This window comes from Dendropsophus ebraccatus, chromosome 1 (assembly GCF_027789765.1).
Source record: "Dendropsophus ebraccatus isolate aDenEbr1 chromosome 1, aDenEbr1.pat, whole genome shotgun sequence".
Taxonomy (NCBI): domain Eukaryota; kingdom Metazoa; phylum Chordata; class Amphibia; order Anura; family Hylidae; genus Dendropsophus; species Dendropsophus ebraccatus.
This window is the reverse complement of record NC_091454.1, coordinates 134,912,577-134,984,665: the sequence shown is the minus strand read 5'-3', so window position 1 is coordinate 134,984,665 and position 72,089 is coordinate 134,912,577. Positions and strand designations below refer to the sequence as shown.

The 72,089-nt window shown below is 41.8% G+C and overlaps 2 protein-coding genes and 1 pseudogene across 7 annotated transcripts in view; all 3 read right to left on the bottom strand.

Moving 5' to 3' along the window:
- The window catches only part of LOC138777179 (uncharacterized), a 28,626-nt gene extending 2,179 nt beyond the window's left edge, over positions 1 to 26,447 (bottom strand). Inside the window, exons 1-19 of one of the 3 annotated variants that reach the window (XM_069956261.1) lie at positions 26,330 to 26,447; positions 22,265 to 22,417; positions 21,014 to 21,141; positions 20,442 to 20,550; positions 19,224 to 19,340; positions 18,842 to 18,903; positions 17,321 to 17,458; positions 17,045 to 17,230; positions 15,987 to 16,089; positions 14,927 to 15,068; positions 13,105 to 13,288; positions 12,847 to 12,946; positions 9,751 to 9,869; positions 9,403 to 9,440; positions 7,685 to 7,797; positions 6,477 to 6,625; positions 2,685 to 2,779; positions 2,076 to 2,154; positions 1,194 to 1,302 (exon numbers count right to left, since the gene is read on the bottom strand). In XM_069956261.1, the coding sequence (XP_069812362.1) occupies positions 1,194 to 1,302; positions 2,076 to 2,154; positions 2,685 to 2,779; positions 6,477 to 6,625; positions 7,685 to 7,797; positions 9,403 to 9,440; positions 9,751 to 9,869; positions 12,847 to 12,946; positions 13,105 to 13,288; positions 14,927 to 15,068; positions 15,987 to 16,089; positions 17,045 to 17,230; positions 17,321 to 17,458; positions 18,842 to 18,903; positions 19,224 to 19,340; positions 20,442 to 20,550; positions 21,014 to 21,141; positions 22,265 to 22,417; positions 26,330 to 26,411 (2,206 nt within the window). In that variant the 5' untranslated portion in view covers positions 26,412 to 26,447. Of the gene's footprint in view, positions 1 to 1,193; positions 1,303 to 2,075; positions 2,155 to 2,684; positions 2,780 to 6,476; positions 6,645 to 7,684; positions 7,798 to 9,402; positions 9,441 to 9,750; positions 9,870 to 12,846; positions 12,947 to 13,104; positions 13,289 to 14,926; positions 15,069 to 15,986; positions 16,090 to 17,044; positions 17,231 to 17,320; positions 17,459 to 18,841; positions 18,904 to 19,223; positions 19,341 to 20,441; positions 20,551 to 21,013; positions 21,142 to 22,264; positions 22,418 to 26,329 lie in introns of those variants that run through there. The other 2 variants (XM_069956262.1, XM_069956263.1) reach the window with 2 other exon arrangements.
- A 7,438-nt stretch (positions 26,448 to 33,885) lies between these two features.
- LOC138780500 (U2 spliceosomal RNA) lies at positions 33,886 to 33,985 on the bottom strand (annotated as a pseudogene).
- A 15,092-nt stretch (positions 33,986 to 49,077) lies between these two features.
- On the bottom strand, positions 49,078 to 71,580 carry TMEM209 (transmembrane protein 209). 4 transcript variants are annotated; one of them, XM_069979211.1, is made up of 15 exons: positions 71,501 to 71,580; positions 66,783 to 66,924; positions 66,324 to 66,382; positions 65,671 to 65,802; positions 64,312 to 64,514; positions 63,477 to 63,681; positions 59,186 to 59,361; positions 56,427 to 56,498; positions 55,468 to 55,564; positions 54,482 to 54,607; positions 53,440 to 53,537; positions 52,619 to 52,733; positions 51,922 to 52,019; positions 50,667 to 50,740; positions 49,078 to 50,103 (listed from the first exon to the last, which is right to left on the bottom strand). In XM_069979211.1, exons 2-15 carry the CDS (start codon positions 66,866 to 66,868, stop codon positions 50,046 to 50,048), a joined length of 1,599 nt encoding a protein of 532 aa, XP_069835312.1. In that variant the 5' UTR covers positions 66,869 to 66,924; positions 71,501 to 71,580; the 3' UTR covers positions 49,078 to 50,045. The 4 variants fall into 4 exon arrangements, with proteins under 4 accessions (XP_069835312.1, XP_069835301.1, XP_069835304.1 ...); XM_069979200.1 differs by having other exon boundaries at positions 71,270 to 71,562; XM_069979203.1 differs by having other exon boundaries at positions 71,333 to 71,562.
- Positions 71,581 to 72,089: the final 509 nt, after the last annotated feature.

The following is a 72,089-nucleotide window of genomic DNA, read 5'->3' as shown; positions in this document are numbered from 1 at the left end:
GTCAGGTTTGACAGCTGCATTGAAGGGCTTAATTAGCCGGCGCGGCAACGGGACCCGCGCCGGCTAATAGAGGCACTGCCCGGCTGCAGATTGCAGCCGGGATCGGTGCCGTTCAGAGCGGGGTCCCGGCGGGACCCCGCTCTGAACACCCCCTGCGGCACCATGACGTATCAGATACGTCATGGGTCGCTAAGGGGTTAAAGATACTATACAAATCTATTTACATTTGTGTTCATTCATATTAAACACAAAAGCAACAATTAACATAATGGAGGCCGGTACGTAAGTTATACGGCCTACCTTTTTGCATCTCGCGCTACATGCCTCTCTGGTGCCCCCCAATCTTCCCATTAGGCAGACAGAACAAACTTTTCATACCCTGCCATTCCAGCCCCCTGCAGGTAGTGGGTGACAATCAATCTGTTTGATTGACGGTAACTGACGTGGCAGGAGGTAGCAGGGAGGACTGGGCCTAATTCCGGGGGGGGGGAGGAGGTCTTGGGATCCTTTGACGACCTTATAGGTCCTAGCTCCAGACATGACTCGCTCTCCTATCTGTACCAGGTGCTACGTAAACAGTTTTTGTGTATGGATAAGTAGAATGTACTCAAAAAGTGGGAAGCGGAATTGGACAATGAGGACATATCTGCTCAGATGTAGAGAGGATGGGAAGGGACGCATAAACATGTGATTAATGAGCAATGGCGGGAAACACTCTTTAGAATCTTACACAGGGCTACTTACGCGTTTAACTTGTCTTATAGAGATGCGCCGACACATTGGTAGTGGGCTTGGGAGTTGGGTGTTCTTTTAGGGACACTGTTGTTGTTCCAGAGGTATCAGCACGAGAACCCTGAGAGAGGGTGCTGACTTTTGCCTTGGTGACTGGTACCCTATGCCTGTGCCTTATGCATGTTCGGTGGTCGGACCCAAACAATACGTTCACTGTCTCCACATGGACATTTTCGTTGTTACACTTCTTATTTTCTCTCATCGCCGCAACATGATTTTTAGGACCAGACCAGCCAAGGACTTTTCTTGTTCATTGCTATCTCTTGCTACGTTTCTTGCATTCGATCTCTGTGTAACTGCTCTCCCTTGGGAATTCTATGTATATTGTATATTTGTCTTTGGCTTTGTGAAAATAATACGTTTGTTTAAAAAAATAAACATAAAATAAATCCAGTGCCTACCTTGAAAATAGTCACACTTCCCATCCATAAAGATGTAGTTCATCAGGATCACACTAAACATGCTGGCCCATAGGTGCAGATCACTAAATACTAAAGTAAATCCTGTTGGCTGGATGGAGAAATACATAGATTAGGTCATAGGACAGGAATCGTAACTGTAGTGGCTTAAAACATATCTTTCTTCCAAAAACAATACTACACCTGTCCTTTGGTTGTGTGCGGTATAACCATTCAGTTCTATTCACTTCAAAAGAACGGAGCTGCAATACCACGCACACATTGAGGACAAGAGTAGTGCTGTTTGTGGAAGAAAGGAGCTATGTCTTTCTAATTCTGGATAGATAAAAAAAAAAAAAAAATAGAAGATGCAGCAAAAAATGCTGTATCCCTGTAAAATGTACTCAATGGAAGTGGTTTATATTGCTTGAAAGACTGGTGGCTATTGGCTTTATTAGACCAAACATAATGTACTTGGGACTAAATTTGGTCTGTTTTACACCAATATACATTTTATTTGCAGGACACAAATGTATAGTTTACCAGACTTGTGTCCTGCAAACAAAACATACCAATGTATACTGCCACAAAACTGACCAGAAGTAGTCAGTTACACTACGTATAGACTATGCTGTATGCCAGAAAACCTTTGTAATGGTGTACAAACAACGCATTATGAATCCCCCCTAACATCTGATGGAAAAACATGTAGTGGAAACATCTCTCTTTTAGAAACCTGAGAGAGATTAGAAAAGTCAGTGGAATCTGTTGGCAAAGAGGTTTTATTTTTTAGTAATGTACAGAATAAGAAGGAAGTTTAACTACATAATTAAACACTATAAAGAAGACACAAGAAAGTGATATCTGTAAAAAGGAGTTACTTACATAGAAAACAGTGAACAGCACCAGAATAGGAATCTGTAGCATGCACACCTGGACAGCAATGCAGCTCCCAATTTCTATGCTGGAGAGTAAAACCAAATAACCGTCAAATAGTAACTATGCCAAGTGCTCTAACCAATAAGATCTCCTCTAATCCTCCCTTATATTGTTTCCCCAAAACAATGAGTGAAAACCTTCTCCCCCCACTACAAACACAGTATTGGTAAATTATGAGAATCCTAAACAGCAAGTAGGAAAAGGGGAACAATAGGCTATAGTCCACAGTCTCAAAGGTGGTCTGGTGCAGATCAGAGAAAAGTCACCTTTTTGCACAAAGTTTTAAAAACCTTTTGCTGATCTGCAGCACAGGGGTTGGCACAGAGGGACTGTGCATATGGGTGTCACATGAAAGGGGTCTGGCTGCCCTGCTAACATGTGTAAAATGCAAATCAAATATATGCAAGTTCCAAGCTAGCGTACATTTTCAAAGCTGTGCAAGAGTACACTACAAATTACTGCTAAAAAAAATTACATCAATATTCAATAATGTTGCTGACCATGGCAACACAGATTTACTGACAAACATGCTTTAAATCCTATTAAGTTACCAACCTTAAACTCAGGTTATTCAGAAGAGCAAACTGTATTCCATTCACGATTTCTGGAAGTTCTGGGATCATCGCCAGGACAGTGACTCCAATAAAATACTGACAAAAAATAAAAATACATTCCTAAAAAAATTGACCCCCATACACTAACAGATCACAGCCAAACTATATAACAATTACATCTTTAAATTCTTACTATTAAAGGGGTTGTCCAGTGAAATTTTTTTTTTTTTTTTTTTTATTTCAAATCAACTGGTTTCAGAAAGTTATATAGATTTGTAATCTACTTGTAAAATTGTAAATTACTTGCTGCTGCTCTGGAGAGTTACTCCCTAGGGCATATAAAACATAACTTTTATTACAAAAATTCTAAAATACAAAAATCAAAAGAAATAGTGACAAATCGTGCTAGTGTGTCCCTGCACCTATTGTTAAGGTACTACGATATAGGAGGCTGAAAATATTCAGATAAATGGCCAGGGGAGGAATGTGCTCTCTCACAGCCACATAAAATATTTTCTCACCCTGCCTTTTGGGGATGGCCACCTCCTTAATAGGGTGGCCCCAAACCTATTTGGCAACTTGCCCATGTGGCCTCACCTATGTTGGAAAGACCAAAAGAGAATGTCGCAGTCAAATTCTAGAACATGGGTGACATAGGGAATAATCGTGATAAACCAGTGGCTATGCATATGTGTAATGTTCACAATACCAGTCCCTGTGCTATCAGATTTCAGGTTATAGACATGGTTCGTCCCTCCCCTAGAGAAAGGGACAAGCAAAAGAGATTATTTCAAGGAAACGCAGTGGGTTCATCGTCTAAAATCCGTGACCCCTCTTGGCGTGAATGAGTATTTCGTTTACTTGCTTTTTGTGACATTTAGGACCTCAGTTTCTGTTTGTTACTAAAAAAAAAAAAGAAATGTGGCTTTTTTCTGACCGGCATATCTGTGTTATCTACTTCTAATCTATTTATATTGTTCTGCTGTCCACACTTATGAATCTATATAAAATGTATTCAGTATGAATCTAGTTATTTATGGATTTTTTATCAACTTCATTTATACAATAAACTATTAAGCTTATATTGGGCCCTCTGGAAGTGACACTCCACTGAGCAAGCAATATAACCGAGAATGTGACGATATAGCAGCATGATTGTAACAGACCCATCAATCTTTATTATTTATAATCTTGAACATATGTTAATACATTTAGCATGTAATCACTTTATCTTGGTTTTGGTTCTTATATTCTATGTGGTGGTGCGCAAGATGCGTTCCACTGACTCCCACTACATCTTTACTCCATTCAGTTTTGGAGCACATGTTGCGGTCCAATAACTGAAAATTCATGCGTACAACCTTTATCCTGATTAGCCGTTTTTGAATCATGTGACCATATGTTTATTGGCTGTTTATAATCATGTGACTAGATATATCTGAGTATTCAATGCTGCACATTACCTATAAAAATAGCCAGAATGGAGATTGCTCTGGATATGTATTTGTTGGGTATACCCCTAATGATACATGAGGACTTGCGCGGTAACAGTGGTGGAGCGCCGTTGCATTCCAATCACGGGAAGTTAAGCGCATTCCCGATGACCTCCCGTGGTAGCGGCAGTGGAGCGCATATTGCGTTCCACTTGCCGGAAGTGACGTGTGATGTGGCCCACTAACCGGATGTGGATGCATTTGAACCGCACGCCGCAATAGAGGTATTTAAGAGTGAGTAGTGGGACTCTAGGGGCTCAGACCAACATCTGACCGGACCCACCAACATCCATAGGGCCCTTCAGTAACCAATACTGCGATTTCTTACATCCCGGAGAGCTAAGTATATTCGTTATCTCTCTGTGAGTGACTTATCCTTGACAGACAGCCTCCACGGCGGATGCCGGGATGTGACTGTTGGATATAATTATTGGGCTTGTGTATCATGTCTGACTACTGGAGGCATGCAGTGGGTCAGCCTATACTGTAACATCAATTAACCCCATACATCAGGTGGATAATCGTGTCTGCTGTTTTTGGCCCCATACATTAGGTGGCTAATTATACTTTGTACCTGTTCTATGGTGGATGCCATGAATTTTACATTGGGTATATGTGGCAGATGCCTCCTGGTATGGTAAACTGCACTTGGCAATACGTGGAGCCCATAAAAATAACTGAATGAATCTACAAATCTGTTTTCAATCATTCTACTGTTAATCATTTTATATACTTAGGTGTGGTTCGCACTGTGATATCCTATATCCATTACATTATATTCTAATTTATCGTATATTAGACACTTGTTTCCCTGAAGAACCTGTGTATTCAGACAGGAGAAACGCGTCGGAATTGTACATAGATTACTGTATATAGGGTGTTGGTTGGGTCGCCTCTTTTTATATTCACGTGTTTTTTGTTGTCACCTCTTTGTTATTTTTTTCCCTGCACTTATTGATTAGGAAGGGACTGGCACTGTAGTTGGGGCCACCCTATTAAGGAGGTGGGCATCCCCAAAAGGCAGGGTGAGAAAATATTTTACGTAGCTGTGAGAGAGCACATTCCTCCCCTGGCCATTTATCTGTGAATGTTTTCAGCCTCCTATATCGTAGTACCTTAACAATAGGTGCAGGGACACACTAGCACGATTTGTCACTATTTCTTTTGGTTTTTGTATCTTAGAATTTTTGTAATAAAAGTTATGTTTTATATGCCCTGGGGTGTGAACAGTGGTCCGTCAGTGATAGCATGTAATATTAAGCACATCATTGGGCGCTTACATATATGTAGGCTTGCGGTGGCCTGTTTATTTTTGTGTGCGCAGTGACAATTGGCTATGGAGAGTTACTGTTTCAGACAGAGGTGGCAGAAGAGAGCACTGTGTCAGAAGAAAACACTATTTCCTGCAAGGCATACAGCAGCTAATAAGTATGGGAAGATTAGAGATTTTTTAATAGAAGTAAATGACAAATCTATATAACTTTCTAAAGCCAGTTGATTTAAAAGAAAAAGATTTTCGCTGGACAACCCATTCAATGAAACTGTCACTTCAGCTTTTAAAAAAAAACAGGGTGTAACTTAAGTAGGTTCACCTGCTGAGAGCACATTTTCTAACAGCTTTTAGATTTTAAATTGTGAGAAATGAAAGTATATGAAAAAGTGATTAGGTGTCATGTAGACAAAAATCTGAAAGGCGGTATCAGCATCTCTGCACCGGCGCTGGTCTATGCCTGAAAGAAACCAAAAAAGCGATGTAGCCGTGGTACATTCGCTTTAAAGCTTTTAAAATCTAAAAATCAACAGTAGATGTGATATAAAGCAAGTTTGCAATATTGCATATTTTTTTTAGTTATCATGGAAAACACAGCAGTTCCTGTTTTCTGATTCTTTTTTTTTTTTTTCTTTCCTCAAAAACTAGAAACAGTCAGAAATCAAAAAGTCCTGTGCATCCCAGATCATCTGAGCTCAAAGAGAGAAGGCAGTCATGTGACTGATGGACACATTTAGCTGTGACTCTTACTGGCCAGAATTCCTGTGTTTAGAAAGTCAGAAAATCTGCCTCCAGGAGACTGGGCCTGGATTTTTGGTAAGTTCAGCTTTTTTTTTACAGCATGATAACAACAAGAAAATAATGAATGTAAATTGCAAACTTGCTTTATATCCCATCTACTGTTAATTTAGATTTTAAAAGTTATAACGACAGTGACATTTTAAGGAATATTCATATTATACCATAATTGATCTATTACACTGCACTGTTGGAACGCCCCTTATATCTGGGATGAATGGGATTTACTTACTTGAGATACTGTTGCTCCTTTAAGTATGGGGCTAATATGTTCAGTAGCAAGATCCGCGCAAGCTGACATTAATAGTGTGGAACCAATAAGAATAACCACTGCTCGCCATCGGGACCAGTGCACCACAGCACTGTGATGATGTCCAGGCACTAAGAAGAAAAGAAAAAGCTGGTACAAGTACACAAGACTGGTAAATTTATACTTATAGTTATTGATTTATACTGATATTATATTTTTGTGTGCCGTCACATACTGAAATTAGTCATTTGGCAAGAATTGTAGTAAATCGCAATTTGAACAGAAAGTGTTCACATTAAAAAACATTCATGAGCCAAGAATTAGAAATTAAAGGGATACTTGGAGAAAATATTTGTTTTCAAATAGAGTGCCAGAAAGTTAAACACATTTGTAAATTACTTCATTAAAAGGGGTGATCGAGCACAACAAAACATGGCCCTTTCTTCCAGAGACAGCACCACTCTTGTCTCCAGTTTGGGTGAGGTTTTGTAACTCGGTTCCATTAAAGTAAACGAAGCTTTGCTGCAAACCACACCTGAACTGGAGACAAGAGTGGTGCTGTTTCTGGGAGAAAGTAGCAATGTTTTGCAGCGCTGGATAACCCCTGTATGCCCTAAAGAAAGTGGTGCGTTTTTTTCAGTCTGACACTGTGCTCTCTGCCTCCACCTGTGTGTTTCAGGAACTGTCCAAAGCAGTAGAGGTTTTCTATGGTGCGTTCTGGCACGTTCTGGCACCATTTTTTTGTTTTTGTTTCTTTGGAGTACTCCTTCAATCCATCAAGACAACATTTCCCGAATAACAATGTAAGCAGATTTATGGCAAAGGAAAAGTGGTGGAGCCAGAACAAAAAGTAAGAGACTGCAGTCCCTCTGGCTTTTCCCTAGCCATCGCTGTTGGCTTCTCGCCATGCAAAGATGTACAACACAGCTCCCAAAAAGCAAGTATGGCTGTTGCAGCTGTCTGTACAGCAGGAGGCGTGAGGAGTTTCTGTCCAGTATAAACACCTGGGAGATCGTCAGCATTTTGATAGCGCTGTGTGTTTCATTCTAAGAATCCTGTTCACTGACACTCAGCAGTACGTGGTGCGTGAGGTGCTTACAATTACTAGTTTTACTTAGCATAGTTTATCCAAAGTTTCTCCAATTTAAAGGATCACTATGCAAATATTAACAATTTTCTGTAAATCTTACCATGACAGTCACTGATGTGGATATCATAAATATGGGAATGAGTCTTCAGAGTGAAAATAAGTCCTATAACATAGGCAGCAGGCAAAAGAATGGACACGGTGTACACCAAAGGCCTAAGCAAAAAGATAATGACACAAAATTACCAATTAAACAAGGATAGCTAAATTACCACCACACAAGGACATTTTTGCACACTTCCTGTTGATATTCTCTATACTGATCCAAATAAATTCCATAATACACAGTGGACTGGACACAATTGTTGCACAAAGGCTTATTAATGAAGGAACTTATATGATCCACAGCACAGACAACTTCGGTGAGGTAGAGAGAAGACTTTAAACCGCATGAAGTGTGTTTGTTGGGAGGGAGATTATTGTATATTAGGAGTAGCACCTTTTACTGACCATTATATAATTGGTTTATGGTATTTGCATCAGCATTTTTGCTCTGCAAGCTTTATCCCTAAACGTCAGCTGTTTGTGAGCTAGTGGGTGCAGCCAAGCCTCTTAGGAAGCTCCATACACTGCACAGGCACAGAACACTGCTCTTCTATGTCTTAATAGTATACCCTCCTGAAGCAGCAGCACAGAGGACATTATAAAGCAGGGGTGAGCAGTGAATCAAGCCCTGGAGATCTAATACTCACAGTAAGCTGTTGTGAGCTTGGTAAGAATAGAAAGAAGCATATTTCTCTGATAAGATATAACAAAATTAACCATTTATGACAAAAGGCATCCACTGACAAGTGCACTATATGCCACAGCATTATGTGCAGTTTAATAAATCAGTTTTCAATAATACAGCACATTAGCCACTATGAATAACAATTTTTAAACTACAAAAAGCTTAGAATCACTGAAATGTCCTTGCATTTTTTGTATAGAAACCTCCAGGCTCCTTGGCTCTTAAATGTCCATGTTCAAAAGATCTTTCCTAGGTACCTTTTAATACAAATGACAGACCTATATATTAGGGATGACGTGTCACCTTGACCTATCAGCTATCTAGCACTTTGGAACATGGATTACACCGGATTCACTGTAAACTGTAAGGCAATTTCACATGTATAAAAATATACCTATATTTCTTTACTGCTATTATGTAAAATTAGACATTCTAAGCTAAAGGAAAAGTCCTGTAAAACAAACAAAATGACAGGCAGGGGGGTGCAGTAACATAATAAACAAAATATACTTGCCAATCCCTGTGCTCTGTAGCACCACTCCCAAGTATTGCTGACAGCCACCGGCCTCCTGCAGCTCCTCCAGCTGCATGGACACATACCTGCCTGATGGATTGCCTGTCCAGCAAATCAGTGACTGGGGCAGGACACCGCCCCTGTCACTGACTGGCTAAGTAGGCAATCCATCAGCAGGACTGTCAGCGAGACCCGGGATTGGCGCTACAGGGGAATGGGGACAGGCAAGTATACTTTCTTTGTGTTTCCACACACCGCTACCTTGGTATAATTTTTTTGTTTCACAGGATGCCTGTTGTAACTAAAAATAAAAAAATGCATATATGCACTCTGTGCTAAAAATGCCTACTGTTTAATGGGAAAAAAAAAATGTTAAAAAAATATAATAAAAAAAAAAAAAAATCACACAGAGGATGTTAAAACAAGGGTCCAGAAGCCATGATTTTGCAACATGCAAATGCCCCTTTAAGCATTTATTGGTAAATCAGAGTACATATTGAATATAGCCAGTACTTACTTTATGTCATTATAAAAGGCTGTGCCGTTTCGTCCAATCTACAATAAGAGATACTGAGTGAGAAGCAAGCGGAAAAATACCTTTAAATACCTTTAAAAATACATTTTTCTAAAAGCTCAACGGAAGGGGTGCGGCAAGCATGACTGGAAGCTGCAAGATGTCCTCCGTTGGGATGGGATAACAGCTCAGCATTTCAACTTTTTTGGCTGTTTGCATTATTGCAGAGTTGCATTGAAACACTATTTTCTTGACCTTTCTATGAAGCCTTGGTGACCTGACAGGTTCTGTTTAAGCTGTTTATGCAATTGCACTTTAATTCAACATCCATGTATATGCATTACTACTTACCAACTCTGTATGGCAATTCTGACAGATGTACCTATCTGTTCCATTTTGTCCTAAATTCAAACAATCTCCACAAATCATTTTTCCATACACTTTGGAAAAGAGAGTGGGTGCAAACACACCTAAAAGATAGAGAAAAACTGTTACATGTAGTGCTGATACACAAACCACCACAAACCAGATTTACACATGGTAAAAAATACAAGGTCAGTTGTTGGATAACCCAAAGGCTAAGGACACATTTGAAACCATTTTTTATTGCTTTGCACCTCATGCAAAAACCTTTTCTTCATAGCCGTTTATTAAAAAAAGTCTGCAAGGTTTCATTTCTATCACTTTTGCATCAGAGAAGTAGTCTTTTAGCTCTGTTTCCAGCCTTATCTTGCCTCTCCAGAATGATCTTTTAGGGTACTATTACATGGAATGATTCTCGGTCGATCATTGGCTGATCATTGATATAGGTTTGGACGTATAATTGTCGGGCGCCGACCGCGCATGGCTACGTGTAATAGCGGTGCGTGGCTGGCGGCTGATGCTATGCAAAGTCCATACATTATCTATCCAGGCTCCTCTTGCGCTCTGCTTCTCCCTGGTCCCCCGTGACCGCCGTGGCCAGTGATTGGCTGAGCGGCCTGTCAGCTCAAACAGGCCGCTCTGAAACTGGAGCGCCCGGGACCCTGGGAGAAGCAGAGCGCAAGAGGAGCCCTGCAGCATGGACAGGTAATGTATACAGTTTAGGCAAGGGCTGCAAGGACATCGGTAACTATTATCGGGCTGTGTAATAGGCAGGGGAGGATTAACTTTACTATAGGCCCCGGGCTGTTCACCAAGCCGGGGCCCCCAACCCCTCTGTAACTATGACAGCACTAGTTTGATGCTCATAGTGCAGGATAGATAATGTCATGATACCCTGATTTGTGCAAAACTGAGGTTAAAAAAAAAACAGATTTTTTGCAAATAATGACAGAAATGTAGCCAGGAGACAATACACCACTGAAAGTATAAGTCTGTTTGGGTGGCCATGGGGCCCCCAGGAACTCAGGACTACCGCCCGAAAGGGACCTATTATAATCCACTACTGGTAATAGGCCCAGTAAACGAGCGACGATCTAAGAGATCGGCGCTCATTTACAGTTATTATCGGGCCCCCACCAGCCCATGTAATAACACTCTAAGGCTATGACCAGAGCAACCCTGATATAGACATAAATCAGCTTAGAAAACAGAGGATATTAGGGCTCCTCTACAATCTAGAGTACTTTATAGTTGTTTTTGTATATATAACCAGAAATTGAAGGTAAAGATGCATAGCAAACTATCTTGAACTGCGAGGTCAGGTCCCAAACTGGACTTCCATTTATAAAGAAACAAAGGTGTAAAATCCTTAATCATCCTATCCCTCAGGAATACACAGACCCGAGATATAAGGTGACCTCCACATCAAATATCAAATATCAGACAAATCTCCCTAAAACCAGTTATAGAGAGAAGGTTCAAAGTTTAGAAAGAACACAGCTTTATTTTTTTTTATTGAATGCATATAAACCAAAACCTTGTGGAGTCATTAAAGGCATTAGACCTTGCTAGGACTTTATGGACAAGAAAGCCAAGTATGGTTATCTACATGTATCCTATAAATAGGATACAGAAACCACTAAAGAAAAAGGAGGGAAATATGTCAGTGTGAGAGGGCCCACACATGAGAAAAGTATAAAAAAAAAAAAAAAAAAAAAAAAAAAAAGAAGAAGTAGAGGAGAAAAGAGAAAAAAAAAACTTAAGGCCCATTTACATGGGATGATAATCACTAAGCAGTTCCTATAAATGCTCATTCAGACAATAATTGGCCTCCGTTAGGGTCCATTTACACAGAAATATTATCTGACAGATTATCTGCCAAAGATTTGAAGCCAAAGCCAGGAATGGATTTGAAAAGAGGAGAAATCTCAGGCTTTCCTTTATGACCTGATCTCTGTTTATAGTCTGTTTCTGGCTTTGGCTTCAAATCTTTGGCAGATGATCTGTTAGATAATCTTTCTGTGTAAATAGACCCTAATACTCACTGATCAGATGAGTGTAGTTAAATTCAATGCGGGGATTGACAGGGTGAGGAGCAATTGGCTCCCCACCCTGCCAATAACTCTTGTAACTGCAGGCAGCACTGTGCCTCTGGCCACAGGAGGCCGCTCCCTCCCTCAGTGCTTCGGCGCATGAGTGACATTACTCAAGGTCTAACACAAGAGGGGACAACTACAAGGGGGGGGACACTATCTACTGGGTAGAATACTTGGGGAGATGCCATCTACTGGGAGGAGGACTAACTATAGAGAGACCAAACTTCTATATTTGAGGCATAGAAGAGTCTAACTACCACATAGAGACAGAGTCCTAACTGCTATATGGGGGCACATAGGAGGCAATAAAATGTGGAGGATGATGATGGTGCATGAGTGAGGAGCCTTACATGTTTGTCTCACAGATTCTGTGGAGTTGAGTCATGGCTGGGACAAAACCTCATGACATTGAAGAAAAGGTTAAAGCGAGCAACTGCAATTAGAGAAGCCCCCTGTGATTCACTTAGAGAAGATGCCCCCTGTAAGTCACTGGATTTTACTGCACTGTATTCACTTATATGGTCTGCAGAGCCTGTGTACAGCTGGTATCTACCTTTACATGGTCACTGAATGAGGTGATATTGGTCTTTGTACAGTGGATTTTATGTTATGGTAATATTTTCTCTTTGTCTTTCTGTTGGTGCTACTGGTCTTAGTATCGTGGATTTGGTCAGTAACAGTATAGCAGTATTATATATGGTGGTTACAATATTTGCTCTTTACATACGTTTGTTATTTGGTAGCTGAGTACTAAAGTATATGGTGTTATCATGCATGAAAAATTGTCTTACTTTTGTGGATAAGGGTCCTATTAGATGGCGAAAAATTGTGTGTATGTGTGTGTGGGGTGGGGCAATTGAAAGTTTGCTATTGGGCCCAGCTATTTTTAATTACACCCTGTAATAGAACTTCTGAACACTTAAAATTATGAGGTTTCTTAAAACATCATATACAACAGAATACTGTAGAGAGCCCACAGGATTCTCACCTCCAACAGAAATGAAGAGCAGAGCGGAGCCCACACCAGCTGAACGACTATTAAATCTTTGTTCGCGATGCTTTATTCCTCCAATAACCATGCACAGGCCCTAGAAAATCACAGTACGTTCAAGAATTCACCTTATGCAAAGACTTCTTTACTACATACATTTGCTCTTAGTTTTTCTTAATAAAACTGTTAAAAAGTCAATATTATTTGCAGTAAATTGCACAGATTGTCTAGGATTGCAGATTGCACAGGACTCACAGGAACGAAGAGGACACACCCCAGCAATGTGCCAGTCAGGGCAGACTTCACCACTTCCTCATAGCACTTGTTATCCTCTCTTGCTCCCTTTATCAGTGCAGTGATGTAGAAGGTCAGTTCAATAATAGAGCCAAATGTAGCATTTACCACTGCTCCTAATGCAAAGTTACTCTGAGCTGATATACTACAGTTGTCCACAAGATGGCAGGGGGAAAAAAAACACAAGTTAAAAGTGCACACAAACTACAGTGGAACATGTTGGCACTATAAATCATACATGCAGACAAAGGAACAACAATACAGTAGTCCCTTAAAGAGGTCATGAAGCTAAAAAAAAATGGTTGTGTTACTATCATTAAATACCCTAGGGTGCCCTATATACAGGTTCATGATATGCTCACTGTTTCCAAGTTAAGCTGGTTTTTAGTTTGTCTGGCAATTTAGTTAACAGTCAGATGACCATGAACATAATTATAATAATGGGAATGAATGAATATCAGGTGATAGGTGTGACTATACAGTCAGCAGGTATGAACATTTTACCTTTAAGGAGCGTGTATGCGTAATACACACCACCTGACTGTATAATTCCAGCCATCATGTGAAAATGCTACAGTTCATCGATGTTGCCTCAATAGAGAACAGCTGCTGGAGACAGGAGTACCTCAAATGGAGTGGCCAACATCCGTTTTAATGCTTATTTTATTTTTTATAATGGAAGTTAATGAAAAAACTGATCCAAACAGATTGCGCACACACACACACACACACACACACAGTGTAAACCCCTTACTGTATTGAGGATATTAACTCTGTAGCACAGAACCTTAAAAACCTCTGGGCCCCTATGCCTCAGCAAACAATAAGTCAACTTGTTGATGGGCATGAGACGTCATTGTTAATTTTTAATTGATGCTCAAGTTATTAAGACACTGACAGTTTTTCACTTTTTTGCTGGTGTGTACCCACCACTGTTGTTAGCTTTTGTCTAAATAAATAGTTTGAGATAAAGAAGTCACCATTGCTTGCTTCTACCTAAATGCCCTACTTACATGATATATTATCACTGCAGCATGAACTTTTTACATTTTTCATTTTACATTTAAGTTTCACCTGCAAGTCAAGTATCCCTAATTTCTTGTAAGTATATTAGTCTGACCACTGCTTTTACTGCAGAGTGGTCAGCAACTTAAACAATGAGCTGCCAACAATGGGAGAAAGTTTGCTAAATGAATCAGGTACATCGCTTTGGGATTTTTACCTTAATGGATTGGTGCCAGTGAGGGGATGCTGGTGGCGTGGTCCTTTTTTGAACCACCGCTAGTCTATTCCTAAGCACCGGCCCTGCACAGAGAACTGGAGCAAGGCCCGCTGGCCCCCAATGTGACAAAACCCCATCCCCCTCTGTGATGAGACTCCATGAATTCTAATGGAGCCGCATCACAGAGGGGAGGGAAGGAGAGATCATTACACCGTGGGCCTGTGAGCCAGAAGACCTGTCCCCAGTGCGGGTTAATGCTAGGGAAAAGACAGGCACCATGTGCAAGAACCAGGGGGCAGTTCAAGAAAAGGACCATGCCACCAGCATACCTGCACCGGCTCCAAGCCATTAAGGTAAAAATCCCAAAGCGATGTACCTAATTAATTTACAATAGTCCAGGAAAGGCCACATTGTGTTGAAAACATTGTAAAATTGTGTCACTATAACTTGATATGTATATAAACTGTATAATAAATAGGAAAGGATTTTAATATATTAAAAAATTGAGGTCAGCCACTGGAGTTGAGAGATAACTGTACTAAGGGTGCAAAGATGCCTTACCTTGCTATAGCCATTCCAATATAGTAGGACAACGGCATGATGGAGAGCAAAGAAAGTGTGAATTTCACAGGGGAGCTTGTGTAGTAGTTGTGACTGTCCACATAGCCAAGGACAAGCGACACAATCACCAATACTATTAGATCTATAAAATATAGTTAAGGTGCTGAAAACTACATAATAGGAAACAACTAATCAGACTGAAGTCTCTCACCATCCAGAAAACATATCTAAACCCCTCTGGACCATAAACATTAGATAAACAACAAGTATCATAAAAATAAGCTGGTTCAGCCACATTTTATTAATCTGTTGTTCATCTGTTTCCAGAAACATAAGATGTAGCAATTTTCTAAAATGTCTCCATTAGAAATCCTCCAACCATTTGGCCGATACTTACAAAGATAAGAAAATTCTGTCAGACCGTGTTAAGCGATATCAGGAGGGAATTTACACATTAGCTCTAGCATTGAGTGTGACTTGAGCATGCTCGAGTCCAATCGTTCAGCATTTAAATACAGGTGGCTGAAGTAGTTGGATGCAGTATTAGAAAGACTATAGCTGTTTCCATGTTTTTCAGGCAGCCTTAGGCCCCGCATCCAACTTCTTCAGCCACCTGTATTTGAATACTGAACAATCAAACTCAAGTATGCTTAAGTTGTGCTCATCTCTAAATTGTTTAGATGGTGGATATGGAAGAAGAGAAACCTTGGACAGCAGCTTACACAGGCTGGAGAGGAAGGGAGGGGAGATACATTGCAGCTTGCAGTGGGGATTCATATATGTGGTGTACAAGTATAGAGAAAACAAAGCTCATGCAGCAAGCTGTAGGGGGCTGCACAAGCAAAAGTAAACAATGTTTTAACCTGACACAAATAAAATGTTTGTTTGTTTTTTTTAATTTCCAAACAGGCCTTTCTACAAATTTCCTACAATGTAGTGGCCACTCAGAAAAAGATAAATTTCTCAGACAGATTTTTTGCTCACTCAGTGATAGAGCAGGCAGGGGGGAGAGGGGGAACCACACCACAAAAAAAAAAAAAAAAAACACAGCAAAGGATACTAACAGCAAACACATTGAGTCCATCCACAGTGTACTTATAGTAATACACATTAACAGCATAATAGCAGCAGAGAACAACTTCTGCATGATATGGATTGTCCACCTAGGAAATATATTAACAAAACTGTTATTATATGTCATGCAATATCATACAGTGAGAGCTTATCCATACACACAGCTATGACACACAGGTAAACATAACAAAATTAACTTACCTCCCCAACTCCCGAGCTGGGGTCCGCTGTCCTCCGCTCCAGTTCCCGGCTGCTTCTAGGTCTTAGTGGGATCTGGGACATGATGTATTAGGCCTGCTCAGTCAGTCAGTGGCAGAGGCGAAACCCCTACTACGGCCAATGACTGACTTTGGAACATCACGTCCCATGTCCCCTCTATAGACCAGAAAGCAGCAGTGTACGAAGCAAAGGACAGTGGACCACAGCACTGGAGTCGGGGAGGTAAATGCATGTTGTTTTGTTCACACACCAATACCTAAGCAAGCTGACAATCCCTGACAAGCTGACAAGGATGAGAAAAACATACGCAAAGGAATCTGTCAGCTGCAATTCATGTTTTAAACTGCTAACACTATTAGATAGCTGTTAGGTCAAGGAGACACAGGGTACCTTTCATATATTTGTGTGAAAAACCTAAAAAAATGTTTTATTTTACAGTATGAAGAGTCACAAAGGTCTCCCCGAGTTCCTGTGCTGTAACAGTTCCTTACTCCCCCCCCTCCTATACCTGACCCTGCTTGGGACTCAGCTTCCAGGTGTCAAGGGGGAGAGAGAAGACATTCCAGCTTGTAGCTATTCAGGAGCTTGGAAAAGCCTCTGACTCCTTGTACCCGAAAATAAAAGTATTATCTACATTCTGGAAGCACAGATAGATATATGAAAGGTATCACGTCTCCCTGTCCTAACATGAATTACAGCTGACAGATTCCCTTTAAGAAAAGTGTTTAAGCAGAACACAGTGCACAACTTTTGAACTGTTAAAAATACTACAATTTGGACCATTGGGGTATGGCTTTTACAGAGTAGACCTTTCCCATATCGCACCTTGTTTTCCCAACGGATGTAAACATGCTCTGGAGGCATTAAAAGCACAGTGCAGAAAACCCTGCCATTCATTTTGGTTACTGGAATGAAAAAGACCAAGATCCAGGAGAAAAAACAGGCAAGTCCATGGACTAATGCGAGCAAAGGATATCCCCCAAGCAGCCAAATGTAGGTGCTGGCACGCCACTGAGAAGAATAAAATACACAACATGGATAAAAAGTGTAGTACAATCAGCAGCTGTACAAGTTGTAGCATACAAGAGTGCAAAGAATTACCCAGTAGTTGACCGCAGAGACTTGAGCACGTCTCTCACACTTTTCTATAAGGGGAGTCTTCTCCATCTCATCAACCTCTGGAATGGCCTCACACTTGGAGAACCTTACATAACATTTTCTATGGTGTGTTATACCACTCTAGATAAAACAAGAAAACACTTTGGAATCAAGGACAAAGTAGGTAATTAAAATTCCATCGCGTATTCTCAATGGTTTTTTTTGATTTTCAGAAAAAGGTACATGTTAAATGTTATACACGCTGAATATTGTGCAATAAAGCAGTGAGAAGCTCAGTATATAGGCAGATGTATGCAGAAAAGTTTAACATTGCTGGAAGATTATTAACCCATTCAAGACCAGGTGTACTGTCACTTTTGTGCTTTAATTTTTCCCATCTCATCCTCTGAAAGCCATAACTCTTAATTTTCCATCCAGAGCCATATGAGGGCTTGTTCTTTTGTGGGACCAACTGTACTTTCTCAATACCTTTTTTTTTTAGTCCTATTACAGTTTTTTACCATTAAATGTGTGGAAAAACTGGTGGAGGGGGGAGAGGGGATTTGAGAAAAAGAAAAATGTTTTTATGTCATGCAAGTTACTGACATTTATATTCTGTGGATCAGTGTGATTATGATACTTTATTTGTATAAATTTTGATTAATTTTACTACTTTAAAAAAAGTTAAATCTTTGATTTTAATAAATATATACTTAAAGTGTACCTGTGGTTATAACTTAAAATCTAAAACAGTAGATGTGATATTTTTGGCACCATTTTTTTAGTGTTTATCAGTATAGACAGTACTGAGCGTTTACTTCCTGCCTGCATGGTGCGTCAGCATAAGTTCAGAAGATCATGACAACGGTGGACAGGAAGCGGCCCAGGAACCACCATTTGCGGTGGAGCGAAACGGCAAGGTAAGTATAATAGCACAGTTCTGTCCCCTGCAGCATCATAAAATGCCCATTTACACTGCAAAACCCCTTTAAGCAAATGGGAACTAGCAGATATTTTCCGTTTGAATTCAACAGCAGCATGTGCCTGCAGTTACACATAGTGCCATGCAAGTTGGACTAAAGGGATAATTATCCTTGAGGATAGCATCATAAAGATGCCTGAAAAACACCAGATATAACAATATATCCAGAATCACTCATTTAAAATACTTCGACCCTAAATATTTTATACACTGCTATTCATTTTTCAAAATCGCTGCGTGGGAATTAAACTGCAAAATGGTCTTGCAATTAGAAAGTGCATTACTATCCATTAAGTCCCCCAGTAGAGTGTAAATCCAATGGAGGAAGATGCATGTATAATTTAGATCTGTGTACTTAACGCTGTACATTCTCCATTTACATATTCTGGGTCCGTAAGTACCACAAAATTTTTGGCATAATCATTGATTGAACAAAAAACAAATGTTACAGAAACATACTAAACATACTAACATACTAAAAGACATAAGTCTGCTGCGGGGCAAATGCACAGACACACAAAATTCATTGCAACTGCTCTTACCTTCAAAATAACTTTTCCAAATGGCCACACAAAGTACCTTGAAAGCCTTAAACACAGTACACCTAAAGTAGGAGGAGTAATGCATAAAAGAATTAAACTTTGCCAAACTCACATAGACATTTATTTAGCTAATAGGAAGTATATTGTGGTCTCAGGCAGGTTTTTCAGACAGATCAGATACAATTTAGTGTGGAAACTACACATTCTATTTTATGGTTCTTTTACATACACACACAAGTTAGATTGTGGTATCCATTTAGACCAATATCAGTGTGATGCTAGTTCACATAACACAATCTGGTCAAATCATTAGTCAAAGAAAGTGACCAACAAGAAGTATATCCCTGAACAACCTGTCACCTAAATGTACTGTTTCACCTACCATAGGGATACCCTAGAATAGAGATAAACATCACAATTGAAATAAGGAGGTAAAACAGGCTGATCCACCATCCAAATAGGAGCAGATAAAGAATGTTTCCAAATGTTAGAGTTGAATCTGAAATAAAATACCAAGATATTATGGGCTAGTTAGCATGCACAGATCACAAACAAAAATATGTATACATATGTATGTGCATATTTTGAATAAAAAAACAACCAAAAAAAAAAAAAAAAAAAAAAAAAAAAAACAGGTAAGAAAAAACATCAACACACCCAAACCATTAGCATGGTGTAAGTATCTAATTTGTGTCAATTATTCGGACAGATAATCTAACACTCTTATGTCTTTCTTAAGGGACAGTGTGCAAACAAAGGAGTGACAAACACTTTACTAAGGTATACTGACTAAAGGCTGTATTACGCAGTATAAGGTTGGGTTCACACACTGTATACTTCAGGCAGTATTTGGTCCTCAAGTCAGGTCCTCATAGCAACCAAAACCAGGAGTGGATTGAAAACACAGAAAGGCTCTGTTCACACAATGTTGAAATTGAGTGGATGGCCGTCATATAACGGTAAATAACTGCCATTATTTCAATATAACAGCCGTTGTTTTAAAATAACAGCAAAAATTTGCCATTAAATGACGGCCATCCACTCAATTACAACATTATGTGAACAGATCCTTTCTGTGTTTTCAATCCACTCCTGGTTTTGGTTGCTATACAGCCTCACAAATACAGCCTCAAATATACATAGTGTGAACCCAGCCTAAGGCTGGGTTCACACTATGTATATTTGAAGCTGTATTTAGTCCTCATGTCAGGTCCTCATAGCAACCAAAACCAGGAGTGGATTGAAAACACAGAAAGGCTCTGTCCACACAATGTTGAAATTGAGTGGATGGCCGCCATATAACGGTAAGTAACTTCCATTATTTCAATACAACAGCCGTTGTTTTAAAATAACAGCACATATTTGCCATTAAATAACGGCCATCCACTCAATTACAACATTATGTGAACAGATCCTTTATGTGTTTTCAATCCACTCCTGGTTTTGGTTGCTATACAGCCTCAAACATACAGCCTCAAATATACGTAGTGTGAACATAGCCTTATAGTGAGGGAGAAGTGAATGCCGACCTGTCAGGTCGGCGCTCGCTTTTCTCTCGTTCCTAGCTCCAATAAACACGATTATGTGAAGGTTATCATACCAACTGATGTTTTCACTACATTCAGTTCAGAGTAGAGTTCTTTCACAATTTCAGACCGATCCTCCCATGGTCTCTCGGTTACATGACTTTTCCATTTTTTGAACCCAAACTGCAAAATGAATGATAAGTAAAGCAAAGAACGGTGGACTAATAGGAAAAAAATACATCTTTCATCACTGAAAGAACACTTAAAGCGTTACTGACATTTTGAGTGACAAGTCAAAAATGAGTGATTACACTGGGTCTTACTACTGACATCAACTAGGATCAAAAAGGAGAAAAAAAAACTACAAAGATTTAGTTGCAGCTAGCATGAAATTAACATAAGGGAACTCCTCTCAACGAGCAAGGATTTCTTTCCAAGATTGCGTTTATTTACAGCAACAAATCAGAGCAGACACAGCTGCAGTATACAGTAAGAGGGAACAGTACAGCAACAGCCGGAACATGACTGCAGTTATGTAAACTGTGCCCTATAGGAGCAGAGCTAGGAAGTAATATATACCCATGGTAATGCTGCCCTCAAGTTTATTTTAACCTAGAAAAACAAGCAAAGTTTTCATTGGACTTACCTTATAGTTGTTAGAAAGTTTAAGAGCTTCCACCTCATTCTCAGCAGTTATGGTGGTTTTAATACAGATATTACATGACTGGACCTCTTCTGAGTGATGAGGACAACAGGATGGGGTTGAGCCAGCACCTACAAGATATTATTGAAAGCATAATAGTTAGGAGCACAGTGGGCGTTGTCCGGGTGCCCAGAGCACCCCCCTCGGTCCGCCCAGCCTGCTCTGAATATTCAAATATGAATAGTAACAGCGCTCATATGAATATGCATAGCAGGCATTGTCAAGGCGCTCAGAGCACCACTCTCGACCCACTCTGCCCACTACGCATATTCATATAACTTCCATTACTATGCATATTTGAATATGCGGAGCAGGCAAGGCGGGTCAGGCTGGCCAAAGGAGGTGCTCTGGGTCCCTGGACACCGCCCACAGTGCTTCTAAGGCGGCAATTTGCATATCTTCTTCAATTAGGATGTGCCAGAATGCTGGGACTCACAGAAGGATCAATGCCATCACTGACATGAGGTAAAAAGCTGCTGGGAAGTATAAACAGGTTCATTTACACATTAGGCAGTTGATAAAGGCGGTTATGCCGAAACGTCTTCTCTGTTGAACGTTCAAACTTGTATGGTAATGAATTTAGATTAAAGAAATATGCTATTGGTGAGTGCCAGGTCCTTACATTGAATAGTTTGCTGGGATTGTGCTCCTATCCACGCTCTAAACCTTCCTCCGTTTACACAAAGCTGCCAGTAGTGTACAGGAGAAGTCCGGCCAAATTTTTTTTATTAAAGTATTGTATTGGCCCCTAAATGTTATGCAAATCACCAATATGCACTTATTACGGGAAATGCTTATAAAGTGCTTTTCTCCCTGCACTTACTACTGCATCAAGGCTTCACTTCCTGGATAACATGGTGATGTCACGACCGACTACCAGAGCTGTGCGGGCTGTGGCTGCTGGAGAGGATGATGGCAGGGGGATGCTCAGTGTCCCTCCAGTGCCCTGTGTCCCTCAGTGTCCCCCTGCCATCATCCTCTCCAGCAGTCACAGCCCGCACAGCTCTGGGAGTCGGGGCGTGACATCACCATGTTATCCAGGAAGTGAAGGCTTGATGCAGTAGGAAGTGCAGGGAAAAAGCAATATAATACTTTAATAAAGGAGAAGTCTTGTGAAATTTTTTTTAAGTGGCCACACACATACAAACACAGAGTGTGTATATATATATTTATCATCGCATTCTTTTAACTCACCTGACAACAGTCTTGGTGTAAGCAGACTATGTTGATGAGATCCGGAATGAGTGTCTACCAAATCAGTCTGGATATTTGCAGCACAATGTCTGTCACAGAGGGAACCCCTCCGATGGTGTGGATCAGCATGGTGTTCAAATTCACGAGGGAAGTCTGGAAGAAAGAACCATCGTTTTATTTATTTTTTACTTTGTACTTAATAGGTTTAAAAAAAAAAATTGTCCTTAGGTCCTTTACAGCTTACTGTATATACTCTGTATTCTCTCTACACAGCCTACACATCTCCCCAGCAAACCACCTTGCATCTACTCTCCTTTTTTTCTCCATCCTGTGTGAGGGTTTTTCCCCTTTCTACTCTTTAGAGGGGTTATCCAGCGCTACAAAAACATGGCCACTTTTCCCCCTACATGTACTTCAATGGAACTGAGTTTCAAAACCCCACCCAAACTGGAGACAACAGTAGGGGGAAAGTGGCCATGTTATTGAAGCGCTGGATAACCTCTTTAAGATCACTCCCCTCTCGCTGCTTTCTCTAATGCTGAGAGAGCAGAAAGTCCATCTGATGGATTTATCTTTTTCTGACTAGCAGCTAAACAATGGCAGATTTCTCAAGACTGTTTAGAAAGTTGTTTCATTTTGAATCCAGAAGAGAACTAGATGGTGCAAAGATGTCAGTAGTCTTTATAGCATAAGTTACAATATTTTTGCATTACATGCATATTATTGACTTCCTGACCACCTATGGCAGCCATTAGCAGGCTGGAAAGGTACTTTTAAGGCAAGACTATCCCTTTAAAGGGAGTTATTCATACATGCATTGTGGGCTCTATGTACCGCGGCTGCGCAGGGAAGATGTCCCGTTGGAGACTGGCTGCTTCCAGCACATATGCGATTCCACCGGGCCGCCGCCGATCCTCTTGGGGGTCACTCAAGATGTAAGTATAGGTCTATGTTTGTCTGTGAATGTGTGTGATTGAAGTGACTGTTTTTTTGCAAATTGTATGAATGAGAGTGGTAGTGTGTGCCTGTTTAGAGAGTGTGGATGACGAGAGTAAGGATGGTGTGGGCCCATCATGCACACCATGAACAATCACTTCAATCACACACATTCACAGACAAACATAGACTAAGGGTACTATTACACCAACAGATCTGACGACAGATTATCTGCCAAAGATTTGAAGCCAAAGCCAGGAGTGGATTTGAAAAGAGGAGAAATCCAGTCTTTCCTTTATGACCTGTTCTCTGTTTATAGTCTGTTCCTGGCTTTGGCTTCAAATCTTTGGCAGATAATCTTTCGTCAGATCTGTTGGTGTAATAGTACCCTTATGGTGCATTTACACAGGCAGATTTATCTGACAGATTTTGGAAGCCAAAGCCAGGAATGGATTTGAAAAAAGGAGAAAGCTCAGTCTTTCCTTTATGAACCATTCCCTGTTTATGATCTGTTTCTGGCTTTGGCTTAAAAAAATCTGTCAGATAAATCTGCCTGTGTAAACGCACCATGAGAGTCCATTTACACAGAAAGATCTGACAGATTATCTGCAAAAGATTTAAAGGCTAAAACAGACTATAAATACAGATCAGGTCATAAAGGAAAGACTGAGATTTATCCTCTTTTGAAATCCACTCCTGGCTTTGGCTTCAAATCTTTGTCAGATAATCTTTGTGTGTAAATGGACCCTAAAGGCCCTATTCCACAAACAGATCTGACGACAGATTATCTGCCAAAGATTTGAAGCCAAACCCAGGAACAGACTATAAACAGGGAACAGGTCATAAAGGAAAGACTGGATTTCTGCTCGTTTCAAATCCACTCCTGGCTTTGGCTTCAAATCTTTGGCAGATAATCTGTCATCAGATCTGTTGGTGGAATAGCTCCTTTATACTGTACCTACATCTTGAGTGACCTCTGGGAGGTTCAGGGGCAGGCATAGGAATGGGACAGATGGAGTCGTTACAGCCCTCAGGAGACCAGAGGCTTGGGGAACCCCTTCTGGCATCAGCCTCACATGGGTGCCATGTTACACTACTTTTCCCTGGTGATATCAATTGTTGGCAGGGGTTTCCAAGAGCCAGAGCTGGTGGAGCTGACTACTTTGACCAATGTGAAAGTTGTTTTCCCTTTAACACACAACAAGGCCATGTGTTCACACACCGTCATCATTTCTTTTGGATGGAGATCAATTAACAGTAAGTAAAGGTTTGTTATTATATGATTAGCGGTCTTTGTTATTAAAAAAAGCCATTATTTCCCATTAACTGGTGGCCATCCAATAAAAGTGGCTGTCATTTTAATGGTGTGTGAACATAGTCCAAAACTGGAATGCAAGAATAAAAAAATTAAAAAATAACTCCAACCATAGAATATGTGGTTATATTTTCAAATCAGTAACTAACAAGTCTTTTGTATAGTAAACAGAACAAGATGAAGTCAAATTGGGACCTGACTAGTTCTAGCTGCCAGATCATGGAATGTAAAAACAAGTCTGTGAACTGCAAAACTACATCTACATTGGCAGAGATTTATCATGTATCTGTCAAACAAAAATGTGTCCGATTCTTCTAAGCCCCTATTACACAGGGCGATGCTGAGGAGCATATGAGCGCTGTCGGCTGTACACACAAGATAGTTTGCTCTTTTGCTATTGTTTCTCATTCTAAAGGGACTAAAGTTCTTACAATTAGGGACAAATATGTGAGAGAGGAAGAGAAGGAGGGAGGGGTGTGTACAGTATATTTACATCTTTACTGTAGGTATATAAGTCTCTGTCCTGACCCAGCAGGAAAAATATAAAACACATATGTTCTACAACAGTCACAGCATGGACCCGATGGGTGGTATTACACAGCACTCGCTTACAAAGCCTAAATACTGGGCACAAAAAAATGCCAGATTTGTAACAAAATGGGTCACAATAACTGACATCAATATATTACAGCCAGTACTTTATCTCATGTGTGCACTAATGGACAAAGGCTACACTAAAAAAATTACAAGAAAATCTGCCAATGTTTAACATTGCCTAAAAGGGCCACTGATCAGTCTAGAGCAGGAGAAGTGCGTGTGGTCAGGTTATATGGGGAGGGGGAGTATACAGCACTGATCTGGGGGTAGAAAATCTGCAGCACTAGAGGCAAAATAGATGAGAATGGACCAGATCTCTGCATGGGAACGGACCTGTAGGCTGAGGATACACAGACAATTTCTGGCCGATTTATCCTTATAAATTCAATGGCCAGTCACACTGCAACAAAACTTCAGGTGGATTTTAGTACAGAGATTTTTTTTTTAACTCTTACATAATTTATATTAATAACCACAACAGGTACAGGACTTCTACTGTGAAAATATTGCAGATTTTCCTCCCATGTGAAAAACCACAAACATGTAGTAGTAGCCGCCTTACCTATGGGAGGCAAAAGGACAGACAGCAGCAGCAGCAGCAGGATCAGCGACCCCAGAGGGAGGCGTCATTGCTGAGGCACAGGGGAATCCCAAATGCCACAGTCTTATAATAAGGCTATCATAATAAAGCTATAATAATGATGTTATAATAAGGCTACAATAATGATATTATAATAATAAGGCTATCATAATAAAGCTATAATAATGATGTTATAATAAGGCTATCATAATGGTATTATTATTATTATTATTATTATTATAACAGCATTATGATATAGCATAATAATAATAATAATAATAATAATAATAATAATAATAATAATAATAATAATGCTATAATGATGAAGCTATAATAATAATAATAATAATAATAATAAGGCTATAATAATGATGTTATAATATTAAGGCTATAATAATGCTTGGGAAGAAGTCGGGCACTATCTTTGCCCACCACCGTCTCCATTAGTTTTTTTTTGTTGGGATCCACAGGATAAATAGATAGACCTCCAGGTAATCAGGGAATATGTGACTTGTAGGGATAGGTAGCAAGCTGTGAGGAGAAGCCGCGAATACAAACAAGGCACACGTGTAACCATACACAACATTCAGGGGTACTGACACAAATCCGGTCACCACATAAACCCCCGTGTCCTTACCGAAGGTGTCGTGCGTGTACCTCCTGCGCCGCGCGTACTCCCCATCAGCAGACATGACTGCGCTCCCACACGCGCCATCCATCGCTCCTCGGTGCTGTTATAAGAAACCATATCAATACCAGGCGCATGCGCATTTCTGGTTGCTCGGGTTGGTGTCAGGTTGCTGTAATTCCACTTCGAAACACTAGGGGCACACGTGAGGAGTGGCTATCCTGTTCCCGCAGCACAGAAAATGAGGTCGTGTTTAGTTTGCTCCTAGATGTTATTTTACTAGACATTTAGTTTATATGTATTAACTTTTGGATTTAAGGAGAAGCAGTTATAAGGGTAAAAAAAATGTAACATTTTGTGAGGTAAATGTGTATATGTGAATAAAATATTGAAAGCATCTCTTTACTGCCTGCTGTAAAACTGAATGTTATCATGCTATTCAGTAGTAGATAAATACACTACTGGCAGCAAATAGATATAGATACATTGATCATCTACATCAATAATTCACCTGGCAATTTTTCACTAGCCTCCCAATAATTATGTTCAGAAACTTCTGTTGGTCAGATCTCAGAATCTGCAGGATTATAATTATGACATATTTTCCAGGGAGAAAATTTCAGATTTAGCATCTTAGAAGTCACCATCTGGTCCCCATACTTCGAAAAATCAGGTTTAATATGGTGACTGGTAGATAAAAGTTATAAACCCCTTCTCACCCTAAAAAAAAAATAAATTCATGAAATAGTTTATAAATTTTTTTTTTTTTTTTTTTTTGCAAGACAAGCTATTCAATTTTATTGACACAAGAGATGAGCGAACCTGGAGCATGCTCGAGTCCATCCAAACCGGAACTTTCGGCATTTGATTAGTGGCGGCTGCTGAAGTTGGATAAAGCCCTAAGGCTATGTGGAAAACATGGATCGAGTCATTGGCTGTATCCATGTTTTCCAGACAGCCTTAGAGCTTTATCCAAGTTCAGCAGCCGCCACTAATCAAATGCCGATCGTTCGGGTTCGAATCGACTCGAACCCGGTTCGCTCATCTCTAATTGACACCCTTCATTTTACCACATAGTCCACTGCAAAGCCAAAATCTATGGGGTTAAAAAAAAAAAAAAAAAAAAAGCAATTTTGTACATACATCATAAGGCTATGTTCACACAATGTAAGTTTTGTATTAATCATGGCCGCTGTTGCCAATCATGGCAACAATGGCCATGGTTAATACAAAACTTACGTTGTACTGCAGTCAGAGGTATACACATAGGGGGGAGATTTATCAAACATGGTGTAACTGGCTCAAACAAAGTGAAACTGGCTCAGTTGCCCCTAGCAACCAATCAGATTCCACTTTTTATTCCTCACAGACTTCAGAAAATGAAAGGTGGAATCTGATTAGTTGCTAAGGGCAGCTGAGCCAGTTTTACTTCACACCATATTTGATAAATCTCTCACAGTAGTATACACTCCGGCCAGGATTCCTAGCGGCTACATGAAAAACTGACATGTCAGTTTTGTGCGGCCGCTATTCATTGAACAAGCCTGACCACTCACACAATAGAGAGTGCGGCTCCGGACGCAGTCTCCATTGTCGGCTATGGTGAATTGGGATGTGGATGCATATGGATGTGCCTGGCATTCCAATTCAATAGAATGGAAGTTTGTAAACTTTACTGACACCAGCCGTTCTGTGACATAACAGCCAGTGTCATACGTAGTGTGAACCCAGCCTAATACAGTAAAAATAAAATGTTAATTTTATTCTTTGGGTCAGTACAATTAAAACAATACCAAACATTTTTATTTTTGTTTCGATTTGCTACCTAAACCTTTAACCCCTTATTTTTATTTGTTTTTTAATTCACCTGGCAATTTTTCACTAGTCTCCCAATAATTATGTTCAGAAACTTCTGTTGGTCAAATCTCAGGATCTGCAGGAGCAGAAGGGAGAAAATTTTAAATTTAGCATCTAATGCTACTTTTACACGAAACGATTATCGGGCGAATTTTCTCGATAACGATTGAATTCGAACGATAATCGTACATTTAAACGCGGCGAACGATCGAAAAATCGTTCATTTTGATCTTTTAACATGTTCACAAATCGTCGTTCGCCGATCGCAAAAAATTCGTCGATCGTTCTGTGTAAACAGTCGTCGCACGATAGTCCAGCCGCACGCCGCCCCGCCCGCTCATCCGCAGCCCCCTGCGCCGGCTCGATCGCTACCCCCGCCGCTCCGATCGCCCCCACCGCCGCGGCCAAGAGCATACGTTACCTGCTCCGTGCAGCAGGTCTTCCGACATCCCCGGCTCCCCTCTGATTGGCTGAAGGGGAGCCGTTTGAAATTCACGGCTCATCTCTTTAGCCAATCAATGCAAGGCAGCACTGATTGGCTGAAGGGGAGCCATTTGAAATTCCCGGCTCATCTCTTCAGCCAATCAATGCAAGGCAGCACTGATTGGCTGAAGGGGAGCCGTTTGAAATTCCCGGCTCCCCTCTTCAGCCAATCAATGCACAGCAGCAGCGGTTGAGCGGGGGGGGGGGGGCTGCGGGCGCACAATCGCAAAAACTATTTTTCCGTACGATATATTGTACCGTCTAAACGCTGATCGTTATATAAAAAAAAATGTTACTTCGAAATCGTTAATCGTACGATCGGGCCAATAATCGCCTCGTGTAAACTAAGCATAATGGTGCGTTTACACAGTGAGATTTATCTGACAGATTTTTTAAGCCAAAGCCAGGAACAGTCTATAAACATGGTGCAGGTCATAAAGGAAAGACTGAGATTTCCTGTCTTTTCAAGTCCATTCCTGACTTTGGCTTCCAAAATTGGTCAGATAAATCTGCCTGTGTAAATGCACCATTAGGGTCCGTTTACACAGAAAGATTATCTGACAGATTATCTACCAAGGATTTGAAGCCAAAGCCAGGAACGGACTATAAACAGAGATCAGGTCATAAAGCAAAGCCTGAGATTTCTCCTCTTTTCAAATCCATTCCTGGCTTTGGCAGATAATCTTTGGCAGAAAATCTGTTAGATAATCTTTCTGTGTAAACGGACCCTTACGGTGGTTTTATACGAAACGATTTATTGTTCGAATTCGCACGATAATCGTACGTGTAAACGCAGCGAACGATCAAACGACGAGCGAGAAATCTTTCATTTTGATCTTTCAACAACTTCTCAAATCGTTGTTGATCGTTCACACAAAATTCGCAGATCGTTCCATGTAAAGTCTTTCAACGATTTCACCTATGTATGAGATAGGCTTCAGCGATCGCAAAACGATTTTTTCGTTTATCGTTTATGTATCTTTCCGTGTAAGCGCTGATCGTTATGAAAAAAACCTTGTTCATTCTAAATCGTTAATCGGGCGAATTATAGCTCCTTGTAAAAGTATCATAAGACTATCTTAGAAGTCACCATCTGGTCCCCATACTTCGAACAATCAGGTTTAATATGGTGACTGGTACATAAAAGTTATAAACCCCTTCTCACCCTGAAAAAAAATACCTTTTCATAATTACATTTCTTTATCCCAATAAGGGATTACTTTTTTATAACTTTATATTAATGTCATCGGGCATGTCAAAAGTTATTGATCACAGCAGGTCTCACTGCTGAGACCTGATGTGATCAGGAAATACAGGTCGGAAATACAGGTCGGGAGAGAGTGCAGTGGTTGTATGATCCTCTCCCCAGCCACTTGCAAATTCCAACAGTTTAGCCTTAAAGGGGTACTCCGGCGCTGATTAAAAAAAAAACAAAAAAACAATCAAACATAGTTTTTACATTTACCATCCCTCCTGAGTCTGTCTATATTTGAATTTCCCTCTGTTTGCAGGTCCCTGAAGCTCCAGTTGGTGGCTTCATTTTTTCTTCCTTTACTTCCTGGTTTTGGCTTTCCCATGATGCACTTTGTCTCCTGTGACGTCTGACTCTGTAAAACGGTTAGATGGCTTACATCTTGATCAGCCAATCAGAGCTGAGCAACCTTAGTCATCTGACAAAGAGAGGCTGGTCTAACAGGGCTTAGACCGGCCTCCCTCTTGATGATGTCATTGTCACAAAATGGCTGCCACAGAGCAGCCTGGGGTCAACAGTCATTAGGTAAGAATGAGTTTACTTCACTTCCTGGTGGGGGGGTTGAGGGGGGAAAAGATAGGGAAGGGGGGCAGATAGGTGACTGAAGCATATTAGGGTCCATTTACACAGAAAGATTATCTGCCAAAGATTTAAAGCCAAAGCCAGGAATGGATTTGAAAAGAGGAGAAATCTCAGGCTTTCCTTTGTAACCTGATCTCTGTTTATAGTCTGTTTCTGGCTTTGGCTTCAAATCTTTGCCAGATAATCTGTCAGATAATCTTTCTGTGTAAATGGACCCTTACAAGGTTATATAACTTTGTAATGTGTTTCAATTACTGGGAAAAAGTTTTTTGCTGGAGTACCCCTTTAAGGAGAGTCACTACCCCTTTGCCTCACAGACTGTAATCAAAACTGTCGGAATTAGGAAATGGATTGTGAGAGGATCGCACTGCAGCCACACTCTCTCCCTGGCTGTATCTCCTGATCAAATCGTGTCTCAGCAGTAAGACCCACCGCGATCAATAGCTTTTGACATGCCTAATGACATGTCAAAAGTTATTATTAATGACAGTGACTCTTTAACGTGCACCAAGCTGCAGATGTTATATTGCTGTAGTGGAGTCAAGGGGCAAATTTAATGTAACACGTAATGATGGGGTGATGTGTTGGTTGTGAGCAAATCCTTATTGGGGGTCCCCAATCTATTAATTTAGAATTCCCTAATAAGAGGTCTAAATATGAATTTTTAACATGCTATTTATTGGTAACTTTTTCCATTAACTGTTATCATTATGTGTATGGAAAAATAAACATTTAGATATGTGTTAGTTCTAGTTTTATAACCGCACTGCTTGTAAGACCAGTATGGTATAAATGTGATGAAAGACGAGCTGTTCTGCCTGTTGTGTAAATAAATTGCTGACTGATGATGACAGGAAAACCACAGATCACAACTCACCAGTCTGTGACATGCTATGTATGTTCAATCACGAGTATCTTTGGTTGTTTTTCAGTGCCAGAACCAAGCTTGTGATTGTTACACTCTACATTGTAGGGTGTAGCAAATGAATTACATTTTAGATAAGGAAGATACACATCAGTAAGATGCAGGCGAGAGTCACAAGGCATTGTTAAATAATTCCCAATTTTCCTTTCTTATATCCCCAGTTCCAGGAGACTAGACGGTGATAATTGCTTCATTTGCAATACATGATTGATGATATGCACATCAGTTACATTTCTGTGTTATTATTTTATTTTAAATTTGTTTCAAGTTGAAAATTCACAAGAATTGCATAAAAATCATCATCATCATAAAATCATTTGATTTAGTTGTATAGTGAAAACACACCCTAACTATAATGCCCATTAGGGCATATCAACATCATTAGGGAGGGGTCCTAAACAGGGAGTAACCCCCTCTTTAGACAGAATGGCTCAGCCTTTGTGGCAGATTTATTCTGTCCCAGTTCTCAGGAACTTACCTGGCCGCGCTCTAGTGTCATCTGTTCCAGCTGGAGCACAGTGCCGTCCTCCTGCCCTAGGCCGTATGACATCACGGAGACCCGACAGTGTCCCTAGTTACGAGGGGCGCCACGGGCTCCAGTGACGCGCAAAGTCTCGCTCAGCTGAGCAGTATTAGGCTCAGGCTCAGTGGAAGAAGGTGTCAGCTACCCAAGTGTATTGCATCAGGACTCCTGGTCCTCTATTTAAAGAGCCAGCCGTCAGTTTATGATCACTGGCTATGAGGTTTCATACCCTGGTCCCAGTTCCCCCTGTCTATTCCTGCGATCCCCGTCCTAACTCCCTCTGCTTGCTCGACTTTGTTACCTGACCTCTTGCTTGACTTTTTGACTATGCGATCATTACCTGATTTTGTACTATGCTGCCCGTTTGGTTCTGACCTTGCTTGTTTGACTATCCACTATTGTGTCTGTTTGTCTGCAGCACATCCTGGCTCATTTGTAACCCCGACCACCACTGACATCAAACCAATAAGTGAGCACCTAAGGAGAAGGGAAACAACAAAATACTCCTGAGCAGTATAGAGAAAAGAAACACAGTTGCTTCATCTCTCTCTCTTTCTAATCTATCTATATTATTGATGGATGGATAGATATATACATACATACATAGGAGATAGCTAACTAGCTATTTTGTTTACAGTGTAAAGCTGGGTTCACACTATGTATATTTGAGGCTGTATTTGTGAGGCTGTATAGCAACCAAAACCAGGAGTGGATTGAAAACACAGAAAGGCTCTGTTCACATAATGTTGTAATTGAGTGGATGGCCATCATTTAATGGCAAATATTTGCTGTTATTTTAAAACAACGGCTGTGGTATTGAAATAATGGCCGTTATTTACTGTTATATGGCGGCCATCCACTCAATTTCAACATTGTGTGAACAGATCCTTTCTGTGTTTTCAATCCACTCCTGGTTTTGGTTGCTATGAGGACCTGACATGAGGACCAAATACAGCCTCAAATATACATAGTGTGAACCCAGCCTTAGGCTGGGTTCACACTATGTATATTTGAGGCTGTATTTGGTCCTCATGTCAGGTCCTCATAGCAACCAAAACCAGGAGTGGATTGAAAACACAGAAAGGATCTGTTCACACAATGTTGAAATTGAGTGGATGGCCGCCATATAACAGTAAATAACGGCCATTATTTCAATACCACAGCCGTTGTTTTAAAATAACAGCAAATATTTGCCATTAAATGGCGGCCATCCACTCAATTACAACATTATGTGAACAGAGCCTTTCTGTGTTTTCAATCCACTCCTGGTTTTGGTTGCTATACAGCCTCACAAATACAGCCTCAAATATACATAGTGTGAACCCAGCCTGAAGCAGAAGCAGATTGAGGCAGTGATGACCAGATACTACAAGATGAGGCGGATACTTGGCAGTTGGCTCAAAGGTGTAATGCATGGTGTAATTATGAGCATACTACGGCTGCAAATCTGCAGGTCAATTTCACATCAGTCATGATCCATCAGTTTGTTTCCTCTAGGCCACAGCATGGGGGTAGCAGTTATATCAGAAGTATTTTATTTTAAACACTGCTGCCCTAGGCTCAGGACCATGAGTCCCTAATGGCAAATACAGCCCTGCTTACATGGTGATGTAATATATAGATGGTTCAGGTCTATCAGCTCCTTAATAGTATATACACAAGATAAAATAAAAATCCTCCAGCAATTTTTAATTGTACTTTTTTGTCTTCCACCCTGTTCACACATTCAGGATTTGATAAGTCTGCATAATTCTAAATTCTCATCAAATCCACAAGCATTCTAAATCCAGTGCAAGTGAACAGGGTATTGAATAAAATCCCGCCCCCCCCCCCCCCCAAAAAATAGCACTCAGGATCGCACCGGTTCAAAGCGGGGTCGATGCGCAGCCCCCCTCTGAACACCCCTAGTGACGCCAGGGTGTACATTTACGCCCTGTGGACTTAAGGGGTTAATATATGGTCCCTAGATAGAGGACGTTTCAGATATTAAACTGATATGAACAGATACTACACTTGATCTTAGCTGAGAAGCAAAAATAGTTTCAGTTTTCTAAGTTCACTTTTCTAAGGCTTCATTCACACGTCCGTGTCAGTTATTACTGTCAGGAAATCCTGATCAGGAGACCTCAAATGTCATCAGGAAAGTATCAGGATTTCCTGACAGTAATCCGTTTTTACCATCAGGAAAAACCTTCAGGATTTCCTGATCAGAAGAAAAAAATGGACTGGATGGACACAGCTTGCAGAAGTACAACTCCCATCATGCTCGGCAGACAGGTCATGATGGGAGTTGTACTTCTGCAGCGTGTGGTCATCCTGGTTGCAGAAGTATAACCCCCATCATGCCCTGCTGACAGGTCATGATGGGAGTTGTACTTCTGCAGCCTGGATGACCACAGGCTGCAGAAGTATAACTCCCATCATGACCTGTCAGCAGGGCATAATGGGGGTTGTACTTCTGCAACCAGGGTGACCCCAGCTGCAGAAGTACAACTCCCATCATTACCTGTCAGCAGGGGCGAACGGGGGCGCTGGGTGGTTGAGAGCGGGTGAGGTCCCGGTCCGGGGGGGGGAACATTGCGGGTGCGAGCGGGCGGGCCGTCAGGGAGGCGTGCTGAGGTTGCAGGTGCCCGGCAGAAAGGTGTGCGGGGGTGCCGGTGGCCTGTTGACCAATCCGGAATCCCGGGCACTTTCCTGATGCACATCAAGAAAGTGCCCGTGATTTCGGCGCTCCCATAGATAGGAAATCTGGGTGGTTTTTCCGGACGTGTGAAAGGGGCCTAAGGCAACAAACACAAAAAAAAGTCTAAAACCATCAAACAGGGCTGTTAATACTTCCGTAAAATGACTGTTTCCACCACTTCAAGTTACTGAACTATTTTTATAATTAGTTTTACTTCCTTGTGTAAACAATAAAGCAAAGGCCTCTTACACAACTATCAGCAGTGTTCTTCTGCCTTTCACAAGAAAAGAAAAAAAGAAAAAACAAAACAAAACGCTCTAGGCCTGCTATCTTTAGCAACAGCATGGGTGGATTATGTCCCCTCTCACACTAAATAATGAAACTGCACATGTGTAGGATTCAAAGTGCATTTAGTCTTACTGGTAATCTAGTTTCTATGAAACCTCCATGACAGCACCAAAGGAGGCATATTGGTCCTAGAGAGGACAGGAAAAATACATAAGAGGATTAAAGCCCCTCTGCCAATGGGTTACTTGGCCATTAAAAAAAAAAATCATATTGCTGGGGCCATATAAAAAAGCTATACTTACCTACCCCAGGACCCCTTCAGCTTCCATTCTGCTTCTTCCATCTCCCAATGCTCATGTGCTCTTCCTAATGCTGTTGTTATGGATGCACCTCAAGAGAGCTGTCATATTGACTGTCTGCTCCAAATTACAAGTTATAAGTTTATAGTGCGCATTGAGAATCAAACACCCTGACACATTGATTGTTAGGGTTAGGGTTAGAACTCCGCCCCCCCCCCCAAAAAAAAACAAAAAAAAACACAGACACCATACTCACCCATCCCTCCGGTGACTATCGCCACTCCATTCGCCAGCCGTCCGCCTCACCGTCACCTGCGTCCGCCGTCCAGCGATGTCTCTTACTTACTGTGAATCTTGCAATTGTGGTAAAATAGCACAATTTTTGCTGAATTACAGCAAATTAGGTATTTTACAGTCATTGAGCCACAAGCACAAGAGGCTACTTTGATGAAAATTGCCCAGTCAGCTGCAGGTCTCACAGACAATCATTGGATGGTTCATGCAGCCCTCTAATAGATAACCCATTTCCACTGGGCAGAGCATCCCCATGAGCTTTGTCCCTTTTTACTTGAAGGAATAAAGCAATGTCTCTGTGCAGATTCTCTGATTGGAATTGACCAGATCTGGCTTCTTTGCTCAAGATCCATCAGTTTTTTTTTTTTTACGAGGACAGGATTGACAGACATGATGGGTTAAAAGTGAAAAAAACTGCAATGGCCGAAAGGTCATCTATGCGAGAAAAGATGTTTATGTATTTGACAAGGATGAAACTCAGGTGCAGATAAAATTCCAAATGTTAAAGATGTACATTTGAAGTGATGTAGATTTTGGTCTACAAATAGAGAACCGGTTTGTTTTATTGATTTAAAAAAAATTTGAATAGCGTTTCTTTACTAAAGGAAGACCATCTCCTAATTTCCTTTAAAACAGAAAGCTTTCTGTCTTATTTTTTCTGTTATTCATTAAAGGAGAACTCTGCGCCACAACTTAAATCCATTGCAGGCAGAGGGGAGCAAAAACATAATAAAGAATGTATACTTACCTATTCCCCCCCACCCCCCATCTCATTCCCCTCTAGTGGCTTAACCCTTTAGGACAGAGCCCAAAATGACCCTAAGCACCAGGCCAATTTACAGTTTTGAGTTTTCGTTTTTTCCTCCTCACCTTCCAAGAGCTATATTATTTTTGCAGCTACAGGGCCATGTAAGGGCTGTTTTTTTCAGGAACAGGTGTACTTTGTAATGGCATTATGTTTGTTTTTATACATTATTAACTGCCGGGATCCGGGCTCGGAGCGGATCTCGGCAGTTGCGGCGGGTGCCCGGCTATCACTGACAGCCGGGCCCCGTCGGGGATGACAGGAGTGCAGCTCCTGCGCCCCTGTCATCCCGTGGACGTACCGGCACGTCCATCTGCAGGAACTGTATGCAGATTTGGACGTGCAGCTACGTCCATATGCGGCAAGGGGTTAAGGAACGTATATTTGTAAACAATGGTTTTAATTTTTTTACAGGTCATCAGAAACAATATAAGTGATACATGTTATATATCGTTTTAATCATAACGACTTGAGGAACATATATAACAAGTCAGTTTTACCCCAGGGCGAACGGCGTAAAAACACATATCCACTAAAAACACAAAATGTGTTGGGTTTTTTTTTTTCAATTTCACCACACATTGAATTTTTTCCTGCTTTTGCAGTGTACTTTATGCAAAAATTCAGCCTGTCATTGCAAAATACAATTAGTGGCGCAAAAAATAAGGGCTCATGTGGGTTTCTAGGTGAAAAAATGCAACTGCTATGGCCTTTTAAGCACAAGGAGGAAAAAACGAAAACGCAAAAATCTAAATTGCCCCGGTCCTTAAGGGGTTAACCCCTTAGTGACCGGCGCTGCAGTGCTTTTCATCTCCCCCCACCGTGAATCCACGGTGGGGGGAGATGAAATAAGTGAATCAGACCCCAGATCAGCCCCCCCCCCCCTAGTAGCCAGTCACTAACCCCCCTCCCCCGGCGGCCATCGGATCCAAGATGGCCGCCGCCATCGCTGTGAACATGAGTATATCTGTTCACAGCGATGGAAATGTAAAAATGAATTAAAACCCCATGCTCTCCACCACCGGAGGTAGCGGAGAGCATGGGGCAGTGATCGGGGACCCCCCTGTGGGGTCCCGGAACAGGCGATCGGCAGTATATACTATATACCGCCGATCGCCTGTTCACAGTGCAGGGATGCACTTTTTATCCCCTGTCACCATCAATGATTGGTGACAGGGGATAAAAAATGTCAGGGTCCGTCCCCCAAGTCGCCCCCGTCCCCCAGTCACCCCCCTACCCCTTATACGTTACCTGATCCTGGAGCTCCTTCCTCCTCGACGTCCTGGCTGGTTATGAAGTGCGCATGCGCTACATAACCAGCCAACTCTGAAAATTTAAAGTAACAGAGACCAATTTGGTCTCTGTCACTGAACTATGATTACTGTGATAGAAAATATCACAGTAATCATAGTAATACAGTGAAAATGAATGTATAAAGTACAAAAAGTGACAAACATACAAAAAAATAAAACACACACTTTTTATTATAGTAATAATTGCAGTTTACTCCTAAATTACCCCTAACCCCCCCAGATTACCCGTAACTACCGCAGGTTGCCCGTAACCCCCCCAGGTTGTCCGTAATCACGTCAGATTGCACGTAACCCCCCAGATTACACGTAACCACCGCACATTGCCCGTAACCACCGCACGTTGCCCGTGACTCCCTCCAGATTGTCCGTAACCACCCCAAATTACATGTACCCACCCCAGATTACCTATAAGCACTTCAGTTTATCCGTAACAAATCTAGATTGTCTGTAACCCCCCCCAGGTTGCCCTAACCACCGCAGGTTGCCATAATCATGCCAGATTACATGTAACCCCCCCAGATTGCACGCAACCACCGCAGGTCGCCTCTGACCACCGCACCTTGCCACTGACCACCCCAAATTGCCAATGACCCCCTCCAGATTGCCCGTAACCACGCCAGATTACAGGTACCCACCTCAGATTACCTATGAGCATTTCAGTTTATCCGTAACCACCCCAGATTGCCCTTAACCACCCCAGATTGTCCGTAACCACCCCACGTTGCCCGTAACCACCTCATGTTTACCGTAACTACAGCAGGTTGCCTGTAACCACCCTAGATTGCCTGTAACCACAGCAGGTTGTCTGTAACCACAGCCGGTTGTCCGTATCCTTGTCAGGTTGCCTGTAACCACCCCAGGTTGCCTGTAACCACCCCAGGTTGTCCGTATCCACGTCAGGTTGCCTGTAACCACCCCAGGTTGCCTGTAACCACAGCAGGTTGTCCGTATCCACGCCACGTTGCCTGTAACCACCCCAGGTTGCCTGTAACCACCCCAGGTTGTCCGTATCCACGTCAGGTTGCCTGTAACCACCCCAGGTTGTCTGTAACCACAGCAGGTTGTCTGTAACCACAGCAGGTTGTCCGTATCCACGTCAGGTTGCCTGTAACCACCCCAGGTTGTCTGTAACCACAGCCGGATGTCCGTATTCTTGTCAGGTTGCCTGTAACCACCCAAGGTTGTCCGTATCCACGTCAGGTTGCCTGTGACCACCCCAGGTTGTCTGTAACCACAGCCGGTTGTCCGTATCCTTGTCAGGTTGCCTGTAACCACCCCAGGTTGTCCGTATCCACGTCAGGTTGCCTGTAACCACCCCAGGTTGTCCGTATCCACGTCAGGTTGCCTGTAACCACCCCAGGTTGTCTGTAACCACAGCAGGTTGTCCGTATCCACGCCACGTTGCCTGTAACCACCCCAGGTTGTCTGTAACCACAGCAGGTTGTCCGTATCCACCCCACGTTGCCCGTAACCACAGCAGGTTGTCCGTATCCACCCCACGTTGCCTGTAACCACCCCAGGTTGCCTGTGACCACCCCATGTTGACCATATCCGCCCCAGATTGTCTGTAACCACAGCAGGTTGTCCGTATGCACGCCACGTTGCCCGTAACCACCCCAGGTTGCCTGTGACCACCCCATGTTCACCGTAACCACCCCAGGTTGTCCGTATCCACCCCAGATTACCCGTAACCACCCCATGTTCACCGTAACCACCCCATGTTCACCGTAACCACCCCAGATTGCCCGTAACCACCTCCAGATTACCCGGAACCACCCCAGACTGTCCATAACCACTCCACGTTACCTGTAATCTCATTTTCTTTATTGTATTTTAGTAACTGCGCTATTCTAATAACTATTACTAGCTGCGGTTTTGCTCCAGCAAATTGGCGCTCCTTCCCTTCTGAGCCCCGCTGTGTGCCCATACAGTGGTTTATGCCCACATATGGGGTACTGTTCTACTCAGGAGAACCTGCGTTACAGATTTCGGGGTACATTTTTTCTCCTGTTCCTTGTGAAATTTTGAAATTTCAAACTAAATGAACATATTATTGGAAAAATTCGAGTTTTTCATTTTTACTGGCCAGTTTTGAATACTTTCCTCCAATACCTGTGGGGTCAAAATGCTCATCCTACCCCAAGATGAATTCTTTGAGGGGTGCACTTTCCAAAATGGGGTGTCTTATGGGGGGGGGGGGTTCACTCCGCTGGCACTACAGGGGCTCTGCAAACGCACCTGGCTCTCAGAAACCTCTTCAGAAAAATCTGCACTGTGTGCAATCCCGGCTGTGTGCCCATACAGGGGTTTATGCCCACATATGGGGTACCGTTGTACTCAGGAGAACCTGCGTTACAGATTTTGGGGTGAACTTTCTCTCCTGCTCCTCAATAAATTGAGAAATTTCAAACTAAAGGAATATTTTATTGGAAAAATTCGTGTTTTTTATTTTTACTGTCTACTTTTGAATACTTTCCTCTAATAGCTGTGGGGTCAAAATGGTCACCACACCCCAAAATGAATTCTCTGAGGGGTGCACTTTCCAAAATGGGGTGACTTAATTTTTTTCTCTTGTTTCTCGTGAAATTGAGAAATTTCAAACTAAACGAACATATTATTGGAAAAATTCGAGTTTTTCATTTTTACTGTCTACTTTTGAATACTTTCCTCTAATACCTATGGGGTCAAAATGGTCATTACACCCCAAGATAAATTCTCTGAGGGGTGCACTTTCCAAAATGGGGTGACTTATGGGGAGATTTTACTCCGCTGGCACTACAGGGGCTCTGCAAAACGCACCTGGCTCTCAGAAACTTCTTTAGCAAAATCTGCATTGAAAAGGCTAATTGGCGCTCCCTTCCTTCTGAGCCCGGCTGTGTGCCCATACAGTGGTTTATACCCACATATAATGTACCGTTCTACTCAGGAGAACCTGCATTATAAATTTTGGGGTAATTTTTTTCTCTTGTTTCTCGTAAAATTGAGAAATTTCAAACTAAACGAACATATTGGAAAAATTCGAGTTTTTCATTTTTACTGTCTAATTTTGAATACTTTCCTCTAATACCTGTGGGGTCAAAATGCTCATCTTACCCCAAGATGAATTCTCTGAGGGGTTTTCTTTCCAAAATGGGGTGACTTATGGAGAGATTTTACTCCGCTGACACTACAGGGGCTCTGCAAACGCACCTGGCGCTCAGAAACTTCTACAGCAAAATCTGCATTGAAAAAGCTAATTGGCGCTCCCTTCCTTCTGAGCCCCGCTGTGTGCCCATGCAGTGGTTTATGCATGAGTACAACGGTACCTGCGTTACAAATTTTGGGGTGCTTTTTCTATCATGTTCCTTTTTAAAATGAGAAACTTTATAAATGTATATATTATTGGAAAATTTTAATTTTCCATTTTTTTACGGCCTAATGGTGAATACTTTGCTCCAGCCCCTGTAGGGTTAAAATGCTCATTATACCCCTAGATTAATTCTTTAAGGTGTGTAGTTTCCAAAATGGGGTCACTTATGGGGGTTTCCAGTATACAAGCCTCCTAAATCAACTTAAAAAAAGAACTGGTCCCTAAAAAAATCAGTTTTGGAAACTTTCACGTAAATGTGGTAATTTGCTGATAAATTTCTAAGCCCCGTAACACCCTAAAAAAGTAAAATATGTTTATGAAATGAAGCCAGAATAAAGAGGACATATTGGTAATGTGACTTAGTAACTAATTTATGTGCTACGACTTTCTTTTTTTAGAAGCAGAGAATTTCAAAGTTCATAAAATGCTAATTTTTTAAATTTTTCATGATATTTTGATGTTTTTAACAAAAAACACACAAAGTAGTGACCAAATTTTGCCACTAATATAAAGTGGCATATGTGACGAAAAAACAATCTCAGAATCGCTAGCATACGTTAAAGCATCACTGAGCTATGAGCGCATAAAGTAAGACAGGTCAGATTTTGAAAAATGAGCCTGGTCATTAAGGCCCAAATAGGCTTAGTCTTGAAGGGGTTAAAATCGCTCTATTCCCATGCTTATAGCACTTTTATCCTTTGGTCTATGGGGCTGTATGAGGTGTAATTTGTTGCGCCATTATGTGTTCTTTCTATCGGTACCTTGATTGCGCATATACAACTTTTTGATCGCTTTTTATTAACATTTTTCTAGATTTGATGCGACCAAAAATGCACAATTTTGCACTTTGCGACTTTTTTGCGCTTACGCAGTTTACCGTGCGAGATCAGGAATGTGATTAATTAATAGTTCGGTCGATTACGCACGCAGCAATAGCAAACATGTTTATTTATTTACTTTTATTAACCTGGGAAAAGGGGGGTGATTCAGACTTTTATTAGGGAAGGGGGCTTTTTATTAATAACAACACTTTTTTAAAAAACTTTTACAATTATACTTGACGCCCCCCTAGGGGACTTCTAGTATAAGTGCTTTGATCTCTTATAGAGATCTCTGCAGCATAGATATGCTGCAGAGATCCATGAGATAGCCGGAAGTAAACGAGTGCCGAGTCGGGGACGGCGCCATCTTGGAGCGGTCCCCGGCCGGCTTCAGTAACGGAGATCGTTCCTTCGGGACGTTGTCTCCCCACTAGACACCAGGGATGACGCTGCAAACGTTAATCGGATGCAGCTGTCAACTTTGACAGCTGCATCCGATTACTGTATTAGCGGGCACGGCGATCGGACCGTGCCCGCTAATACCTGCGGTCCCGGGCTACAAGCGGCACCCGGGACCGCCGCGGTTCACAGCGAGGCCCCGCTCTGAACGTCCTTAACGACCGCAGGGCGTAAACATACGCCCACGGTCGTTAAGGGGTTAAGTATCAAAATTGTATAGAGTATCGAAATAAAAAAGTTGGTAGTTGGTATCCCCTTCCAACACAGGAGCCAGAAACAGCTAAGTTCTTTTATATTGTATTTGTGAGCGAGTTTTGGAGCGTGCGAGTTTTTGATCTGAAGTGTGTTTTTGTCTCAAGTGTGGGACTTTAATATTCTGGGACTTTAGATTCGGGGGATTTTAGAGGAAAACAAATTGTTTATTTGCTTTTGAACACATTGATTGCTTTTGTTGCTTGTTGTTTTTGTTTTGTTTAGTATACATAATATCCCCATAAAAATGAGTGCCATGTTTGACAATGCGGCCCAATGTACATCTTGTGCGATGTATGCAATCCTTGATCAACCAATCGAGCGGCTGCGACGATTGAGATGAATTTGCAAACTGGAAAGGTGTCTGTTGATCACTGAGCAAGGAGGGAGGGCAACTACAAGATAGTAAGTGAAGACAGAGTAGATGGAGAGCTGGGCCTAGATTATGGAACTGGGGTGGAGCGGCGGGAGGGGTTAGAACAGTCACTAGTGACAAGAGGAAAAGGAATATGGACAAACATATTAAATGTATGTATACTAATGCTCAAAGCCTCACTAATAAAGCTGAGGAATTAGAACTCATAATGGTTGAAGAGAAATATGACAGTGGGGATAAGCGAGACATGGCTGGATGAGAGTTATGACTGGGCCGTTAATATCCAGGGTTATAGTCTATTCAGAAATGACCGTAAAAATAAGAAAGGGGGAGGGGTCTGTCTATATGTTAAATCATGCCTTAAGCCCATTCTGCGGGAGGATATAAGTGATGATAATGTGGAATCTCTTTGGGTAGAAATAAGGGGAGGGACGAAGAATAATAAAATTCTTATAGGAGTGAATTATAAACCTCCAAGTATAGTGGAAGAATCAGAAATTCTTCTTATAAGACAAATAGATGCGGCAGCGAAGCAGGGGGAAGTCATTATTATGGGGGACTTTAACTACCCAAATATAAACTGGAAAGCAGAAACCTGCAGCTCCAGGAAGGGAAGCGGGTTTTTGGAAATAGTAAAAGATAATTACCTTTCCCAACTAGTACAGGAACCAACAAGAGGGTGGGCACTCCTGGACCTAATCTTAACCAATAGGCCAGACAGAATATCAAAAATTAGAGGTGGGGGGTCAACTAGGTAATAGTGACCATAACATAGTAAGTTTTCAATTATCCTTCAATAAAATGATTAGTAGAGGGGCTACAAAAACATTAAATTTCAGGAAGGCTAATTTCCAAAAACTAAGAGAGGACCTTGGGAACATAGACTGGGACAATGCCTTCAGAAATCAAAGTACACAAGAAAAATGGGACATATTTAAAGAGCATCCTGGGTAAATCGTGTGAACGACACATACCATATGGGAATAAAAGTAGTAGAAATAAGAAAAATCCAATGTGGTTAACTTCAGCTGTAAGGGGGGCAATAAATGATAAGAAACAAGCATTCAGACTACTAAAACAAGAAGGTAGTGGGGAAGCATTGAGCAACTATAGACAGAAGAATAGAATGTGTAAAAAGCAAATAAAAGAAGCAAAAATAGCAACAGAAAGAAGGATAGCCACAGAAAGTAAAACGAATCCCAAAATGTTCCTCACTTATATAAACAACAAAATACTTAAACAACAAAATACTTAAAACCGAAAATGTTGGTCCCCTCAAAAATAATCTGGGTGTAATGGTGGAGGGGGAAGAGGAAAAGGCCAATCTACTAAATACATTCTTCTCTACTGTATTCACAGAGGAGAATCCCATAACAGAGGACCTGACTAGGGATAATGTAAATCCTCCCATAAAACTCACCTGCCTAACACAACAAGAAGTGGGGAGACGCCTTAAAAACATTAAAATCCATAAGTCACCAGGCCCGGAAGGTATCCATCCTAGAGTTTTGCATGAATTAAATACTGTGTAAGACAGACCGTTATTCCTAATATTTAAAGATTCTATTACGACAGGGATTGTTCAACAGGACTGCCGCATAGCTAATGTGGTACCAATATTCAAGAAGGGGTCAAGGAGTGATCCTGGAAACTACAGGCCCGTAAGTCTAACATCTATAGTAAGTATTTGAGGGGATTGTGAGAGATGCTATACTGGTGTATCTTAATGAAAATAATCTTATGACGCAGCACCAGCATGGATTTATGAGGGATCGGTCCTGTCAGACTAATCTGATCGGCTTCTATGAAGAGGTAAGTTATAGACTGGACCTGGGGGGAGGCTGTGGATGTTGTGTATCTGGACTTTTTTCAAAGGCATTTGATACTGTGCCGCATGAAAGGTTGGTCTACAAAATGAGGACGCTGGGACTCGGGGAAAACGTATGCAAATGGGTAAGTAACTGGTTGTGTGATAGAAAACAGAGGGTGGTCATTGATGGAACATATTCAGATTGGGTTTTAGTTACTAGTGGGGTACCACAGGGGTCAGTGTTGGGTCCACTTCTTTTTAATATTTTTATTAATGATCTTGTTGAGGGGCTACAGAGTAGAATCTCCATTTTTGCAGATGATACTAAACTGGGTAATCAGTACAGAGGAGGATAATATATTACAGAGGGATTTGGAGAAGCTAGAGGCTTGGGCGGTGAAATGGCAAATGATGTTTAATGTGGATAAATGTAAGGTTATGCACTTGGGCCGTAGAAATAATAAGTACAGTTATGTGCTAAATAATAAAACACTGGGTAAAACTACTTCCGAAAAGGACCTGGGGGTATTGGTGGACAGTAAACTCAACTTTAGTGATCAGTGCCAGGCAGCAGCTGCCAAGGCTAATAAAATAATGGGATGCATCAAAAGAGGTATAGATGCTAAAGATGAGAACATAGTTTTGCCTCTTTATAAATCACTGGTCAGACCACATATGGAATACTGTGTACAGTACCGGTATATAAGAAGGACACAGCTGAACTGGAGCGGGTGCAGAGGAGGGCAACAAGGGTCATTAAGGGAATGGGTGGGTTACAGTACCAGGACAGATCATCAAGGGGTTATTTACGCTAGAAAAAAAAAAAGACGTCTTAGGGGCGATTCGATCACAATGTACAGATATATGAATGGACAGTACAGAGGTCTTTGTATTGATCTTTTTACTCCTAGGTCTGTAACCATGACAAGGGGGCATCCTCTACGTCTAGAGGAAAGACGATTTCATCATCAGCATCGACGCGGGTTCTTTACTGTACGAGCGGTAAGACACTGGAACTCTCTGCCACATGATGTTGTCATGGCCAATTCATTAAATAAGTTCAAGGGAAGCCTGGATGCTTTTCTTGAACAATATAATATTACAAGTTATGGGCATTAGATTTTCGGTGATACGTTGATCCAGGGATTGTTCTGGTTGCCATTGGAGTCAGGAGGGAGTTTTCTCCCTGTGATGGGGCAATTGTCGTCTGCCTCATGGGGGTTTTTGCCTTCCTGGATCAACACAGTAGGATTTCCCTAGGTTGAACCTGATGGACTCTTGTCTTCTTTCAGCCTTATTTACTTTGTTACTATTGGTATCGAACTCAAAACTCTGGTAACCTCATGTATTATCTTCTAGGACCAACAGCTAACTTCTGTAAAAAAAAAAAACTTTTTCTCTTTTTTTAATGGGATTGTCCATGATAATCTGTAAACTCTAGATCATGCTTAGAGCTCGTGTCAAGGAGCTTGTGCTGATCTGCAGGATGCACCCCCCGAACCTGCCTTAAAGATGTGCATAGCTTATGGTACTTTTACACAGAGCGATAATTCACCCGATCGCTCGATTAAATATTTTGAATGAACAATGTTTTCTTTTTATAAAAAAAATCAGTGTTTAGACGGAACGATACATCATACAGAAAAATAGTTTTGCGATCGCTTAAGCCTCTCACACATAGGTGAAATCGCTAAAAATTTGCAGATCGTTCAGTGTAAAGTCTTTCAGCGAACGATCAACGATGATTTGAGAACATGTTGAAAGATCAAAACGAACTATTTCTCGCTCATCGCATGATCATTCGCTGCGTTTACACGTACGATTATCGTTCGAAGTCGATAGTTATCTTGCAAATTCGAACGATAAATCGTTCCGTGTAAAAGGACCATTAGGTGCTAAACTGGCCCTGTGCAATAATTAAGCAATCAAGGCAGGGAAGGGTGGGTGAGGAAGAAGGTGCATCCTGCAGCTCAGCCTAACCACCTTACCACAAGCTATAAGCATAATTTAGAGCTAACAGTTTCCATGGTTTGTTTTCAACCCACAACACCTTTTTGATTCTCAGATGTTTGGAAGCTTTACAAGAATACTTTCAGGAACTCAAATTTGTGAACGGGAATATATACATTGAAAACATATATATATTATATAATAGATTTATTAGCAGTACGGTATGCAGTTCTATATAGCAGCATACCTGTGCCGGTTCCATTTATTAAAACGTACAGGACACAGGATTAGACCAAAGTTAGTCACAATTAGGCCAAGTGGCATACAGTTCTGCTAGTATGCTGACGTATGCCACGAAAGTAATGTAGTTTTAGGTTACTATTACACAAAGCAATTTTTTTTACATTCAACGATAAACTCAAACAATCGCTATGGGGAATGGCCTGAAATAGTTTACCCAAATACACGGAACGATTATAGATACTTATAAATCGGTAATGCGTTCGTCCTGTCTTTGCCACTGCGAACAACGTCTTATTACATGTGAACGACTAAAAAAAAAAAATAAAAAAATAAAATAAATAAAAAATAAATAAAAAAGTCCAGATTCTATTAAACCACCAACGATTTCTTGTTGGTCGTTTAATTGTTGTCTGCCATTACGTAAAACGATTATTGTTCAAATCCGAACAATTTAATGATTTTTCGAACAAAAATCATTCCGTGTAATACCACCACCCAGTTAATTTTACTAAGACTAAGGTTATGTGCACACTACGGAATCCCGGTGGATCACCTGCCGTGGATTCCGCCATTCGTTTGCATCTCACCTGGACCCATAGGCTTCATTCTATGGTTTGCCAGATACCACTGTATCTGGCAAATGAATGAGCAGATTCATTCTTCAGGCGCACGGCAGAATCTGGCAAACCATAAAATGAAGCCTATGGGACCGGGGGCAAGCTGCAGAATCCGCGATGGGTGATCCACCGGGATTCCATAGTGTGCACATAACCTTACATCTTTCACACAGTGGTCACTGGTGCTGTCTAACTGTTCTGGAGACTTCTTATTTCTATGTGGTTGTATGACGGAAGGCGGGAGATTTGAGTTACAGTATGTAAACAAAACATTAACAAATATATACATTCACTTAAAAACTTCTCAGAATGTATATAACCCCTTCCCTCTGCAGGACGTACTGGCACGTCCTGCGGGGGGGTGTGGAGGTTCAGAAAGGGACACGCTGCGGCCCCACTCTGAGCCGCAACCCCAGCTGCTTACTGCAGCACGGGACCGCGGATATTAGTGGGTGCCGCCAATCAGCCGCGCCCGCTAATTAGGACAGTTAGATGCAGCTGACTCTAACTGTCTACACCGCGATCCGGTGTACTGAGCCGGTCAGGGCTCAGCGTTGGAATGACGCTGATCCCGGCTCGGCAATCCATTTAGATGGTCTGCAGCAGACCACTATAATAGAGCACCGATCTGATGGATTGGTGCTCTATTATATACACAGCATTGATCTCAATGGGAGATCAGTGCTGTGTATGTAGAAGTCCCCAAAGGGGCTTCTAATTACTGAGAGTGAAAAAAGAAAAAAAAAGTTTAATAAAAAATCCCCTCCCCTAATAAAAGTTTAAAATCAGCCCCCTTTTCCCATTTTATGACTAAAAATAAACATATTTGACATCGCCGCATGCGTAATCGCCCGAAATATTAAATTATCACATTCCTGATCTCGCACGGTAAACAGCGTAAAAATTCCCAAAGTGCAAACTTTCGCATTTTTGTTCACAAATTCAGAAATAGTGATAAAAAGCGAACAAAAAGGTCACATATGCACAATCAAGGTACCGATAAGTACACATCATGGCACAAAAAAATGACACCTCACACAGCCCCATAGACCAAAGGATAAAAGCCTTATAAGCCTGGGAATAGAGCGATTTTAAGGAACATTTAGTTTTTTTGAAAGGTTTTGATTTTTTATAAGTCATCAAATATAAAAGTTATACATGTTACATATCGCTGTAATCGTAACAACTTGAGGAACATGCGTAACAAGTCAGTTTTACCATATGGCGTAAACACAAAATTACCCCAAATAAAAATATTGCGTTTTATTTTCAATTTTACTGTGCATATAATTCTTTTTGGTTTCGCAATATATTTTATGCACAAATTAAGTCTGCCATTTCAAAGTACAATTAGTTGCACAAAGAATTATAGGCACATGTGGGCCTGTAGGTGAAAAAATGCAACTGCTATGGCCTTTTAAACCAGAGGAGGAAAACACGAAAATATGCCCAGGAGGGAAGGGGTTAATGTAGTGCCAACTTTTTTATGTTGCATTCTGAACTTTTCCTCCAGGGCCAGTTTATGAAAGCTTTGGTCAGTCAATTCTCTAAAAGAAAGGAGGTTTCATACTAAAAGTAAAAGTAAAAAATTTGAAAAGTTTATTTTATAAACAATTTCATATAAAAATACCTAGAACTGACAGATCACAAACACACTGAACAGCAAGTAAATGGTGAAATACTGCTTTAGTCTAATATTTACAACTGTTTTATATGCACCACTGGAAATATTGTAACCATTTTATGGTAATATCCAATTATTTAAAATACATTTCTCTACTGAAAACATGGTATTTAAATTCTCCAAAAATAAAAGTGACCTTTAAAAAAAAAGGGTACTCTGGGCTGCACAGTAAAGAATAAAAAGCATATTCTCTTCTACCATGTTCCCCCGGGTGCTACTATCACTTCTTTGGATCCCCACTTAACGTTACTTCCAAAGCACACTCATCAAACAATCACTGAATGAAGTGGCACAGTGCCGCAACCAGTGATTGGCTGAGCAAGCCGTCACTGCCGAGATGGGTCTGTCTCTAAGTACAGGCAGAGTATTTAGTGGGGGGCTGGAATATGCCACAAAAGGACTCCAGGGGAGTGCGATATAACTTAGGTGACATTCAATAGATAGCTGAACCTTAAAAATGAACTGGAAGTCACACAAAATTTTATCATGCAATGGATATAAACCCATGTGAGTCAACGTAGCAAAAGGTTCAATAAAGTATCAAAGATTCTTTAAGTAGACATCACAGTAACAAATCATGCACTTCAAAATCTGCACATGATCAATTTACACTGAACGAGGACATCAGGCAATAATGGCAGAACATAAATGTAATATAATGTTCTTGTATACTACCCATAATAAAATATATAATGGGTAGTATACTAGTATATTAAAATTGTCCATATAGATATATATGAAAGACAAGATACAAAAAAGGGGGAGGGGGGGGGGGGGTAATTGTGTGACCCAAAATACAAAAAAGACAGTTTTTTTTCAAGCCATGTTTATAAACTCATTAAATTTCAAGTTTGAAAAACTCAAATGTCACCAAAAATCCACAATATATTCACTCCAGATAAACCAAGATTGACTCGTCTGAAAAAGAAGAGAGAGCAGGTTAAATAGTAGTAGATCATATATATGATTTAACATATGATAGCGTATCACCAAGTAATGTCTTCACCTCATGAAACCCAGTAAGCCATACCCTGTTGTGAATGTAACAATAATGCCCTATTTTACAGTCATTTAAAATCCATACATGCATTTTTTTTATCCACTGTTTAAATGCAAGAACTTTCTAATAATTGAAAATTCGATTCAGATGTATGTATGACAAGTAGTTATCACAGAAATGTACCAGCCTTGGCGTGGCTTTGGGTGGAAAACTGTTAACAGTTAGGAAGTAGGCAGGGAGGCTGTGATGGAAAGCAATTTATTTTTGGGAATTGTATTACTGAGCAACTTTTATACCATGAAGTAAAGAACTATGGCCGCATTCACACATTTCCTGAATCACAGAAGTGTCACAGCCCTCCGGGCATCATAAATCTTTGCACTACTGTATTGATAGCCAGAATGTGTAAATGCAGCCTCAGATTCCTAAAATAAATGAGTTTGTTTTTTTCATTTAATAAATCTCATTCAATAACACTTACCCAAGCATTCCAGATTCTTTAGTCTTTATTATGTACAGAAACATTAGCAATGTATGGAACAAATTGTTTCGCCCCTTGAAATATACAAAACCAATCAATAACTATATTAGCAAGTTATGACAAGATATCAGTAGTACACATTTTACATATAAAAGGGGTGGCCGGCTGTTTTTGGTGTCACAATAAAAGCATGTTCACAATACAGAATAAGGGAGGAATTTCAAGTGGAATCCACACTGCGGATTCAGCTTGAAATTCTACCTGTCACATTGATTTAATGGGATTTTTCAAGCGCAATCCACCCAAAGAATCAACATGTCAATTTATTGAGCAGATTGTGTTTCAGAAATCCCATTTAATCAATGTGACAGGTAGAATTTCAAGCGGAATGCTCACTGCAGATTCCGCTTGAATTTCCTTGCCTATTTTATAGCGTGAACATAGCTAGATTTTCAGGTGCCCCGGTCATTGAAGCACATCTTAACTGTAGTTGTTATATGAAGATAACACTGCATTCTCAAATTTAAATAGTTCCAAATGGTAGGGCTCACAACAAGCTATCCAAACAAAGTCCACAGCATTCTACCGACCATACTTACACCACGCAGATAGTTGCCACTAAAATATTTTGAGCGGTGCTCTTAAAGGCAACACACTTCTATCACATGCATCCAGCGATTACTGTAGAATCCACCATCAGGATGGCGATAGGAACCCCCTAGACCAGGGGTGTCAAATGCAGGCCCTCCAGCTGTTGCAAAACTACAATTCCCATCATGCCTGGACAGCCAAAGCTAAAGTTTTGCAACAGCTGAAGGGCCTTAGTTTGACACATGTGCCCTAGACAGGCCCAATGCTGGCCCATAGGCCTTACTTGCTGGCAAACGTGTTAAAGGGAATCTGTCAGGTCCCTACCAGGTAGAGCTGCGGACAGTTGTGGCACATCAGATTGCAAGGAAAATGCTACAAGACAATAGAAATATTATAACTTTGCAAATGACCATCAGCAAAGACAAAAGCATCACTTGGTTTTTATCTCTACCACCCGCAGCTGGTCCAGACCTGACAAATTCTCTCTTTAGTGTACACCACCTAACACATTTTATTTACTACTGGTTCAAAGAAATGTCCTTCTTATGTGAAAAACTGATGGCACACCAGGATAGGTCATAACCTGTTATGACTGAGTGTACCCATAATGCCACAAACATGCAAGCAATGTATGCACATACACACATTGTAAAAAAAATACTACCTTTGGCAAATTGTATATGTGCTTTTGGTAGACAAGTTCATAGTGTGGAGGATTGATGTTGCTCTGGTGGATGCAAAATACATTTTCATTTGTAGTATCTATAAAAAGACAATTAATAAAATGGTATTAGAAGCCATAGAAAAGTTATGGCACCAAGATTGTTAATTTAAAGGCTATTGGCACATAAGCATTGTTTTTTTAATAGTTTCATAAATTTGAAGAGAAACTTTCTAGTCTATATTATAAATGTCCCACCATTTAGCTGTTACTCAGAGAAAAATCACTACTGCTGTAGTAGAGAGAACAGTGGAGTAATAGAGATGACATCACAGACAGGGGTGAAAGAAACCTTGGAGGCCAACTCACACAAGCTTGGGAAAGACAAAGGAAGACACAATGCAGTCTGCATAGGAGAATCACGTAGGCTGTGTATACACACACGAGAAAAATATATAATCTGTATTTACAGTGTACAATATATACTGTACAGATGACAATGAGTTTTGCTGTAAAATAATTTCCTTTCGTATAGAAGAACCTCCCCATTACATATCTTCTCAGCTGGGGTATGTTACCTGACAGAAATTGAAAATTTCTTGAAATATAAAAGCATAAATCGTGCTTGAATCAGGAGTTTATAAAGGTCTTAAACATTACAAAACATGTATCTCAAAACCTGTAGTCATTTTAAAGTTACCGGGTTTATCAGGTGTCTGAACAAAGTGTTGAGAGGTGAACGTTTTGCCATCAGGATACTTAGGATGAGGGGGCAGTCGAGAATCAAGGTAAGTACAGAAAACATGCATGAGTATCTACAACAAAACACAATTTTTTTTTATAGTAAGTCAACTATTAAACAACCCTCTTAAAAAAGAACCATATTAGATAAATCACAGTTGTCTTAAAAAGGTCTTGTCCAGGAATTCTTTCATATAAGAAAGGGTGTGTGTGTAAGGGGGGGGGCACTAAACTTTCCAAGTCATCTTCTTCGATGGAGCTCAGTCCTGCTGCACACCACATTCTGGTTTCAGAAGAGAAAGGGGGCCCACTCAATGAACAGCTGGCTGAATGAAGTGGTCTACCATCTCAGACATGAGATCATGCAATAAGTTGTCCAAGTTCTGTACCACCTTCTCAATCCTCTTTAGAGAGGCTATACTATTTCAGAAGGACGCTGATTGTAAGCTAGCAGTGCTAGAGAGTCTTCTGTCTTAAAATTAGTAACAGTCCATTTGAAATCACAGTTAACATACAGTAGGTATAGTTTTAAAGATCTGCCTAATGATTTATGCTGCCTGACCTAAGAGCATAGGATAAATGGATAGAAGTTGAGCTCTGAGATATAAAGGTTTAAATGATCTAGAGTCTGAGTTCTTAAAAAGCAGAGTAACAGCATCTGAACAGCTAGGAAAAACGGCTTATCCTGACTAAGGCCTAGTGATTTGCAGCTTTTTCTGAGTTAATGTGTACAGTGAAAGCTGCCAATAAACCAGAGTGGGCAGAAGAAGAATACCATACCGCTGAATCTGTAGGTAGGTCAGTGTCCCATTTCCGTCCTTTAAAGTCTCCACCTCCATTCCACCGGAAAGAGCTCATGCATCCTCCATGGGACAATTCTAGGAGAGAATAGAAAATAGCATATGAGAAAAATGCTAAGGAATTACAAGAGCATGACCAACTCCCCACCCCAGTAAGGCTGGGTTCAAACTGCATTTTTGCTAACTGTTTTTCTCATCTGTTTTATGCAAAATAGATGGGGGAAAAAAAAAAAAAAAAATTAAAAAAAAAAAAAAGGACGATTGTGTACGTTAAAAAAAAGCTTTTGATTTTTTTTTTTTTTTTTTTTTATAATGCAACACAACATGGGGAAAGAAAAACGGATCAAAGTGAATTTACACAAATGCATCATTTTTTTTTTATCCATTTTTTTGCATAAAACTGATAAAAAAAAAAAAAAAAAAAAAAAAGAACAGGTCGTAAAGGAAAGATTGAGATTACTCCTTTTTTTCAAATTAATTCCTGGCTTGGTCTTAAAAAAATCTGTAATATAACCTGTCAGATATCTGTTGGTGTAATAGGGCCCTAAATCAGAAGATTGCCCCTCTTCTTTTAAATTAGAAAGCATTCTAAAAAAGGTATTTAATAGCATTTGGGCATTTAATTTTTAAAGTTATTTAAATCTGAGGGAGCTCTCTTTGCACAGAAGTGTATTTCGCCCATTGCATTTAATAAAGGCTGGGTAAATCTGTGTACAAGCCGTCCGTAGTAGTGTCAAAGGGCAAAAAGTTATCTTACTATATGAACAGGAGAGCAACAAGGTAATTGGAAACACTGGGACAGAAAAGATACAGAACAGGAACTAGTCCAAGTGCAAGCTGCAAGACACAAAATGCAGCGCACCCGCTAAGTTACCAATAGATAAACTTAAGCCTTTTGTGATGTGTTCTTAAAGAGCACTTTGTCAAAAGCTTTCTATTAAAATAAAATCGCCCCCTTTTAAATAGAGAACAAAAAAAAATAAAAATCTGTTGTTTACTATTTAGGACACGGAAGTTGTTACCTTTAATACGCTCAAAAAGGTATTCCTGATTTGGAGTGATGTCCAGGTACTGAACAATAACATTCAATGAAGGGATCAGTGGTGCCTTCACTAGAGCCGCTTGCTTTAAACTGCTAATGCTAGATTCTAGAAGTAAATACAAAGCAGTTAAAATAAATACAAAATAATTACTGGAGATTCAGTAATACCAATTCAGCTATTCAGTTATCCCCTTCTGCATACAAAGACATTCTAGATGTACAGGTGACCAAAATCTAGAGTTGATAGAGGAGGTTTTCTGTACATACACACATGAATTTTCAACTACAGAAGCAAATAATTTAGCATAACACCCAAAAACAAAATACACCCTTATAACACAAAAGTAAAACCAGCAGAATGAAGGTAAATACTAACAATCCATACAACCAAGAACCACACAAGTAACATATTAATTAAACTTTCCAATGCGTGTTACAGCCTAGTTAGATGGCCCGACTCCCACTATAAGGGTATGCTCACACTAAGCTCAGTCTCCTGCAGTGAGTCAATGGGAGGGCACGAGCATCCGCTTCCTCCCCTCTCCGGTCAAGGAAGCGACATGTCACCTCCTTGAGTGGAGAGCCGCAGCTGCGGAGGAGCGCGCTCTTTCCCATAGAGGGTCAATGACACACAGACATGCGGGATTTCACGGTAAAAATTCCACCCGATTTGTTCAGTGTGAACATACCCTAAGGGTATGTGCACACTACGGAATATGCACAGATATTTCAAGCGGAATCTGTGTGATGGACTCCGCTTGAAGTTCCGCCTGTCCCATAGACTCAATGATATTGTCAAATGAAATCTGTTGTCAACTCTTTGCGTGGACGGCGGATTTTGTTATGTTTATCAGCAGATAAAGCCTTGTGTAATAGGGACTTTCATTAAACTTCATTTGCCAAACATAAGCTGGGAGAACGCTTATAATATACGCAGAGTATATTAATAAAGCTCAATTTATTTACCTCCTATTTGCAGCTCAGGACATCCAAGCCTTCTTATCTGCATGTTAACAGTTTCTACCTCTTGAACCAACGGCACCAAAATGGTTTCATTAATCCACTAGGGGGAGAGAAGAAAAAAAAAAAAAAAAAGAAGTTATGCAAATTAAAGGAAACCCATCAGCCTGTTTTGTATGTCTCAGGGCAACAAAGTAGTATTAGGTAGGTATGGTGATCTTAGCAATGCATCACTTATGTGTGAATATGCAGTAGTTAGAGAACTCTGTTTACTTGTTGCAGTGCAATGCCAGCGCCAAGACAGAAATCAAATGTATTTGAGTCAGTATTCCAGAACTGGTCTGTGAGGGGATTGTTTATTTCATGAATACTTTGGATTCCTGCCTCTAACCTGTTTTTTATTTTTTTTAAAGTAACAAGCTGACAGCCCCCCCTTTTACCAGTAATTATTCTGACACATCAAATGGACATACTGTTAATATTTTAAATCGTCAAGCTAAGGATCCGCTATGAACCAGTTGCAGTAAGGGCCCTATTACCCCAACAGATTATCTGACAGATTTCCTTAAGCCAAAGCCAGGAATGGATTAGAAAAGAGGAGAAATCTCAGTCTTTCCTTTATTACTTGTTCATTGTTTAATGTCCAATCCTGGCTTTGGTTAAAAAAAAAAAAAAAAATCTGTCAGATAATCTGTTGGTGTAATAGGGCCCTAAAACAAAATCAATGGTCCAGATTTATCAAAGGGTGTGAAATAGAAACTTGTGTAAATTGCTCACAGCAACCAATGACAGCCCGGTTTTCAGCTGCGGTAAAATGAAATCTGAGCTGTGAATGGTTTCTATGGGCTGCTTACACCAGTTTCTATTCCACAAAGTGTGATAAATAAAATTGTATTTTATATCTGTTGGGAACTTCATAATGAATTTGCATCATGTGAACATACACTAAAAAGAGTAGGACATACATTCCTGAATTTTTCTGTCCATGAATCCATGTGGTCCAAAAGTTGGCGATTCATTGTAACTCTTGCCCAGATCTATGAAAAAAAAAAAAAAAAAAAAAAAAAAAAAAAAAAAGAGAAAAAGGAAAAGCACATTAAGTATACTCTGAAAATGTTAATGAGAGAACTGAGTAAATGAAAATTGGCATCCTCTTTCTAATATCGGATAACCCCTTTAAAAAGTTTCCAGTACAGCTGTAGTCATACAGAAAATAATCAAACAGCCGGTGTTTACAAGTCCGCATTTTCCCAAAATCCTGCTGGCAGTTTCTCCTGTGTCCCCCGCTGACTGCAGATACCTCACTTTTGAGACGGACGTGTCTGGAGTGACAGCTTGCTTATCCAATCCATGACTATTGGTGCGTTTACACAAATCTGACAGATTTTTTAAGCCAAAGCCAGGAACAGACCATAAACAGGGAACGGTCATAAAGGAAAGACTGGGATTTGTTTTTCAAATCCATTCCTGGCTTTGGCTTTCAAAATCTGTCAGATAAATCTTCTTGTGTAAAGCACCATTAGGCCGGGTTCACACTAAGTAAAAAACACGGCCGTATTTCATACTAACAGCTGTGGTTGCGCAAACAACGGCTGTTATTTTGTAAATAACGGCTGTTTGTGCAACTACAGCCGTTAGTATGAAAAACGGCTGTGTTTTTTTTACGAACAGCCGTAGTTGCGCAAACAACGGCTGTTTTGTAAATAACGGCCGTTGTTTGTGCAACTACGGCCGTTAGTATGAAATACGGCCGTGTTTTTTACGTAGTGTGAACCCGGCCTAAGGGTCCATTTACATAGAAAGATTATCTGCCAAAGATTTGAAGCCAAAGCCAGAAAAAGACTATAAACAAAGATCATGTCATAAAGGAAAGCCTGAGATTTCTCCTCTTTTCAAATTCATTGTTAGCTTTGGCTTCAAATCTTTGGCAGATAATCTGTCAGAATCTTCCTGTGTAAATTGACCCTTAGAGTGCCTTTCCACAGATTTATCTGACAGATTTTTGAAGCCAATGCCAGGAACAGACTAAACAGGCAACAGGTCATAAAGGAAAGACTGTCTCCTTTTTTCAGATTCATTCCTGGCTTTGGCTTTAAAAATCTGTCAGATAAATCTGTGTAAAAGGACTCTAAGAGCTTATTTATGTTTCCCCAGCCTGGCATGATGATAATCTTCACGGCACTGTAATGACAAAGCCGCGTGTCCGTAAGGCCCGTAAGTTACAAGATGTGTGGCTCAGTCCCGTGGCCTATTATTGGCTGAGTGAGCTGACACTCCAAGAGTTTGTCCTTGAAGTGAAGTGTCTGCATTCAGCAGGGGATACTGGGGGAGCGCAGAGGTGTAAGCATAGGATGTGACTGCAGCTACATGGGAAATATTTGCTACTGCCCGACAGCCCCCTTTAAAAAGGCATCCACCTTCTCCCACTCTAGAGGACCTAGACATTGTTTTATTACATATACTAGGGGCCCTAAAGCTTTCGTACGTTTGAGCAACATTAAACCTTTCAGTGACTGACAGAAGCAACAATGGATTACAAAATTATAAAACTGCAAACCCTGCAGATATGTAAAAATTAAACAGGTTTTTCACTTAAAAACTAACTTAGCCCCTATTCACATGATGAGACAAGTAAGAGATCGCGCAAGGGGGTGGGGGAGATCTGGAGTCTGACCTACATAGCCAGGTATTCCCCCACCACCAATGGGTCCCTTTGTGGTCAAGACAACTAGGCATGTTGCATCTCGGAGTTTATAGTATAGTTAATGCAATGGTGTAACAGGCGGAATTCCACCTGCCACAGTGTGCCATAATTTGTATATGGTAGAGCGCGCGCTCCACCACTCTCCACTCATAGAAGCGACATGTCACTTCTTTAAGCGGAGAATGGCGTTAGTGGAGGAACACGCACTCTCCCATATACAAGCTATGGCACACTGAGACAGGAATTAAACATATATATTGGGGTATCCGAAAACACAGTTAAAGGGAACCGATCACACCGAATATGCCCCTAATCATAAGGAAACGTGCTGGGACATCACCCTGCACGCTTCCCAAACATGCCCCTGTATCCTCTGTGCCCTCCTTGATTACACCGTAATCTGACTTTTCTGAAGTCCCGCGCTGTATGGTAATTACCTCTAAGTAGTCACGGTGGACTGAACTAGTCACGGTCCTGGGCGTAGCTAGTCACGGTCCTGGGCGGTTTCAAGTGCTGTAATCACGCCCAAAGGGGCATGATTCAAAGAACTCCACTCCACTCTTCTCCCATACTATGCATGCATGGCGTGCTAAAGGCGTTGCAGCGCCGCCGACGTGGTACGCAGGCCCCGGGACGTGGAACACAAGCCCCGGGTGACGTCAGCAGAGCACAGGTCTTTGATTACAGCGCTCGAAACCCCCCAGGACCCTGCCTAGCTACACACAGGACCGTGACTAGTTCAGCCCACCGTGACTACTTAGAGCTAATTACCACACAGCGCGGGACTTCAGAAAAGTAAGATTACGGTGTAATCAAGGAGGGCTCGGTGATGTCCCAGCACGTTTTCTTATCATTAGGGGCATATTCTGCCCGATTGGTTCCCTTTAGTGCCGTATTAAACAGCCTGATATGTGAGCAAGGGAAAAGGGGAGGTAGGAGTAGCCATTAATTAATGTTTCAGGACCTGGTTCTAACCAGTTTAAAGAAAACAAACAAAATATTTTGTTAAAGTAAAGAAACCTCTTCCTCTGCCTGCTTGGAGCCAAGGTCTGTCTCATCCTTGTGTGCAGAAGGAGCCTGAGACCTGCATGCCAGCTGGTACTGATATTTCCTCAGAGTGTGGGCATAATCGCCCATGGAACGGCTATAATTCCAGAAGGTTGGGCTGTTTGATGTTGAGCTGGATTCTGGACTACCTAAATTACCATAAAAATTTTAAATAAATATTGTAGTAATATCAAAAGTTAATTCCAGTCATATATGCATCAAACAGTAAGCACATGAATATATTTATATGGCCAAGCTACCCGTACCACAGATTAGCTTTTGTTTTACTACCTAGATATCATAAAATACTTACTAGTCCTGGTTATACAGACAACCAAGATAAAACTTTCTAACACAGTTTAGACACCAAGCATACACGCTGATACATACAAGAGCCTTATGGTGCATTTACACGGAACGAATTATCGTTTGAATTTTAGCAATAAATAAAAAAAAAAATAAAATAAAAAAAAAAATCGCATTTGAGCCATATTTGGCTCGTGTAAACAGTCTTCATCCTATGTGTGATTCATCCTGTGTGTGAGGGGCTTAAGAAATCTTAAAACGATTGCAATAATGAATTTTCTAACAATTTATCCCTTCGTCTAAACGCTGATCGTTATAAAAAGCAAATTGTTGCTTCAAAATAGTTAAACAATTGATTGTGCGAATTATCGCTCCGTGTAAATGTACCATTACTTAGACTAATTAAACCAGCGTTTCCCAACCGGGGTGCCGCGGCACACTGGTGTGTCGGGAGAACCCGCCAAGGGTGCCGCGGGATCCCGGTGGGAAATGTCTTTTTAAGCATTCCGAGAAGCTGCGGCCGCGCAGCTTCTCGGGATGCACAGATCATTTTTATGTTCCGCCCGCACTATGAACGGGCGGAACGTTAAAGGGGTTGTCCGGCGATAAAAAATTATTCACAGAATAACACACATTACAAAGTTATACAACTTTGTAATGTATGTTATGTCTGTGAATGGTCCCCTTCCCCGTGTCCCACCCCCCCCCACCCGTGTACCCGGAAGTGTGGTGCGCTATACATACCTGTCACGTGCCGACCACGGTCTCCGATCCTCAGCAGTGACGTCTTCTTCGGGCGGCCAGCGGATCTTCCCGAGTGCTGGCCGCCCTCTGCAGCGTCATCCGAAGCTCAGCCGCGATTGGCTGAGCATAACTGTGCTCAGCCAATCGCAGCTGATGACATGGCCGCGTCATCAGCCGCTCAGCCGCGATTGGCTGAGCACAGTTATGCTCAGCCAATCGCGGCTGAGCTTCGGATGACTCTGCAGAGGGCGGCCGGCACTCGGGAAGATCCGCCTGCCGCCCGAAGAAGACGTCACTGCTGAGGATCGGAGACCGTGGTCGGCACGTGACAGGTATGTATAGCGCACCACACTTCCGGGTACACGGGTGGGGGGGGGGGGGGGGGCCACGGGGAAGGGGACCATTCACAGACATAACATACATTACAAAGTTGTATAACTTTGTAATGTGTGTTATTCTGTGAATAATTTTTTATCGCCGGACAACCCCTTTAAAGTAAGCAGAATATAGGAGCACGAAGTGTCAGCGTCCTGCTCCTATATTCACTCCCATAGGCCGACGGCACTTCATGCCAGCAGCCTATGGGACGCGACCTCTCTGGCAGGCGTGATGATGTGACGTCATCACGCCTGCCGGAAGTCCCGTCCCTGTGGCTCGCAAGATGGAGCCCGAAGAGCCACAGTGTGGATTAGGTGAGTAGAATGGTTTTTTTAGGGGCAGAGCAGGGGGCATTATTAGTATATGGGGGGGGGGGGCACCTCTGGCGGCATTATTAGTGTATGGGGGGGGCACCTCTGGGGCATTATTAGTTCATGGGGGCACCACCTCTAGGGGCATTATTAGTTCATGGGGGCACCTCTGGGGGCATTATTAGTTAATCACAGCAGGGGATCCTACATACAGGGAGCATCCCACTTTCCTACTCGCTTTGCTGCACATAACACCAAAACAGCACAGTTACTTTGGGAGCCGACAGGAGGGAGAAAGGGAAGGAAGTTGCTAGAAATGTGTGGAGCCTAAATTGTTTGTCTTGCAGGTTCTGAAGAGATGAAAAGTAGCTGGAAGAAATCATCATGGCGGATGGAGAGGAAAAGGGAAAGTGACGCCTCAGATGAAAGAAGACGTCACCTGTGAGTCACTGTATGACGGTTTTCTTATTTTGTAAAACATTTAGTAGGGGTGCCCCGAGAAAAATTTTTTCCAAGGTGTGCCCTGAGGTGGAAAAGGTTGGGAAGCACTGAATTAAAGGGGTTATCCAGCGCTACAAAAACATGGCCACTTTCCCCCTACTGTTGTCTCCAGTTTGGGTGGGGTTTTGAAACTCAGTTCCATTGAAGTAAATGGAGCTTAATTGCGAACCACACCTAAACTGGAGACAACAGTAGGGGGAAAAGTGGCCATGTTTTTGTAGCGCTGGATAACCCCTTTAAACTAAAGAGTTGGATTTGATTGACCACCATGGAGAAATGAGTGGTGCCATGCACACCCCTCCTACTGTAACTTGGGATGGCAGTGAGTCTCAGTTGCGGTCCTATTAGATAGGCCGAAGGCTGCTCGATCAATTATGTAAACGCGTGCTGATATGCTAGATTGGCGCTCATTTACTGAGCCTAATACACAGCTTGATTATCGTTTCACAAGGGCTGGACAGACAAAGTGCAGCCCTTGCCCTAAGATGTTCACGCTCCCGGTCTCCTCCTGCTAGCTTGCTGACACCGCACACTGCAGCTTCTCTGAGCTGACAGGCTGCTCAGCCAATCACTGGCAGCGGTCAGCTCAAAAAAGCTGCAGTGTGTGATGCCAGGAGGCAAGCAGAAGGCAGGAGGAGATCGGGAGCGTGGACCGGTAATGTATCAGTTTATTTAGTCATTAGCCGCCAGGTCGCGTGTCGCTATTACATCTAGTGATGCGTGGCCGGCGGCTGATGATTTTAGGTCTGGACCTAAAGAAACGATCAGCCTGATTTGGCTGCTTATTGCTCTGTCCAGTTATGCTGCGTTTAGACAGACAGATTTATCTGACAGATCTTTGAAGCCAAAACCAGGAACAGACTATAAACAGAGAACAGGTCATAAGGAAAGACTGGGATCTATCCTCTTTTCAAATCCATTCCTTGCTCTGGCTTCCAAAATCTGTCAGATAAATCTTTGTGTAAACGCACCCTTGGCCATCTATCTCACCAGCACTACTGGTTCAAGGCATTTGTGCTCAGTCAGGTGAGTCACATCTCATCAGTGCTGCAGGTGTTGCTCAGCTTAACACACAGAAGTATATACAAGATTACATACCACTGCACTTCATTTTAAGAGTACAAACACACACACACCGTATACGCAGCGTATTTACTGCTGCGATACGCAGCAGATTAGATCTAAATAACTGAACACAGCATCAAATCTGCACCACTAAATCTGCTGCAGATCTGCTACGTATACGGTGTGTGTGTGTGTGTGTGTGTTTGTACCCTAAGGGTGCCTTCACACGTACGAGATCCGCAGCGGATTTCACGCTGCGATTAGCAGCGAATCCGGGAATAGTAAAGGCCTATGGGGTCACATACCCACAGCAAAACTTCATTGCGCTGTGACCCGGCTCGAAGCATACATTACCTGCTCGGCGCCGCGGCGGGAGCCAGGAGCTTCACACAGCCGCGGTGCCGAGCAGGTAATGTATGCTCCAGGCTGGAGGCAGCCCTGGAGCATACATCACCTGCTCCAGGCTCCTGCTTGCTTCGGAGCCTCCCGGAATCTTGTGGTCAGCCAATCAGTGCGCTGCGGTGGGGCAGCGCACTGATTGGCTGACCGCAGGGAGATGCTGGGAGGCCCTGAAGCAAGCAGGAGCAGGTAATGTATGTCCAGGCCGGGGCTGCAGGGGTTAAAGGGGCCGGGTTACATATCCGCTGCGGATATAACCCATAGACCTTTACACTACCAGGATACGCAGCGGATTTTGCTGCAAACACGCAGCGTGAAATCCGCTGCGGATCAGGTACGTGTAAAGGCACCCTAAAAGCTTCATCTTTATAGTATCCAATAAAACATAATGGGACGTAGAGAAACACAGACTCCCTGTCGACTGTTTTGCACTCTCTTAAGGCTCCTTAGTGAGACGTGCTGCAATCAGTAACTTTTGACTTGTCTGATGACATGTCATAAGGCTGTACAAATGATAGTAGCACTTTAAATTCACTTTACCGCTTTTTGAAAATCCATACCTAGCTGAGAACGTTGTTGCTTTTCTTCTTCACCACGGATAAACGTATCCAACGATTTGAGATCAGTCATGTAGTCATCCTTGCCAGCAGGGGAACTATAAGCAAACGGTGATGATCGATACCGAGATCTTAAGCCACTGTTTTCCAGTGGACCAATACTGCTGGGATATGGTGGTGATCCTGGAGTGGGACTAAAGTTTTGCATCTGAAAGGAGAAATGAAAATTTCAATTTGCTACAGAAAACAAACCCACAGTAACAGTGCTGCCATTCAATTCAAAGTGTGTCCCGCACCCAATTATTTCTGGCAAGCTCCATTGAATGGAGGGGCGGCAGCAGCACACATGCTTGACTTTTGTCCCATAAGACCTCAATTAAGCAATTAGTAGGGTCCACAGTGGATGCATGACAACTTTTTACTACCACAATACCTGGCAGTATTAATATTTGTATTTAGTGCTGAACATATGCTATGAGTGGTGTAAATTTCCAGGAATATTGTAGTTAACAAGTCAGACTGCAGAAGCCACACCCTTCCCACTTGAAAGTGGTGCCAGTGGGGAGCTAAAGTGAAAACATCAGAACTTTAGTGGAAAGCCATGCTTGGGTAAAAATGTAGAATTTTTAAAAGCAAGAACAGTCAGACAGTTTAGTAAATTCCCCCATAGTGCCTGGCCTCTGTGTTTTCTCCTTTAAACCTCATTCTAGGATAAAAAGACAAGGCCACCATGTCAATATCAGCCACTGTTCTACTGTCCCTCTAAATATTTCATTAACATACAAATAATAATGGATGATCTTAAAAAGCAATAACAAATTTACTCATTAGGTATTACCTTGGTGTAATTATTGCTTGGCGAGTAGGGTACAGCTGCAGCAAAAGGGCTGCCACTGATGAAGCTAGAAGAGAACTTGGGACTGGTGCTGGGTGAACGTGATGGACTGTAACTCAATACACTTTGCCCCTGAATGCTGGGGGAAGGTGTGGATGCTGGGACAACACACTTCACAAGATCCTTAGGTGGAGTACACTGTACATCTGCAAGTGAAGAATTATTCATTTAGTAAGAGAAGCATCTACAAACACACACACTAGATAAAATGAAGGCTCTCCATCTTTGTAACATCAGTTACCTGAAAAGAAACATTTCTACTTTTAAAATCATAATTGTATGCTGTATTACATTATGCATGCCAGTGAAGAGAATTCAGCTGACATAGAACAAAATTTAAAACCCTAAAGAGGTTACTGCATCATAGACATATTCTTGTATTTAATATGTAAGCAATGCATGCAATCAGCATACATTCTAAATGTGTCTCTGGGGTTGCATTATCCTGACAGGGGCCAAAAGAGAATCATTTGGCTTCTGTCCGGCTAAAATGAATATATGCATTGAATAGACGCTAGTAGAATACTAGGGTCTGGCCGCCATCATCCCCTAAGCAGGTTACAACACGGTCTGCCTATCTTTTCATGTAGCAATACAGCAAATTCCCAGCAGCAACCAAATGGGACAGGAAACAACCTTCCAAACGAGCCTGGTGCAGGTGTAGGGAAATCCAGTATATCATACACCATTAAGGAGAATCTCCAAGCGGTATAATATTATAACAAGCTGTATTTATTAACAGACGCAACGCGTTTCGGCTCACAAACATAGAGCCTTCCTCAGGCAACATTTCATGTACATAGTATGCCCTGTTGATAAAGGTCTTATTCTGAACGAAACACCCAGCAGTGATCTGGTATTGTAATATTATGCTCTGAACTTTACATTATCTGTAACAGTTTAAAATACATAAATAAAAGCCACAAAAAAGTTATAGTAACTTAATATATTGTGTGCAATTGATATTCTTTATTCTGTAATATTTCTTCTATTATTTCTACTATTCATTGAGTGTGCAGACATATTGGTATTTTGTAGGTTGTTTTTTTTTTAGTTCTGTCTGTTGTGAGTATTCACTCAAAAATTTGCATAATTCGGGATTCGCCGCCCAAAAATCGCACAACCTGGTGCAGGTCTACGTCTGGTCAATACCAGATGAATTTATTTGCGCAGTTTTCTGCAACTATTCCATTCCCAAATTTAGAAATAGTTTGTTAAATTAGTTGTATTTGGCTGACTGACTAATACTCTAGAAAAATCACACATTTAAGACTCATAGTAAATGTCTTCGTATATACTCACATGAATATTGTACTCCTAGAAGTTTTTGCTGGGAAGGGCTAAGTGTAAGATTTGGCGATGTCATAGAGTATTTGAAATACCTCCAGAAGTCAACTAATGCATTTAGACTGAACAGTAAAGCAAGTGCCAGTTCTGTTAAGAAAGGGGAAAAGATATTGAAAGACTACAAGTTAAATGTCCAGTTTATTTATATTACTTCAAGTTTATTGTACATTATTTAAGAGTTCCATGAAAAAAAATTAAATAAATAAAATTGTCAGGAAGGCAGAGGGGTGCGGGAACATAAATACTTAGCCCCACACCCCTTTAGAGCAGTTCCCGGGTGTCAATGACATCTGGGAAAGTCACATACCCAGCTCCTCCAGCTGCAATGTTGTGATGAATTGCCCTTTCAGCCAGTCACTGATTAGCTGAGTGGGCAATCCATCAGCTGGGTGTGTGACGTTGCAACTGGAGGAGCTTCAGGAGGCTGTCAGTAAGACCCAGGAGCGGCGCTATGGGCACGAAGATTGGTAAGTGTACTTTGATAATTATGTTCCTACATGTAAATTCAGTCTTAGCGAAGTAGTTGTGGTAGAATTGGATAGAATAAGCATTGCAAATGTAAAGGTTTAATTGTAGATGTTTATGTGAAAAAGTGCATCACAACTTACCAATGTACCATAAGGGCCAGCATGAAATTTTATAATACGTACTGATTATTTTACCAGTCCTAAAATAGAAAATAATATTACAAAGCATTTCTAATTATAGCATGCATTTGATAATTAATAACTACAGATCTTTGCCAAGAGCACTGGGCTCTCATAAAATATTTATAAAAGGCTATTCTTCAAGGGAAACTGACATCACGAATTAAGAATATAAAAGCGCTGACAGTTATGGTGGTAACACAGGTCTTATGAAGTGTTTACAGAGATTATTTGACAGATTATTGAAGCCAAAGCCAGGAATGGATCTGAAAAGGAGAAATCTCAGTCTTTCCTTTATGAACTGTTCCGTTTATGGTCTGTACCTGGCTTTGGCTTCAAAAATCAGTCAGATAAATTTCTGTGTAAACGCACCCTTACTGGGAAGGTCAGGGAGGTTAAATCCTTTCTAGGTTTACTCACATTTCTGTATAAATCATTCCTGCCAGAGACAAATTTAGAAGACCCCAGGCCAGGACAACATTTCGAGCATGTGCCTCTCTCCGCATCTTGATGGCTGTATCAATAAATGATATAGATGGACTCCGTTGTTCAGTCTTCTCTCCTAATAAATTAGAGCCAAGTGATATTATATACAAATTACATCCAAACATCCCTGGCATGTACCTCCTTGTCTTTTAAAACATGTTATATTTATTTGTTTTAGCAATGCATATCTGGTTCTCTAGCTGGCTATGTTGACTTCCCCAGAGCAATGATGTGCACTAAAGGCGACCAGACACCTTACACTAATGACAGTCATACCCAGTGCAGCTGGCGGGCTCAGATGACCGTCTAAAGGTATGCAAAGAAACAAATTAAATGCACTGTTTTGGAGGGATTTATGGGGATTACTTAAATACAGGCCAAATAAATCCAATTCAGAAATGAACTGGTCGCTAATAAAGTCAGAATTTGAAATTTTACTAAAAATTTGCTGCACAATTTCAAAGCCCTTTACCATCCTAAAAAGTAAAAGGACATTCACCAAATCATGTCAACATAAAGTAGGGCTGTTATAAATGCTGCAGTAATAATTAGTTCATATGGCATGACTTTTTTAGAAAAAGAATTTGAAATATAAACATCATTTTTTTCTAATTTTTGCACAAATGTGTTTTTTTTTTTTTTTTTAAACTAGTGAGTGTCAACAAAAGTATACCACAAACAGAATATGTAATGAAAAAACATCTCAAGATAACTGCGATAGTGAAAAGCATCGCAGAGTTATTACTACATAAAGAGAATTTTTTAAAAACAGGCCCTGGGCATTAAGGCCAAGTCAGGCTGCGGAGGCAACGGATTAAAGATGAAATTGTAAAGATCCACAAAATAGATCCCAGCGGTGCCCAATGTACTCACTGACTTGAGTCAACTACATTCCATCAATATGAGCGTCAGGCATCACTGTTTTTCCCATCCAAAACAGTAAAGGGTATAATGGAATGCCACTTATGTATCCTACATGTGCACTGACCTATTGGGACAGATGTGTGTGACAGTAATACTACTTCTCCAGCACTGACCTATTGGGACAGGTGTGCATGACAGTAATACTACTTCTCCAGCACTGACATACTGGGACAGATGTGTGGGACAATAATACTACTTCTCCAGCACTGACTTACTGGGACAGATGTGTGGGACAATAATACTACTTCTCCAGCACTGACTTACTGGGACAGATGTGTGGGACAATAATACTACTTCTCCAGCACTGACTTACTGGGACAGATGTGTGGGACAATAATACTACTTCTCCAGCACTGACTTACTGGGACAGATGTGTGGGACAATAATACTACTTCTCCAGCACTGACCTATTGGGACAGATGTGTGGGACAATAATACTACTTCTCCAGCACTGACCTATTGGGACAGATGTGTGGGACAATAATACTACTTCTCCAGCACTGACCTATTGGGACAGATGTGTGGGACAATAATACTACTACTCCAGCACTGACTTACTGGGACAGATGTGTGAGACAATAATACTACTACTCCAGCACTGACTTACTGGGACAGATGTGTGAGACAATAATACTACTACTCCAGCACTGACTTACTGGGACAGATGTGTGAGACAATAATACTACTACTCCAGCACTGACTTACTGGGACAGATGTGTGAGACAATAATACTACTACTCCAGCACTGACCTATTGGGACAGGTGTGTGAGACAATACTACTACTCCATCACTGACCTATTGGGACAGGTGTGTGAGACAATACTACTACTCCATCACTGACCTATTGGGACAGGTGTGTGGGACAATAATACTACTACTCCATCACTGACCTATTGGGACAGGTGTGTGGGACAATAATACTACTACTCCATCACTGACCTATTGGGACAGGTGTGTGATAGGGCTGGGCGATATGGCCTAAAATTTATATCACGATATAATTTGATGCATGCACGATATAACGATATATCACGATATATAAATTTTTTTTTGTGTGTATACTCATCCCCCCCCCTTGCCAGTCATCAGCCTTCCCCTGTGCCAGTGATCAGCCCTCCCCTATGCCTTCAGCCCCCTTTGTGCCAGTTATCACCCCCCTTGCCAGTCATCAGCCTTCCCCTGTGCCATCAGCCCACCCTGTGCCAGTGATCAGCCCTCCCCTGTGCCATCAGCCCCCCTTGCGCCAGTCATCAGCCCCCCTTGCCAGTCATCAGCCCCCCTTGCCAGTCATCAGCCTTCCCCTGTGCCATCAGCCCACCCTGTGCCAGTCATCAGCCCTCCCTTGTGCCAGTTATCACCCGCCTTGCCAGTCATCAGCCCCCCTTGCCAATCATCAGCCCCCCGTTGCCAGTCATCAGCCCCCCGTTGCCAGTCATCAGCCCCCCGTTGCCAGTCATCAGCCCCCCCCCCCCACAGTGCCAGTCATCTCCTCTCTCAGTTTTCCAGCCATTTCATGTGCCAGCCAGCCAGGGCCATCATCAGCCCCATGCCAAGCCATCTGCCACCCCCGACCCCTCTGCTACTTACCTTTCCTGCAGGGCTGGCTGATGGAGTCCGCGAGGCGAGACGGGCCGCGTCTTCTTCCCAGCATGCACTGGGAGACCTGACGTCACACGCATCAGCGCGCTAGCGCGCTGACGATGCGTGAACGGAAGGCCCTGCAGCGCGGTACCACGGAGCGGTAAGTGAGAAGCTTATTCACTACCGCTCCGTGGTATATCGCGATATGACGATATGCCAAAAATCTATATCGTCAACCGAATTGATGACGATATTTTGGCATATCGTTTATATCGCCCAGCCCTAGTGTGTGAGACAATACTACTACACCATCACTGACCTATTGGGACAGGTGTGTGAGACAATACTACTACTCCATCACTGACCTATTGGGACAGGTGTGTGGGACAATAATACCACTACTCCATCACTGACCTATTGGGACAGGTGTGTGGGACAATAATACTACTACTCCAGCACTGACCTATTGGGACAGGTGTGTGAGACAATACTACTACTCCATCACTGACCTATTGGGACAGGTGTGTGGGACAATAATACTACTACTCCATCACTGACCTATTGGGACAGGTGTGTGGGACAATAATACTACTACTCCATCACTGACCTATTGGGACAGGTGTGTGGGACAATAATACTACTACTCCAGCACTGACCTATTGGGACAGGTGTGTGAGACAATACTACTACTCCATCACTGACCTATTGGGACAGGTGTGTGGGACAATAATACTACTACTCCATCACTGACCTATTGGGACAGGTGTGTGAGACAATACTACTACTCCATCACTGACCTATTGGGACAGGTGTGTGAGACAATACTACTACTCCATCACTGACCTATTGGGACAGGTGTGTGAGACAATAATACTACTACTCCAGCACTGACCTATTGGGACAGGTGTGTGGGACAATAATACCACTACTCCATCACTGACCTATTGGGACAGGTGTGTGGGACAATAATACCACTACTCCAGCACTGACCTATTGGGACAGGTGTGTGAGACAATACTACTACTCCAGCACTGACCTATTGGGACAGGTGTGTGAGACAATACTACTACTCCAGCACTGACCTATTAGGACAGGTGTGTGGGACAATAATACTACTACTCCATCACTGACCTATTGGGACAGGTGTGTGGGACAATAATACTACTACTCCATCACTGACCTATTGGGACAGGTGTGTGAGACAATACTACTACTCCAGCACTGACCTATTGGGACAGGTGTGTGAGACAATACTACTACTACTCCAGCACTGACCTATTGGGACAGGTGTGTGAGACAATACTACTACTACTCCAGCACTGACCTATTGGGACAGGTGTGTGAGACAATACTACTACTCCATCACTGACCTATTGGGACAGGTGTGTGAGACAATACTACTACTACTCCAGCACTGACCTATTGGGACAGGTGTGTGAGACAATACTACTATCACTCCAGCACTGACCTATTGGGACAGGTGTGTGAGACAATAATACTACTACTCCATCACTGACCTATTGGGACAGGTGTGTGAGACAATACTACTATCACTCCAGCACTGACCTATTGGGACAGGTGTGTGAGACAATACTACTACTACTCCAGCACTGACCTATTGGGACAGGTGTGTGACAGTAACAATCCAGCCTTTCCCATAGAGAGCCGGGCATGTGAGGCAGTCCCCCCCTCGTACAGACATGAGCCCTCCCCAGCACCTCACACACCTCTCCCCAGGGCTCGGTGTAACCATCAGCCTCCTGTCCTCCCATCACCTCCTCTATAACTACCCCCCGCCATGTCTGTTCCTGCCCTGCCCCCGCACAGCACGTGTACGGGCAAAGTGACCCTATACCACGGGCGCCTATACACAGGCTGCATGCGGTCGGTAATACACGAGCACCCGGCACGTTACCGAGGAAGGGGCTGCTCTTGTTGCTGTCAGCCATCACTGCGGGTTATACCCGGCTCCACACACCGGGCACGGCTGTCACCACCGAGGAAGCGGAAGTGCCAAGAGAGTCCCGTTCAAACAGTAAAGTGGCCGACACAGCACGGGGCGGCTCCGGCGATCATTCTGCTCCTCCCCTGCTCGGTACCGGGATCCAAGCCGCCACAGTAATATATGAGACAACTTCCCGCCTACCGGCGCCAGTCAGCGTGGAGTAACAATCCTGGAGTCATGACGTCAACCTCACGTGACTGGAGTGTTCAGGAAGGGGCGTGGCCGGGCAGCTGGTGGAACACAAGGTGCAGAGTTACTGCCGCGATGGTTGTCCCATAACTCAGAAGCGCCAGGTGATCATGGTTGGCCGGCTCTACAGCAGCAGCTATTTCCCATGGAAAGGACCTTCTCGCCCCCTAGTGGTGAGATTCTGCAGAGATCCAGTATTTAGCTATCTCGCTATGGCTATTTCCCATAAATCAGAAGGAGCTGGTCCTCACCAGTCATGGGGATTAGCCGGCTCTATAGCAGCTATTTCTCATCATCTGCAGGGAACATCTATTCCCCTATTGGTCTGGACCCAATCTATCACAGTATTAGCTCATTCACACTGAATTGGCGGAATCCCATTCTCAAGGACTAGTCGCTTAAAGTGAATCTGTACCAGCTGCCCCCCACCCCAGACCACCGTACCAATCTCTAGTCTTCACCATGCCTGGTCCTGGGGGCAGCTTTCCCCCTGGGGCCCATATTGTGATTAAAAACAAGCTTGCATAGCCTCTTTTAGGAG

What these genes read in the sequence shown, in the direction of transcription:
- TMEM209 (XM_069979200.1), bottom strand. Translation starts at nt 71,303, where the DNA reads ATGGCTGACAGCAACAAGAGCAGCCCCTTCCTCG. An exon ending in TCAGACACCTGATAAACCCG is followed by an intron (nt 52,020 to 52,618) that starts GTAACTTTAAAA and finishes GTCTTTTTATAG; the next exon opens with ATACTACAAATGAAAATGTA. An exon ending in AAAGAATCTGGAATGCTTGG is followed by an intron (nt 50,104 to 50,666) that starts GTAAGTGTTATT and finishes CTTCTTTTTCAG; the next exon opens with ACGAGTCAATCTTGGTTTAT.